This window comes from Xiphias gladius, chromosome 23 (assembly GCF_016859285.1).
Source record: "Xiphias gladius isolate SHS-SW01 ecotype Sanya breed wild chromosome 23, ASM1685928v1, whole genome shotgun sequence".
Taxonomy (NCBI): Eukaryota; Metazoa; Chordata; class Actinopteri; order Istiophoriformes; family Xiphiidae; genus Xiphias; species Xiphias gladius.
In genome coordinates, this window is record NC_053422.1 from 29,707,931 (window position 1) to 29,759,522 (window position 51,592).

The following is a 51,592-nucleotide window of genomic DNA, read 5'->3' on the forward strand; positions in this document are numbered from 1 at the left end:
AATGTGTCAAAAAAGTCCAAGTAATTTAAACAGACTACTTTTACTGTCTGGACTAATTTTCTGGGGTAGGGGGTGCTCAAAGGTATATGACCTCAGACTTTCTAAAATCCTGGCCTTCTTCATGTCCCTGGCTTTGACACACCTTTGTGATATTACAAACTGTCGTACTGCTTGTGTGGTATCTGATAAACCGTCAAACTCATGAATATATTGCTCAAACTGGATTTTCTGGATTGTATTTGATTTTCTCACCTGTACCTGAAGCAACATGCCCACACCAATGTAGTCCCCACCCTTATGATGCGTTCATGACATTCATTAGAGAGAGAGAGACCGGGAGACAGAGAGAGAGAGAGAGAGAGAGAGAGAGCAGACACAAATAAAAGATCGAGAAAAATTAACTAAACAGCACATCAGGGTGAAAGCAGGCTGCCTGCTAAACGCCGCTGGTGGACTTTGGTACCGGCACTGACATGATGCAGCCTAGTCTAACGTCAGTTTTAAATACCACCTGTGGGTACATTCAAGGGCTTCAGCGGTCGAACATGACAACACAGATCATCTACAAATAATTACACAGACTTCCGCGGTTCTGATGGTTGCTTCACTTTAATTTTACATTTAAAACTTGAGGCAAAAAGACGCACAGCAGGACAAAAGTACAAGACAGAATACACACCGTGGATGCTGAATAGGCTTCTTAATTAGCATTGTATTAACCAACAATAGCTGCATAATAAATCACTTTTTAACTTTGTAGTTGTTGACTTGGTACACTATGGGCATAATACAAGAATACATTTCCTTTTACAGTTACAATTAGGCAAGGTATGACATGGCGTTCATGCGTCTTGAAGTTATCATCTCCGATGGCACGTGAAGGGGACCTGGGATATCTAACCTTAGCTAATCGCAGCCAACAGAAACCAGCTGAGAGACGGTAGAGAAGACAAGATGGCGGATTGAGTGGGTTGCGCTTTGTACAGACAGTTGCGACTCTTGAAGTTTGTCGAAAACGATTGAAAAGGACAGAAAAGATTGAAAAGGCAACAAAACAATCGAAAGTGTAATTGAAAAAGGTAGCTTTTGCACCTCAGAACGGAGGAGGTCTGGAGATTTCTTTCCGCGGCGGTCCTTGCAAACAGCGTTAGCTTGATGCTAACGTTAGCCAACGTTAGATTCGACTAGCTGCTATTTCGAGGTAGCTGGGTGGTTGTTGAAGGCCGTAAGTTTTTTTGCGGAATTAGTGTTGGATGTATATACTTCTATTTTGACACGGCATTCCTTGTTTCTCAGAGGAGGTTTTATTTTAAAGAAGGTCCTTTGTAGCCGGCAGCCTATGAATAAAAGGAATAACGCCAGGAGAAATCCATTTTCCAACTTGCCTGTTCCGTTCGCAGTCGATCATATTATTTGGAGTAACAGCTAGTCCATAATTACCCCCATCAACACTAAGTGAACATCAAGGACTCTTTATGTTCTGCTGACATTCGGGACTGCCACAGAATTTCCTAAAGTGAATCGGGTGGAAACTGTCATTTTCTGGATATTATGGCGAGCAGCAGTGGCTCCAAAGCCGAATTCATAGTCGGTGGAAAATACAAGCTTGTCAGAAAAATTGGATCCGGATCTTTCGGCGACATATATCTGGCCATCAACATCACAAATGGAGAGGTAATTTACTATGTCAACATTTACATTTGTCTCTGTTCTTGTAGGAAAGTTGGTAGACAGTTCTAAGAGAACACAACGGTGGCTGGCTCAAAAGTATCTGAGGCAGATTGCAACATAGCTATAGACTTGCTAACTTAAAAATACATCAAGCTGTGAAATCGATTTGGCTAAAGCTGCTACACGATGAGTGTGTACAGGAATATTTATCTTTACTGTAACTGGCGCAATGACCACAGAACTGTAAACACTAAAGTATAAATGTTCTCTTTTGTGTATGCCATTTTCAGGAGGTAGCTGTAAAACTGGAGTCACAGAAAGCCAGACATCCACAGTTGTTATACGAAAGCAAGCTGTACAAAATCCTACAAGGTGGTGTCGGGATCCCACACATTAGGTAAGGGGCAACGTTTTCACGTCGTGGAGTCCTTACCGACAATGAAGTGACACATTGTTATGTGTCATTGTTCATCTGTGTTACTGTGGTATGATTTTCTTTGGAGAAAAGACAGCGAATGTTGCAGTGGCAGCAACACCGTTGGCATTAGGCCTGCTAATCTGCCCAACATAACTTAGTCGATTCTAGTAACGATATATTTTCCACGAACGCTTAAAAGTTCCATCGTGTTTTTACTTTACATCTCAAGTTGCTTTGTGTCATCCCAGTTACGACCCAACTGGTGCACCTCTATCGTGACTAGCAGCTGGTAAGGGTGAATTAAAGCAACTATGTGGTTGGAAATGGCCGCTCCTCTTTTGTTGTGTTAGCTCCCAACATGTCTTCCTCTACCCTGCTAGAAAATGGCGGCGGAGCACAGAAGTGAAAACAACAATCCGAGCCCTGCAGTTTTCACCGCGTGATTTCATCCCTTAAGTGGCCCTACTTTACCCTGTAACGGGTCACACAATAAGTTTGTTGTGTTGAAGTATGTGTTGAGAGTGGGGTGTAGCCCATCAGAGCATGTGGTAATGTTGGAGAGGCCCACTATCTACCACAAGTACAGAATATACACCATACACTAGTAGTCACAGCGTGCTGTTTTAACTTTATGTTGTTAATAATGGACACACTAAATTGACCTGTACCTGCAGTGCAGTTAAGAGCGCTACTGAAACCTGTGGCATTTATTTTTTGTTAATTTTTTGAATATTGGAGAACGTTGTATACGTGCCTTCATCGGGGAAGACAATAGTACTGGCTACTAGCTGTAGAAAAGTCGAAGTACTGTAATCATATTCATATGGTTCGGTGCACACTGTAACGGGGAAATAGTACATAGGAGTTCCATTAGTGATGAAAGTCATTTTATAATCCAATTCAAATTCATTTAGCAAAAAGACAGAACCACAAAAAGAAATTGTTAATATTTCTTGTATGGCTTTAACAGAAGGATTATTTGGTATACTGATGTCTTTGTGTCAGAGAGATGCATCAAGAGCATAAGTGACTGTGTGTGCTTACCTTTTACTAATTTTGACACTTACGGAACAAAACAGTGGAAAAGTATTATAGTGTTCCTTTTCTGTGTTTGACCCCCCCCCCCTTTTTTTTAATCCACTAGTCCCACAGAAAAATCATTGTCATTCCCTTTTCACTCTTTATTACACCTTTTTGTTTTTTTGTTTTTTTTTTTTTAAATGTTTTTCACTTTCTTGATTGCCATACAAAGATAAAACCTGTGAAATTCATTACTCTTTAATATTTTTGTGTTAAGATCATAGAAAATGTATTGTTGGATAATTCCAACAATACTCAGCATTAGTCAGCATTATCGAGGTTCATTTTATCTGTGATTGATTACCTTACAGATTAATATTGGCCATTGTGTAGAATCTTTGCACCTTAAATCTTTAATACCATTTTTGCGAAAGCAAGGACATAAATGAGCTAATTTACAGGTCTGTAAGTGTTTTTGAAAATCAAGAAGAGTGCCTTTAACATTTCTGACAAAATACTTAATGATATACATATTATTCATACACATTCATACACATTCATACACAATTAGTTTTTGGAAAGACAAATCCCTTTTAGCAGTAGTATGGTTATTGTTTTTAGACAAGGTACCCCCCTATCCATCTGAAAGAATGGCTGACAGACAGAAAATATCAGCATTTAGCTGGTGTTGGTTTTTCATCCCTGTTCCATATCTTGCTAACAGCGCTAATATGCATGGCCATATACAGTATACAGTACAGCTAGTACATGGCTGAATAGAGACAATGACTGTGGAGCCACTAAGGCATGGTGACTTGGTTGAAACATGAACTCTGAACACACACATGTTAACCTATGTCACTGATATAAGCACACGAGTCTTGGATGCCAGCTGTGCATTTTTGTGTGCACCTCTTGGCCAGTGACAAATCCTAGTGCTGACGATTTCAAAGACTTGTTGTAGGCACCAGGGAGGGAATTGTAATAATCGGGTGTAAAGCTAACATCACTAAGACTAACTGGAGGCGGTGTTAGTAGCAATAACTTGTGATCAGGGGCACTGGGTAACTCAAAGAACAAAATCAAAGATTTGTATTTTCTGAAATTTGGTAAGCACATTGTGGATCTGACCTGTATTCAAACACTGCCATATGTCATGTGTACTGCTGCTGTTGTTAGCATGCTGGATAAAGAATGGCAACCTTTTATTCCCAACCGTAAACCAGATTTCCTATCATAGGACAATGAATATCAGCTAAGGCTGAGAAAGCTGGTCATGCTTTGGTTATTTTGCTCCACTTTTTCCTCTGAAACTTTTAAAGCAAAGCTTTTCACCTTCACTGCTATTACAAACAGGGACTGTTCATTGAATCTTTGTACTGGTAGTGCTGGCTTCATGCTCCAGCAAAGTCTTGTTAGAGCCTGTCCAACCTGCTGGTCCTGCTGCCCCTCCTCCACTCTCACTTCAACCTGACTTATTTTTTATACAGTCACCACCTATCATAGTTTCTGCCTTTTCCTCATTCTTGCTCTGTTTTTCCACACTGACTCAACCATTTTGGTATAGTTTAAGGAACTGGGCCCTATGGTGAATTAGAATTTTATGAAGTTGAAAGAACTCTTGTCATTTACATGGTGTAACGTACCTTTATAACAGTAGCCCCTTTTACACAGTGTGTTTAAGGCGGGAATGTTATTCCGCCTCGCTGTTCTGTATAAAAGGTGTGGACACGGAATGGGGTAGCAATGTCTTTGAGCCAACAGTAGAGGTAGTCACAGAGCCAAATTGATGTGTGTGTAAAAGAGAGAGCTGGCATGGTGGGACAGATGTGACGCTGTTGTGTTAGGCCAATTTATACCTCTGCGCTTAATCGATGCAGTAGGCTACACCGTAGCCTGATATGCACCTCCCTAGAAATGTAACTACACGTTCCGGCAACACAGACCACAACAACTGTAATTGATCCGCTTGGTAGCATGTTCTTTCCATGTCTCTCTATCGGCCGGACAAGCACAGAAAACCCAACCTCCTCCTGCCTTAATCAGTTCAATGTTCACACGCACCTTCTCCAACATATTCTCTCTTATCCGCATTGCAGTAATTTCAATAAAAGTAATTGTTGTTCATTATTTACTCGCCCCAGCTCCCAACATGATCTGCTCAGTTTCTGTCACTATTGTTTGAAGAACACATCCAGTGGCATTGAAACCCCACCACCAACTAGCATTTTGGTGGTTTTATTGCAGTGCAACGCAGACACTAGCACACATGTATAAATGCTCACAATGGTGAACGGCTTGTTTAGGCTTTGGTATAGGCTCTGCATTGATCCTACGCAGAAGTATAAACCAGGCTTTACACGTCACACCTCTTATGTGGGATGCTGGGATGCTAATTAAAAACACACATTGGGGCAGCATTATGCCAGTTTATTCGGTTTAGTGTTAACAAGCAAAGCCAGCATAATGAGGGTCTTCTTAATGACGATATAGCGGGATCTCTGTATAAAAGGGGCTTGTGTTAGCTAAGTGTATGGGTATGGCTGAGTTTCCCATTCCCCAAACATCAGCAGACTTAGATATTTTAGGTTTAAGATGTTTAGCTTGTTTGAGTAAGGATAGTGTGTGTTTCAGCACTTTTCCTAATCTGAGAAAATGGACTGTCCCTGCTCTGAAAAAATCTCTCTTTTCCTAAGTATTTAGCAAGTATGAGAACCACAGTATGGTGTACATTGACCCAAGTGTTACCAACACATCTTGGATCCATGTCACAGTGTCTCTGTGAAATGGTTGTAATTTTTGTGTAGACTTGATAGCGTTGAATACCTGCGGTAATACAGCTATTAGAGTTAATGGAATATTGTACTTGTTAAATAAACCCACACGTGCTGCTGTTGAAATACAAACACCTGTTTTAAATCATCTTAGCATTAGAGCATTGAGGCTGCACAGTGGACATCTTTTGAGGAGAATGGTTTACTTTGTCACTTTGATCTTGTAGGGAAGTTGAAATTTTTAAATTTTTTTGTCTGTGCAACTCTAATTGGGTCTGCTGTGTTTTGGTTTGAGGCTTGTTGATATAGTAAGTACTCTAAAGTTTTTTCACACAGAGCCAACACTGCATTCACACATACAGATACACAGTAGTACACAGGCTCGGGCCTTTCATGAAGCTGTAGTTCTGTGGGAGTGTTGTTTTGAGCATACAATTTACACATGCTGCTCTGAGTGGACGGTTGTTTTCTGATGTAGCTTTCTGAATTATATACAAGGAAGTAGTTAATTTCTTTTTGCACAGTTAGTCTCAAAAGTACAAAATAGTTTTTTGTGGTACACATTGTTGAAACTGTTTCAATACAACAGTGGTGCCAAAGTTGACAAGACAGATCAGCATTGTGGTCCTATATCTGTGCTGGAAGTGATCCTTTCTCCTCTAGTGAAGCAGAGTAGTAGACAACTCTGCGCTCCTACTTCTGTTCTAATGGAGCAGAAGTGTACAGTGTGCTTGACCACAACCTCCAGTCCTGGTTGAAATTAATTAATTATTATTACAGAATTTAAAATTTCTTCAGAAATGTGTGCAGATTGCCTAATTTTGTATAATCAGGAAAAATTAATAAAATGTCCAAAGCCACTGATCAACAACAACAAAAAATTGCTTTAATTTATTTAGTGTATAAAAAATACAGACATAAATTGTATGCTTAACACAATTATTAGCATTTCGGATGAATTAAAATGAGCTCTTCTAACAAAATAAAAAGAGTAAGACTCACCTGTGCTTGTTCGCATGACCTGAATTAACCAATGAATGATGGTTTTACAACATAAAAAGGGGCTGACTGTTTCCAGTTTCTTTTTCACAATGTTGAAGACACGATAGCTGTCTGAGAGCATCAGCAATGCTATCATCAAAAAACACAACAATTCCAGAGGCTACAAAGCAATCGCCAAAGATCTTGAAATCCCTATTTCAGCATTTTGTAATGTTATCAAGAAGTTTCACAGTCATAAAACTCTTAAGACGCTTGCAGGATGTGGTGCTAAGAAGAAACTCAAGACTCAAGAAGTCTGAAGATTGGTACAGATTGTGTGGGGGGGAAAACACCATGCAAGAAATCTACAGAGCTCCGGGCTGATCTTTGAGAAGTCTGGAGTGGTGGTTTCAGCCCGTACAATACGCCACACACTAAACCAAGTAGGGCTCCATGGGAGAAGGCCTAGGAGGACACCTCTATTGAGAGAGAGGCACAAAAAGGCAAGACTGATGTTTGCAAAATCTTTAGTAGATAAGACAGTCTTTCTGGGATTATGTTTTATGGACAGATGAAACTATAGAAGAGCTCTTTTGGAATGCAGTGCATCAGCTTATAGTTGATGAACTGAAGCCCATAAGGAAAAGAACACCCTATCTACAGTAAAACATGGTGGAGGTTCTATTATGCTGTAAATTGGTTAATTTGCATTTATTTCTAAAGATATTCTAAGCTCTATACTTAAAATTCAGGTGTGCAAATAATTTCAGCCAGGACTGTACACTCCACCTGTCCAAAGGAAGCCTATTATAAGTAAATCAGTGCATGAGTGGTCTCAGCGTGCCTTTGAGAAGAGGTGTTTTGACTGGACTATCTCCTATTTGGACAGTAATAATGACAGTATATTAGATAAAGCAACAAGCCACATACATTTCTGTCTAGATATTGTAATTCCTTGTGAACCCATAAAATGCTTTTCTAATAACAAACCATGGGTTACAAATCATGTCAAAACTGCCATTAACAGGAAGATATCAGCATTTGCCAGTAGGGACAGGGATATGATTAGAGATGTAGCGATGTGGTATTTTAAGGCCGAAAACGATAGCAGATAGTTATGTTTATTGTGGCTGATGCTATTATAACCAATAACATTGATCTTACAAATGCAATTTTAAGATTGACAAGTTTATTTTTCTAATACAACAATATTTAGAGAGCCCTCACCATTGCTACAATAAAGAATGTTAATCTATTGTAAACTTGTTTATACGACCTTAGTTTGTTTACATTATTATTATTTTTTTTTTTAAATTTAGACTACTCCACTGTTCAGAAAGGCTGCAAACCTTGTACAATAAAATGGCTAAAAGATCATTGGCATTAGCCATCCTCTCTTCTTATCTCCTCCCTTTGCTACTAATGTGATCAGTCTCTGCTGGACAGGTACTGCCGGTAAACAGAGGGACTGGTTGACCAACCGGTCTAAATGGATTCGACTCATTTTGAGATTTGTGGTTAAATTATGCTCAGCCATTACCTACAATCAACATTTGTTTTAAGCTCATTCATAACAACTCACTGTTTTAGCATGATGAGTTCATGTGTCAGTGTAAATTATACCAGCTGTGGATGATGAGGGGGACAGTAAGGTGACTGCAGGGGGAACAGTTAAAGATGTTAGTGTTCTGCTTGTTCAACAGGTGTTTGATAAATTGCTCGTACCGTCTCTTTTAGTGGAAGATTTTATTGCACATATGAATAACGAGCATTGTCATTTACAGTAAAAGGTTAAAAACCTAAATTATGTTTCATTCTCTCCACTGTGTCCTCTGCTCTGAAGTCACTATGATCAGCCCCGCCCTCATGCAAACAGGCACAGACGCACAAAGAGCAGAGGAGAGGACAAAATCTCAATTTATCTACTAAAGTATAATTTTAAGTGGTTTCTGCAGCCAAGATGCCGCATTATCATAATACAAAACTAGTTTTCCTTGTTTGTAAGTCATGAGAGAGAGACCGATGGCGGAAATAAACTGAGAGAAGCAGGGACATTACTTTATTATCTTTATTCCTTGGCTATTAACTCAGCATTAGAGTTGCTCTTTTATTTTTATGGTCTTATTGCTTTTATTATCTTTATTGTCTTTTTTGTCTTTAAAACTGGACTTTGTGTTTTTATTGTGTTGCAGTGTTTTCCATACCGTATAAAGCTTTAGGCACTGCGCCTAAGTGTTTTTGTGGATTGCCTTAAGCTGTATGAACGTAAAAAGGCTTTTAGGCGACATATCAAAATGAATGGAAAATAATGGTGAGAGCTCTATGTACAAAAAAATGGAGAGGTGGCTTGATCTCAAGCAGAAAGGTAAGCTGGCAACAGAAATGACCTGCCAGTCAACAATCAGTGTTTGGACGAATGTTTGTGTGATTGGTGTGGTCGGATAAGCATGTTGCAAGCCATCAATAAGGTAAGCCTCAACAAAGAATAAATGAAGTATAAACTTTTTTTTTTAGAGTAATTCTCGTGGATGTTAACAATTGCAATAGCAGATAGTGAGAAGATATAACTAATGTAGCCTATTTTACAACTAAAGAAATTAACCTAGTTAACTTACATAGATATTAAGGTACTGTATTAAGTTACGTTAGCCAGCGAAGCTAGTTAGTTTATGTTACACAACGATACCTCGACTGAACTACAGTTAGTATCTAACATGGCTTGGTAGCTAAACAAATTAGCCTGTGTTGACACGTCATTTTCTGATGAAAACCGCTGGTCAGGGTGTTGTTTCATTTTTTAAAAAGCTGTTTCAAAATGTCATTGAGTGTCCTTTGTTACGACAGCTTATACTAACCAAGACTAGAGTTGAAGTTAGGTAACAGGTTAGTAATGCTAATCACTGAAATAAACACAAACACCAACCAAAAACTCTTAGGACCCGTCTAATTTTGAATATTAGTGATACAGTTTAACTATTATGTCATTTAGTATTTCACTATGTTCTGATTTGAACCGAAAATGAGTTTCTCAACCCGCTACCTTCTCCAATTTTGACATTGCTATTCAATGTGACAGGTCTGGCTGCTCCTCTTGTGATTGGTCAGCTGTACAAGTTGAGGTAATCAATATACTTTCATTAAATCTCAAATATATTATTTGGTGAAAGGAATAGACTTCTCACTGTAAGTACAATAGGTTTTGCCAGCTATATTTCACAAATATGGAAAGGATAATGGTCGAAAACAACATGAAAAAAGTTTTTAAAAAAATTCCATCAAATAATTTCCATCCCCTCAACTGCCACCACCCCACAGAACCAGACAGCATGTAAGCCCTCTGAAAACTTCGGGAAAACCCTCTGTTGTTTTATATTTTTTGCTATGTTGATGGTACAGCACTTTAATCAACTGCTGTTGTTGTCTGTTGCTTATATGTGCTTTATAAATAAATTTGACTTGATCACTGCATTGTCTGATAAAATGAACAAAAATAAGGTTTATTAGAGCAACTGTGCTGTGAAATCGGCTATACGGACATAAAATGAGTGACAAAAGAGAAAGTTAGAGGCTCAAAGGTTTATCATAACCAGTTACAGCAAATCTAAACCAGCTGCAAACATGTATTCATTGTGCTGTAAAACACCAAAAATATCTGAACTATATTAGAAATGTGGCTGCTGAAGAACATACACTCATTTCCAGTGGACATTCAAGCACTTGCAGAGCTGCAGATGAGCTGGAGTACAGCCAGATCCTGTGGGCATACTGACTAAGGTGGTCTGAAACAGTCTGAGGTTCATCACCGGTGGGATAACCAGGAGGGGACCTTTCGAGGGAACGATTACTCCTGATGAGGCTAACGAATTGTTCTCCAGATGCGATGAGCGTCACATTTCCACCGATTATTCTCAGACTCTTGGTCTCTGGTCTCTGTCACAGAGGAACCCCAACAACACGTCCCCTGTTACTGTCACTGTTGACCAGGTTGACTTTCAGTTAAGGCGACTTAAAATGGAAAAAGTTGGCTTGTCTGGATGGTGTCCATACTCACACTTTGGAAACTTGCTCATAAGATTATTTTTTTTCCCTGTCACTTTTAATATCTAGGTTAAAGTCAATAATGTCAGTAATGCGAAGAACATCGTGTGTTGTGCCAGGTCCCAAGAAAAAGCCTGTCTGGGAGCCTAATGACTTAAGACCCATTGCCCTGACTTCATATGTTATGAAGTATTTTGAAAGGTTTACCTTTGATTTCATTAATATGCATGTCTGCTCATTTCCTCCCTTGCAGTTTGCGTGAAGAAAGAGTTGGTGTTGCACTGTTTCACATGTTACATCCTATATTCTAATTTAGAAACAATCAGTAGTTCTTTCCATACCAAGCACATTTATTAAAGCACAGCCTCACCTCTTGCCCTGAATACAGATTACTTTTAACCTCTATACCTCCAAAGTAGCCTGGCTGTTAGATGGTCTCGTCTCCAGACCTCAGTATGTCAGACTGAACAAAAGTCTCCGATGTCATTTTTACTAAAAATGGAGAACCTCAGGGAACATGATGTGATACTTGGCCGTCTCATGTATGTATTTCTCATTCCTCCAATTATGTCTACTTTTGTTAATTTAAAAGGCTTTATTTTTCATGTATTGTATTATGGGTCCTGTTTTTGTTGCATCACTTGCGATGGGCTCTTTATTTATTTGATTTATTGATTGATTTGATTATATTCTCATATATATATATTTATATAAAAATAATATTTTCTCCATTTAGTGAGAAAGCGACCTCCTGAGCTCCACTAATGTCCTCTTGGAATTTGTGTTAGTTTGATTGCTAGTGTTACTATTACTCTCACTATATGTCTTTCATATGTTGTCTGCTGTGTGCTATCTGACTTGTGTATCTTTAGTCATCGTGCATGGGCGACCAAACTAGTTTCCCCTCTTGGGATCAATAAAGTTACCTATCTATTCATGTAATGATCAAAAAATACCTTTTGTCAACACATTTTCTTATAAATGTGTGTGAACCCTTTCATAAGAAAGCCCAACAGTGTGAGATCTGTGTTCAACCTGTGTAGTCAGTTCAGACAACCCAACCACAAAATCATCCTCATAATATTACTATTGTGTCACCAGGTGGTATGGCCAAGAGAAGGACTACAATGTCCTAGTCATGGACCTGCTTGGACCCAGTCTGGAGGATCTGTTCAACTTCTGCTCTCGCCGCTTCACCATGAAGACAGTCCTAATGCTGGCAGACCAGGTAGTTAACACATACGCACATTCACCTATCTGCAGTCTTCTGAAGCAGTGAACATGCCTGAGAAGCATGGTTAAATGCAAGTCGTAGGGTGGTGCTTCCCCTTAACAAGAAGGTCCTGGTTCCAACCTCTTACATTTTGTCTGTCTTTGAGGATTAAGTGTGACTTGTGCTTTGGTTTCCTGTTGGAAGGAACTGGAGTTGGGTTTCCAACTGTCCAAAGAAATGCAGGTCTGGTGAATAGACTTTTTTACAGCATGGCATAGCAGGAAAGCACAAGTGTAACTAATTACATTAATCCAATCAAATCAAGTTTATTTATATAGGCCTTTTAAAACCGAAGTAATTAAAGCTGCAAGCAGCAGTGATCAGCCCCTCGCACCATCATACACGTCTGGGATGCTGGCTTGGGATGTTACATATGCCTACCAAATTGCGTATATCTATGTAAAACTTACCATGAAGGCTACTATTGAGCCATTTTGCCACACCCAGTTTCTGCCACTTCTGACACGTGCCAGGTTTTATGAGTTTTCGAGCATCCCTAGCCCTCATCAGCAACTTTTGTTCCATGGCGAAACATTGTAATTCGCTACATCACCAGGGAAACCCTGTTCAATGAAAACTCAAAATTTTCACAATAAAGCATCATCAAGGTCTTAAAGATTTTCTGACCACGTTTGAGGTGGATGTGGTCAACCTGGTAGAAGTACATCAAAGTATAAAACATGTAATTTCCTGTTGCCAGTATGTGGCACTATGACTATAACTAAATATTGGCATGTAGATGTCTTCAGGAAGGGACTCTTATCAAAACGTTAAGTTTGGGGCAGATTGGACAATGTATATTTGAGTTACAACATCTCCAGTTTGCACGGCGAAACATCAAAATTCACCATGCCGCCACGGACACGTTGTTCCATGAAAACTCAAACTTTGCAATTTAACGTCGCAAAGGTCTTTAGATAAGCCTGACCACATGATGTCGATCTGATTAATTCTCTAGGAGAGAAGTGTGAAATACAACGCCTTTAAATGGCAAAAGCTGTGCCAAAATTGCACACTAAATTCAAAATGGCCAACTTCCTGTTGGATTTAGGGTATGGCTACAAGAGGCCTTTTTTGTAGATCTAAATATGATACATCTCACTGTGCATCTCAGTGAAACATACTGTGAGGGCTACTTCATTGAAATTTTCTAGGGGGCGCCTTCGAGCCGTTTTGACATACTCATGCCAATATCAGATATCAAGTTACGCCACTTCTGATGCATGTGCAAAGTTTGAGTTTTCCCCCTAGCACTTCATAATTCTAAAAGTAATTAGGGGGCGCTATGGAGCTGACATGTCCAATTGCGATATCAAATAGAAATATGTACAAGTTCGAACATGGGTGCAAAGTTTCATGAGTTTTTTTTCATCCTAAAGGCCTCAAAAATGTGTTTGTAAAATGAAAATTGATGCACAAAATCCAAAATGGCTGACTTCCTGTCAAGTAAAAAAAATTCAAAATATGTATTATGTCAAGAATGATGAGAGTATTGATTCCACCAAATTTCATGAACAACCAAGCAACTTTATCCCAACACAACCCTGCGTTTGCGTTTGAGGGCACTATGGCGTTCGCTGGTCACACCTGAGCCCAGACACTACAGAACTTTGCAATTTTTTGCCAGTTGTGACATTTCTGCCAATTTTCGTGAGTTTTCAAGCATCCTGAGTCCCTCTAAAATGCATTTCTGCAGCAGAATTAAATTAATAATAATCTCTAAAACAATAGGTTCCTTGCACCTTCAGTCCCATGGGCCGTTCTGGCCCTGGTACTCTTGTAGCTCCGTCCTAATAATAACACAGCAGTTTCAATAGGGTCCTCGCACTGGTCCGTGCTCGGGCTATAATAATGTTGCGTTGGCTGTGATGTTTTGCATGTTACTGAAATCTGTACTTAAATACCTAAATCAACGCCCTCACATAAGTGTGTTCATCCTTCTTTAACACATCAATATGTCCTCGGTGAAAAAGGTCTGTTGGTGACTCTAACTTGTCTATATTTTTAAATGGCAATGTGAAAGCATCAGTGGGTATGTTCCTCCTACATCCCTGGACAGGATAAGCTTTTTGTTTACAAGTTGAATTGATGGAATAATTTTCCTTGTTTGAATTGGGAAGATGGTGAATTACCTTGTGAAATATTTAACTGTGGCCTTCTTTTCATCTTCAGATGATCAGCAGAATTGAGTATGTACACACAAAGAACTTCATCCACAGAGACATCAAACCAGACAACTTTCTCATGGGCATTGGCCGTCATTGTAATAAGGTAAGACCTGTCTGGATTCTATACACACTGTAAGTATGGATTTTTGAAAGTCTGTGTAGGGCTGTTGCCAGACAGCTGCACATCATGGTAACCATGTTAACTAAGAGTCCTAAACCGAAGGTGACCTACAAATTTTCTATATGTAATGGTGATTTCTACAAGGTGATGTCATAACTATACTTACTGTCTCTAAAAGAACCTTTTCATGGCTGTGACTTGACCCACTGCAACTGCTGTATCAGAAAAACTTTGTAATTGGCACTTGGTCCATGGAATGTTTTTTTTGTAGGCCCTGCAAACAGTTTCAAATGTCGTACGTTGCTCACTTCTTTGACTGAACGCAACATTGCCTGGTCTCAACACAATGACAACCCATAATGGTTATATACCCATATGAGAAATAGTCTCAAACGGAGAGAGAATATAACTAGTACATAATCCATAATCTGGTTTTCGTATCCTGTAAGATATGATAGCTTTCAGGACAGTGAAGAGTTCTGAAAAATTAAAAGTGCTACATTTATGGTCCAAACTCTTCAACGCTGCACTGTAGAGTTTAGAAAGTAAAGTTTCCACAGTTAGATAATAGTACAAAGTAATGTATGTAAAACTAAAATCAGCATTATCAATGTCTGTGTCATAATTATAAGGTTTCCACAGTTTTTCCTAAAAGTTTCAGTACCATATCAGTTTTGCAGTCTCTAACTTCTATCACATCAAAGTGTTAATGCAAGCCTGCATGCAAATCTTGAAGAACAGAAGTGCATGACAATTAGCCAGCAGGAATGCAAGTAAAAAAAACTTGTGACCTATGAATTTGGTTCTGTCTGCATTTGGAGTCATTTGGACATACTGACCATCATATTTTCACCTCATAGAAAACAAAACTGAAACTCAGTAGAGTTCTCTTATTTGTCAAAATAACTTGCACCCTAATATTGAAGACTAGATGGGTCATAATTATATTAATAAAATAGACAAATAAATGGGGGGATCAACAGTTATGATTTGTTGCTCTCTCACAAATGCAGACAAAGCTATCGAGTCATTGATAGGTAGATGGTAGATAGATGTAGTTAAATTGTACTTAAAGTCATTATGCACCGGGCTGATCAGATCAATCAGAAAGCCAGTTTAAAATAGAAAAAACAAGACCTGGTGTTGGTAACTCTACCTGAAATAAGGGTAGTAACAACAAACTTGGTGACTTAAGTTAATTACACCATAAAACTTATTCACAATGCCAATACACAATACAGTATTTATGTGACATACATAAATGAAAAGAAAATGTTTGTAACTGTGTTAGGAACCATTTTAACAGTACAACTTTAAAACCTTGATTTATGCACCTGTCTTTTCTTGGATTAGAGTTAAAATCCAAAATTGGCTCAGATTAATAAACCAAAAGAAAGACAGCAGTTCCATAGCGTCAGTTATCGTTCATTTTGCACTTGTTAATGATTTTTTTTCAGGTTTGTAAAGAATATCTCAACTAGTATTTGAGTGACTACTTGGAAAAAAAATTTGTACGATTTGGGTTAACTCACCTTTAAGCTTGTCCACACTAATACATTGCATATGTAAATGTAAGTGCTTTTTTTTTTTTTTTCCAAATTGCTTTCCACATAATATCTAATCTAACTCACCAGTGATTTTGTGATCATGTATTTGGTTTTAGATATGGTGGGTCACACAGTACAGGTTTGGCGCTGAGATCCCTAGTTATGTAAACTAATTTTCCTTAAATTCCGTAATTTCCCATTCATTACAAAGGGAATAGTTTTAACGTAACCTAAAGGTGGTGTAGTCCAGTTTTTTTGTACTGGATTCGTGCTGAAGAACTGATTCTGCATGATGGACAATGATGCTGGTTTTCCCGCTTCCCACGTAAAAAAAATACTGAAGCGATTTTGTCTCCTTGTGATGTCATTTGTTTGCATCTGGTCAGAGGTTGCCTGACATCAAAATTGAATATTTTTGCCCATTATTTTGAGCCCTTGCAGACAGGCAACGTTTGGTTAAGTTAAAGCATGGGGTGTATATTTTACCAACTTCCAAAAGAATGTGTTCTATGCTACAGAGCAGGTGTGCAACCACAGCCCAACCTCAATTGAGTTTTCCTTTTTTGACTTTAGATGTGACAGCCTTGCTGTAGCCAGCCTACCACCCGTGAAACTGCAGTCTTGCTCTGTTTGTTGCAAACAAACATCCATTCATTCACTGATTGAGTGCACATTAAGTCTAATGTAGAATATTTCAAATATAATGGAATTATTTTAACTGAAATGTTTAAAGAGGATTATTCAATTCCAAAATCAATGGGGGAAACAGTTTGGAGAAATGACGAATTAGACAGATCGGTCACTTTACAGTTATATAGCAAAATGTATTAAATGACTTCTTTATAAATGTTTTTTAATATTTTTTTTTTAAAACGTGTGGGGCCACTGTATACCGTGACACAGAAGTTTAGTCCACTTTAAAGCAGATCGGAGATTACAGTTTGCAACTGGAAGTTTAAACAGAAGTCACAGTGCTTGGTCTCAGAATACTGAGCAGCTGTCTTCTCCCACTCAGATGCAGAGTGTATTTGCTTGTTGGCCATTAGCTGTGGGGGTTATTCAAGTGAAGTTTGCGAACTGAAGACTTGAAGCAATGCAAAGTATTTGATCAATCAGCTGTCTATGACAGTAGTTTTTTATTTTTGTCATACATATCTGACATACCATAATGTTAGTTTATATTAAATCTATCAAATAGATAAGCCCATCATTGGATGAGGACCTGTTGTGGCTTCGGTGTGTGCATACTCAAAGTAAATAATAATAATAATTAACTTAAATTTTCTCTAATATTTATTCACATCTATGCAGGATGATAGAATTTGGTTATCATTGTAATATTACACATTAATTATAATTTCATGAAACAAGGAATCAACAGTTACAATGAAACCACTTCCAATGCAGGAGTAAACAGAGAATTTGCATCTGACAATAACGTGACGACTTCGAAAATTGCTGGCCCCGGTGTGTTGGATGGCATGAGTTCTGTCTATATATATTGTAGGAATTGAAGCCAAGTGTGCTGTGTCTTTTTTTTGCCTATGTGAATATGCAATACTAAATGTAGAGGGAGCAGAACTGTGTGTTAAGTATGGTGTGGCTGTGTATGAACTAAATGTAGATGAATGTTCTTGGTTTAAGAAAGCAGAATGACTTTATAACTCTGAAGCATATTGTTCAGTGTGTTGAGGTATTTTGACGAGTAGCGAGGAGCACAGAGAACTGGTGCTTTATTAGCACTAGTGATGTAACTGTACAGTCATCGTATGGTTTAGTTTGATTAACAATACAGGTCTCACAGACTGATGTACTCACAATACTTTCAGCAAACTTTGAAAAAACAATTGACTAAAGTAGAATGTTTCTATATTTCTACTCGTGCATAGAATGTGCTAACTGTTTTTTCACTTATCGGTGTTTTCATAGTAATTTTCCTTGCAGTCTTGTTTCAAAATGCAATCAGTGGACTAATAGTTCACATGAGTAGATTGTTTACAGATTAAATTAGCATTTAGCATTAGAGTGGCACTCAGTATATTGCATACCTCCATCACGGCCAAATAATCCTACACATTTGTCTAGGTAGAGTAGAAAAATAAAAGATAAAAAGGATATAACATAACATACATGATTTGTCATAAAACATAGTAAGTACAACTCCCTGTGTAATGCGGATTCAGCATTTTCTTCAACCAGATACAGATTATATTCTCAATCTGCACCAGATTGTACAAACTCAGATTTCAACACCATAAATGTTTTTTTGTTTTTGTTTGTTTGTATGTTTGTTTTTTTTTTTTCCTGAATTAATCAAGATCCATACAGTATTTCCTGAGAAATTGACAAAAATGCTGAAAAATGTTGAAAATCTCACAATGTGAAGGAAAGCGGATCTGCCCCCTTAACTGGTTCTGCATCAAAATTTTATGGGTACTTCCCTGGCCCATCCCCATCCCTCCACCAGGTTTGGTGCAAATTGGTTCAGTACTTTTTGCATAATCCTGCTGATTTTTATAAAAAAATAAAAATAAAAAATAAAAACAGACAAGGGGGAAAACATAACCTCCGTGGCAGACATAAAAAAGAATCCCTAGATAAGAAAGTTGTCATGAAGATAAAGAATCTTGCCTGACAAAGTTTCTCCCCGCACAACATTTTACACAGTACAATTCATAAACCCCAGGTTTGTTTTCAGTTCACTTTTAAGCGCCAACATTTACATCAACAATTTTTGTAAGATGCTCCTCAGTTTCTTATTGTGCAGTGTCTCAGCTGTATAATAGTTAAATCTTTTATAGAGGCAGCTGAAGTGAAACTGGAACTTTATATATAGTGATAAAACCTCATTCAAAATTCAACTGGTACTTGTAACTATGCTAATAAGTACAAATCCAGCCTTGGAACGACATCTTACTCAACACTATATTATGTTGTTTACTTCATGTGTACAGTAGTTTTTATCTAATACCATTGTTTTTTCTATTTTTTTTTAAATTGCCCTTTTAACGAACACAATATCCCATAAATCCTACATGTTTGCGGGCTAAACGTCATGGCTCAACAGAAGACATGAGTCCACGATCGATCTGAGGGGTCATGGTTAGCTCAGACATGTCTGTGATAACAGCAGGACAGTCAAGCGTCTGGTTACTTGGTCTGTAAAAACAGCTTTATTGGAGCCGATTTGTCTGAGTGTGGAAATAGCCTTGAGTTTTTCAGAAAGACCGATGAAAGAAATGCCTATTGAGAGATTGTATTGAGTTACAGTAGCTCGTAGAACTAAGGCTAGCCCAGATGTGACATCATGACTTTGTCTCTCTCTTCAGAAGGGACTTAATCACGTTTTTAAAGTTGAAGCTCGCGATTGGTAGTGAGCACACTGCTGTGTTTACCTCCAAATGTTAGCATGGCAGACAAACGACAAACAAAAAGCAAGTATTTATACATTCTTCCTTTAAAAACTATATTGTTGGGCAACCGATGTTATCTCACATACTTTCTCTGCTGTTGGTTTTTACCATAACTTGTACACATACATGGATTTTATTTGCCTCTAGCTCAGGTTAGGCTAGGGCTGCGTACGACTTGGGGTCAGCTGGACTCTTATGCTTTGTTTTGTAAAACGGGTTTCAATACATCAGTCCATGTTTTAGATTTGTGGGTGCTCTGTTTTACACAGCAAAGTTAACATGACTTAGTAAAAATTGTTCTGGGATCACGCCCCAGAGAAGTGGCAGGACCTACAGTTTTTAGTTTAGCCAGAAATTGGCAATTGCAGAAAATACAAGCTTGTCTTTATAGAGGTACTTTGTCCTAAAGGTTGGACTAATGTTGTTTGGTTAGCCTATGATGTAGCCTGAGTAACTACACAAGTATATGTGTAGTAGTAATTTACATGAGTATGTGTTTACATTTTTAATTTAATGGTTTCTAAAATACTAATGAGCTCTGCAATAAACTACATTATTTCACAGCTAACCGTATGTGTTGAGCTTTTGTCCATTAGTGACAGAAAAAAGAGAAGCGTAAGTTACACTTTGGGTAAAGCTACAGGACATCTTAACATGATACAGGTGGTAGCTAGTCTAAGACAGTCATTTACACAGTTTACAGCTGGCTTATCTACTTTTCTCAAATACTAACCCAACTCTAGTATAGATTTAACCCATCATTTAAACAAAGAGACAGGAACTCCCCGTTAGTGGTGGCCTGTAAACATCTTGGTTTTAATAATATCAACTTAAAGAATTCACCCCTCTGAGACCTCTCAAAGCCTTCTTAGTTAGCAGATATTTTATATGCGTTCTTTGTTTTGCTGGTGGAGAATGGACAACCATTGGCTCCTTACCATCTGCTGCCCCTGTCCCCCAGGTCTTTTTTGAGCCATGGTGTTGCCTGTCTGCACTGGCCTTTATTGTCTCTGTCAGACATGATATTGAAGTTTCAACATCTCCACATTTCCAGAGACACTTTTGGCTTCTTCTTGTACAGGGTTGATCTTTCCACGGTTGTCCTGACAGAAGAAAATCACAGTCACGTGGTTTCTTCTAGATTGATGGCCAGAATGATCATATCTGTACCACAAAGATTTAAAGTGGATTTCTTTGCCTGTGTAGGTCCAGTCTTGGATGTACAGAAGCAGGTGCCTTTCCTAGCCGTACAGAACACTGTTAGTTGTATCAAAGGGAGCATACCATGTGGGTGCAACCAGAAGTGCCTGTTGTACTCATGTAAACTGTGACTGAAGTGGGATAGAGGCTGTGTGATTTTGACCCCTGCCCCTCTACTGTCTGCCCTAGTGTTTAGACTCGTCAGTGGGGAAGAGGAAAAGAAGCTTGGCTGTTAGCTCTTCTCAGGACCCATCTTTCTCAGGATTAAACCAGGTGTGACCTTTACCACAACACCAGCTGCCTCACAACAGCAGTTGTCGCTTTGCAATCATATCTAACTACACTGGTTTAAAGTGAATCAGACCACTAGCACCCATCTTGCACTCATAATACCTAAAGTATGTACTCCTCCACCCAGTGTGCACTTAATTATAGTGGGAGAGGAAAGCAAACTTTCCATTAGCATTGCCAAGGCAGTAGCTATTGTCCCTATTTGTTGTAAAAAGGGATCTCGGTCCCTCTAATTGAATGGCTTCTTTTCCTGAATTAAAGCGTGTTCCTGTCTCTTTAATGTGATGTGATGTTTGGCCTGAGAGTAGTGAAAGCATTATCCAAGTGCAATGCAATGATTCATTTTATAGTAGTTCACATTAAGTCAAAACCAAACCTGATCTCAGCACTAAGGCAGTATTGAACTTAATAAAATCTAGTCGACGTATGTCTAACTGACAGACTTGGAAATGAGGCACCCAGAACTGATGTGTAATTAGAAATTATACAGATAAATACAAATCAGTATGCATCACATCGAAAAGGGTGGACAAAAAAGCTTTATAATGAGAATGTTATGAAACAACGTGTAGTCAACTAATAATATAATACCAGTGATATACTTTAAAGCATAGTACAACATAACTTTACAAAATATGTAAATTATTATATATATCTATTTGCATGACTCCTTTCGCTAAGTCCCAGCTGAGCTGAAAGCTGCATAAAACAACAAACAAAAAATCAGCTTTCCTATTTTGTGTAATGCCAGCCCACCTAAACACCCTTTTAAGCGCTCATATATTTACTGCCAGAATTTTAAGGACCTTATTATTTTTCAAAAATTAAATGTCTTTGTCGAGCTTTGCTGAACTTGATGTGCAGTCTAATTTTCCATGGGTGTCATAAGTGTATTTGACTCACTTTCGTTTAGCAGTCAGCCGTACAGGGCTTTCATCAAGCAGCTGGTGAGTAGTAAGCACCACAACTCCCACGTCCTATGCTCTTAAAGTTTGGTGATAGTCGAGCGACAAACCACAATATTCTCCTCCTGAAGGTTCCTAAGACTATTCTCAGGCCAATGTAAATGTCACATGCTTTACCAGGAATTAGCCTCTCACATTGGCTGCTAATGATTCTGCTTCTACTGCCCAAACATAGGTTAATAAGGTCCTTTTTGATTCAAGTGTATTTGTCTCAGTCTTCAGTATTTACTGGATTTTCTGTTTTTAAATTTGTTTTATTTCATTTTAAATTTTATTGGTGCATGATGACTTGTTGAAATTGTGGACATGAATGTACCCCTTGGCAGCACTGTTAATACATCTTAGCAAGCCTAATTACACAAACTAGAAAGCTTAACTCCATTCAGAGCTTGAAACTAACTGCAAGTGTACATATAAAATGAAGATAGGTAAACAGGTCCCTGAAACAGCCTACATAGTAAGTAATGAGTAAGTAGACGATTGTAAAAGATAATGATTTGGCAGGTATGGTGATGTATTTCAGGTGTACTGGGGAGGAGGTTCACCTAAAATCTAAGAAATTCAAACTTTTCACACCTGTAGTTTGTCTGAATTTACCAGAATTTTGAGACACAATATGTGTAAGCTGCTATTCCAGATTTTCTGGTATGGTCACATTTGGTCGTAGCATGTTTTAGTGTGTATGGACATTGAATGTGGCAGTATAATATCTCCTTTAGTGTGTGAAACCCTTTTTCAGTAATAATGCGTAGAGTTTGGGGAGAGGGGACTTTATAACTTCTGTTTCACTTCTGGTTGTGTTCCCTTTGACACTGCCTGCTAGGGCTGTAAATCAGTTGTTATCTGGAAGTTGGATTTCACAGCATTCTGCTTCAGTGTAGGGTGTTGCACGAGTATTTATTCTGTTGTTCTTTAACTTAATGCCAGTGGAAGCTCTGGTGTCAAGGTTTATATGAAGACCTTAATGTTGACATATACAGCAAACAACATGACACACTACTAAATTATTGGGACACTTGTATGACAGATATTAATAAAATAACACACATTTGTGAGATTGCACCTTCATATTGGTTGAATTCAGGTTTAAGAACTGCTGTGTTTTTTAATAGCAGCACTCTGAACAGCATAGAAAAACTTGGAAGGTGGTATGTGACATTAACCTTAAAATTAGATTGAACTGGCTGGACAGACTCTTAACTGCAGAGGCGTGTTCTCTGGACTTGATTTACACTAGTAACACATTGCTTTTCACAATGACTGCTTTGGCAAACATTGACTGGCTATGGGTCATGAGCCAACAGAGTTTGTCTTGTATGCAGCTGGATAAGCTGACGCAGGACAACATGAAGGCAGAGCCCTTAGCCTGTCATTCTGTGCCCTGTTGAACTCCTGTTTAGCTGAAACAGACACTCCAGCTTTTGTTTTTTTTGTTGTTTTTTTTTAAATAATTTCATTTTGATTCAGATTCAGTTAGGTACATAAGTATTTGGACAGTGACAGTTTTTTCCGTACCCCACCACAGTGGATGTGAAACAAAGGCATCAAGATGTAATTGAAGTGTCGACTTTAATTCATTAAAGGGGTTTATCAAAAATATTGCAATAACCATTTAGGAACTACAGCCATTTTATACAAAGTCCCTCATTTTCAGAGGCTCAAATAATTGGACAATCAGTTTCATGGCCAGGTGTGGTCTGTTCCCATGTTATTTCATAACAAATTAAGCCGATGAAAGGTCTGGAGTTTATTCCATGTGTTGCACCTGGTATGATACCAATATGCGGTTCAAAGAGGTGGTTATGCAAATGAATGGGGCCATCGTTAGGCTGGGAAAAAAGAAAACAAACCTATCAGACATACGGCAGAAAATTTAGGAGTGGTCAAATCAACAATTTGGTGCATTCTTAAAAAGGAGGAATGCACTGGCAAGCTCAGCAACACCAAAGGCCTGGAAGACCACAGAAGACAACCAACTCATGAATGTAAACACAGAGTTTACCACAGGTACGAACCACTGGTAATACTCAAGAACAGAAAGGCCAGCTTAGGCTTTGCCAGAAAACATCTAAAAAAGCGTTATGATTCAAAGCATACAGCATCATCCGTCAAACATGGTGGAAGCATTTGTTACGGTCTGGGCATATATGGCTGCCAATGGAACTAAGTCACTGGTCTTTATTGATGATTTGGCTACTGATAGCAGTAGCAGGATGAATTCTGAAGTTTATAGGGCTATACTATATGCTCACATTCAGCCAAATGCTGCAAAACTGATAGGACGGTGCTTCGCAGTACAGATGGATAATGACCCAAAACATACTGCGAAAGAAGAGCTTCTCAAGGCAAAGAAATGGAATATTCTTCAATGGCTAAGTCAGTCACCTGACCTCACCCCAATTGAGCATGCATTTCACTTACTGATGACAAAAATGAGGACAGAAGGAACTGCTAACAAGCAGCAATTGAAGGTGACTACAGTAAAGGCCTGGAAAAGCATCTCAAGGGAGGAAACTCAGCATTTGGTGATGTCCACGGGTTCCAGACTTCAGGCAGTCATTGACTGCAAAGGATCTTCATCCAAGTATTAAAAATGATCATTATATTTATAATTGTCAGTTTGCCCAATTACATTTGAGCCTTTGAAAATGAGGGACTATGTATACTAATGGCTGTAATTTCTAAACGGATAATGTGATATTTTTGTTTAACCCTTCAATTAACGCTGAAAGTCTACAGTTCAATCACATCTGGATAGCTGGTGTACAGAAGCAAAATTCCAAAAATTGTCCAAATACTTATGTATCTAACTGTGAATCCTGGTTGTTCGATTGTTTAGATTAGCAGTTAGTACACAGGCATGATGAGGTTGGGAGGATGGGATGGGTTTAGTGTCCGCTTTTTGGTCTGCTTCTTCATGAAGTGTTCAGCTTGTGCATGATCACTGAGCTTACCATGATTGTTTACCGTTCTTATACTTACAAGTCATTAAGAATTACAGATGACATATATCAATTTGATTGGAAAAACACAGTTATCCACATAAGACAAAACTAGAGTATAACTAAGTGGCATAATTGTCAGAGGTTCTAACAAAAGGCCGGACTGAACAGAATAGTTTTAGGACAGTACATTCGTAACTGGACAAGCCACCCAGGGCATCGTAGGGGATTTGACCGGACAGCTTGATGCTTGACTTGAGTGTGAAATCGAGCGACCTCATGGTCAGTCCCACAATAGATCGGCATTGTGCTAACGGTATGCCACTGCTGAATCACCTATATGTAGAAATCATGTATTAATATCCATCTTTTGTAGCCTCTGCACTAGACTGTTTTTTCAGCAGTTTATAAAAATGGGATTTGAGTCAGTGTGTTCTCACAGCCTAACAACAATATGTTGTAATGGAATGTTGATAATTTGAGTTTGTATTCCTCTGTTTTTATAACATCATTAAAATGTGCTTTACCAATGAAGAAAAAACAGTGCACAATCATTGTACATTAATAACGTTTAGCTGTCTGATGCAGCTTTCACTGTCACATCTGGAAGTGGGATAGTTTTATCATGCTGTAAGAGTACCGTTCATCTTTAGTGACATAGTTGATGACACTTTTTCTCCTGCGCATGTTGTCACGAGGATCTCCTCAATCAGTGCAAAATTGTTTTTTATATTTGTGTTTTGCGAAAGGATTGTGCTAATTTTCTCTTTAAAATTAAGAAAATATGTTGAAATAATTTTATAAATCTTAACTTCTGATTTAACTTTTGGATTATTATCCCTGTTATTTGGGGTGTCACTGACAGATAATTCTCATGTGTTGTCTCCCTCTCTGTCAGTTGTTCCTTATTGACTTTGGTTTGGCCAAGAAGTACCGTGACAACCGAACACGACAGCACATCCCCTACAGAGAAGACAAGAACCTGACTGGCACAGCACGCTATGCCTCCATCAATGCACACCTGGGCATTGAACAGAGGTCTGTGCACACATTTAATATTTGATCCTCAAAGGCGACTTTCAAGGAAAACATTTTTTAATCTTTTTTTTTTAATTATTTTTTTTTTTATAGAGATGTTTCTAGAAATCAATCCAATAATTGAAATGTGTTTGGTGTTGGCATTTGAAAACAAGGGAACTGGTTTCTCAATTAAGCAGAGCAATCTATGACTTGAGTTGCAGTTTATCCCTTCATTTTTCAATTTTTGTGAAATATCTACTATGCATTATTTTTTAAGTCAGAGTGTGTTAAATGCTCAGTTTCTGTACTCAACAAATAAAATTGTTGTCTCCAGTCGCCGTGATGACATGGAGTCACTAGGCTACGTGCTGATGTACTTCAACAGAACCAGTCTGCCGTGGCAGGGATTAAAGGTATGAAAATATAACTGACTGTGTCAGTTAATGGTCTTTATCCTTCTCTGTTTTCAAACCACTTTTTGTTGTCTGGATGTTGCATTTTAAAGTTTGTTGGTAACACTTTAAGTCCCCCTATTTAGCTTTTATAAGCAGCATATAAAGATTTAATGGTTTATGACCAGTGATAATATAAGTGTTTTGTGCACAGTATTTGTCCTACATTCTCCTATGAACACACACTAAACAGTGCAAGGACTCTATTGAAATCACTGTTTATTATTATTATTATTATTATTATTATTATTATTATTATTATTGCATGAGCACGGACCGGCGCAAGGACCCCATTATTATTTTTTTGTTTTATTATTTATTATCATCCTCCAAAATTAATTGCAGATTTGAGGGGCTAAAGGTGCTCAAAAACTCAAAAACTTTGAGCATGCCTCAGACGTGGTGGAAAATTTACATATTTTTTGTCTTGCACATGGCTGTCTGAAAATGGTTTGATAGAGCCCCCTAAAAAATTTCAATGAAGTGTGTTTGACCTACATGTACAGAATTCAGTAGCTACATGTAACATCCCAAAATTTACAAAAAAGCCTCTTGGAGCCATACCCGATACCCAACAGGAAGTCAGCCAGTGTGAATTTACTGTCCAATTTTGGCGAAGTGTTTGCCATTTACAGGCCTTGTACTTTAACCAATTCCTCCTAGAGAATTGATCAGATTGACTTCCAGTTTAGTGAGTGCAATCCTGAGACCTTCAGAATGTTGGAAATCTTGAAGCTTTTGAGTTTTCGTTGAATGCTATGTCTGTGGCAGCATTCTGAATCTAGATGTGTCACCATGAAAGGGGAAGTTGTTCTAACTCAAACATACATTGTACAATCTACTCCAAACTTCACATATGCCACTATTCCATTGTAGTCATAGCGCCACCTACTGCCAACAGGAAATGGCTTCTTTTATACTTTGATACACTACTCCTAGCGGGTTTCCATTGAACGGCCCTGGCAGTATGGTGAATTTCAATGTTTTGACATGAAAACAGAAACTGTTGTAACTCAAATCACATCTTAAGATCATTCCCAAATTTCAAGTTTGAGAAGAGTCCTGGCCTGAATATATCTATGAGCCAATATTGTGTGACAATCATCATTTATTTACATAAAATTTTCACGATCCTATGTACACTTGATATACAACAACATAAAGCATGATTTGCATATGTTCTCTAGCACCACATTCAGGACACAGGAATGACACATAAAATGTGCAATACGTTATGTCCGCCGCCACCCACTTTACGCAGGAAATAACATCTTACTCGTTCGTGCAGTGTCCAATGGTCGGGAAGGTGCACAGCTGCCTCAACCGGCATTCTGCTAGCACCCCCGACGTGCACAATTATGTGAGTGCACGATCAACGCTGCTTGCAGCTTTATTTTATGTTACAGCTGTGTTTTTAACAAATTGTAATTCATTATCTGTTTATACAGCAGCCTCCACTTACAGGTTTCCACAGGAGGAGTTAGTTGTTCAAAAACACTAAGATCTGCTAACAGCTACATTAGTCTGTTGGAAACCAGTTATTACAAGCTTATATACTGCTAATAAATGCCAAATAGGGGTATGTGCCACTGAGCACTAGCTCATAACAGCAGCTGGTGAGCTGTGGTGCCAACATGGTTGTTATGCTGTAGAAAAAATAACTTTCATACAGCATTTAAGCTAGTGTTGTCAGTGTCACAGAGGGTTTACAAGGATGCTTCAGTGGTAGTGTGTTGCTAGGAGCATTGTTAATGTTTTTGTGTGTTCGTAAGGCTGCCACAAAGAAGCAGAAGTATGAGAAGATCTCGGAGAAGAAGATGTCCACCCCTGTTGAGGTCCTCTGTAAGGTAAGAACACACTGAACAGGACTAGCAGTGCAGCTTATGTTACTCCACATCCACACGACTCAGTTGTGTGAATGCATGTTTTCAGGGTTTCCCAGCAGAGTTTGCCATGTATCTGAACTACTGCCGTGGCTTGCGCTTTGAGGAGGCCCCAGACTACATGTACCTGCGCCAACTGTTCCGCATCCTCTTCAGGTAAACAAAGATACACATAAGGAAGAAGGCCATTTTTGCAGTGGCCAGGTTTGATACTAGTGTTGATTCGGGTCGTCTTCTGTACTGGTTATGACAAAATTAACCTACGGACAAGTTTGCAAAGTGGAACACTTATTGGTCCAGTCCCCAGTTGTGTTTTGTTTTTTTTGTTTTTTTGTTTTTTTGGGTCGCTTATACTGCTAAACAGCTCTACATCAGCAACTGCTTATACAGTTAGGTACATAAGTGTTTGGACCTTGGCAGAATTTTCGTAATCTTGCCTCTTTACACCACCAGAATAGATTTGAAACAAAGCCATCAAGATGTGATTAAAGAGTAGATTTTCAACTTTCATTCAAGGGGTTTAACAAAAATATTGCAGGAACCTCTGGGGCTGCTTTCGCAGTATGTTTTAGGTCATTTGCCATCTGTACAGTGAAGCACAATCATGTCAGTTTTGCAGCATTTTGCTGAATGTGAGCAGATAGTATAGCCTTATGCACTTCAGAATTCATCCTGCTACAGCTATAAGCAGTCCCATCAGCATGGACATCTCTTTTGACCGCATATTGAGAGTTCCAATGAACAGTTACCAAATGCAAATTTAACACTCGGAATCAACACCAGCCCTTTAACTGCTTAATTTGTCATAAAATAACAAGGGAATAGGCCACACCTGGCTATGAAAGACTGTCCAATTCCTCTCGAGCCTCGGATAATGATGGAGTATGTATAAAAATGGCTGTAATTCAGTAATTCAATGTTAATGCAATATTATCATTAAACCCTTTGAATTAAAGCTGAAAGTTTACATTTCAATCACATCTCGATGGCTTAATTTCAAATCCACAGTGGTGTGGTGTACAGAGACAAAATTACGAAATTGTGCCACTGTGAAAATACTTGCATACCTAATCATACATGCTTCCAGTAGATTCTGACATTTATTGCTGATTTCATTACTTTTGTTGACAGCCTTTTCTCAGATCTAGAGTAGAGAGTTGGGTAAAAGTACTCCTGAATGCATAAATTTCTCTTTTCTTCACTCCTTCACTGTTCTTTTTTCTTTATGTTCACTGGTATTTATGGCCTATAGATAAATGATCAGAGCGAGCTGCATGAAGTGCAATTTATTTGTATACCATATAGGATTACATTTCTTTTCTTTCTACTGCAAATTTTTACCTTCCTTCTTCGTCCTTCAGTCTGACTTTCCCCTCCCTCCATCTCTTGTGTCTATTGTCAATTTTTTTTAGCTATTTTTTTGTTTTTAATTTAGTCTTAATCCGGTGTCAATTAAGGGCCAAAACTTGAAACGGCCGGAACTTTGAGTGCGCAGTTATTGAAATGCTGCAGGCTTAGTGGTGATGAAACGTGTGTGATTGGTCTCACTCCTTTAAACAGAATTAAACTAGCTGAAGTGAATTTTCTCGGTTTTGTGAAGCCTGAAACCTACTCGTTGCTGCTTGTGGCTTTAATTTTGGCTGATTGAGCTGCTTCTGTTTGTAGATCGCAAAAGTGCTTGAAACCAGAATCGCTGCTTGTGGCTATATTTATCATATTTATTCAATTTCACCCTGTTTTCTTAGACAAGTTTAGTCGACTAAAAGTGTGGACATTCTATTCTTATCTCAGTTAAAGAAACCTAACTATTGTAGTCTAGTTTTGATCAATGCAAATTGTTGACATTTTAGTGCATATTTACACCAGTCAGCCACAGCATTAAAACCACGTGCCTAATGTGTGGACTTACCCATTGTTCCGCCAAAACAGCTCTGACCCATCGAGGCATGGACTCCACAAGACCTCTGAAGGTATCCTCTGGTATTAGGCACCAAGACATTACCATCAGATCCTTTAAGTCAGACATGCATCGTACTTGCTTTTCCAGCACATCCCACAGATTCTCAATCAAATTGAGATCCGTGCAATTTGGAGGCCGAGGCAACACCTTGAACTCTTTTTCATGTTTCTCAAACCATTCCTGAACAACAATTTTGACAGTGTGGCAGGGCTGAAAGAGGCCACTACTATTAGGGAATGCTGTCGCCATGAAGAGGTTTACCTCGTCTTCAGCAGTGTTTAGGTGGGTGGTACATTTCAAAGGAATATCCACATGAATGCCAGGACCCAAGGTTTCCCAGCAGAACATAGCCCCGAACATCACACTACCTCTGCCAGCTCGCCTTCTTCCCATAGTGCATCCTGCTGCCATCTTTTCCCCAGGTAATAGATGCACACGCACCCAGCCATCCACATGATGTAAAAGAAAACGTGATTCATCAAACCAGGCCCCCTTCTTCCATTGCTCCTTGATGCAGTTCTTATGCTCTCATGCCCATTGTAGGTGCTTTCAGCGGTAGACAAGGGTTAGCATGGACTGGTCAGCGATACCAGACCCATACGCAGCAAGCTGCGATGCACTGTGTGCTCTGACAGCTTTCACAGCCAGCATTAAGGTTTTCATAAATTTGTGCTATAGTAGCTCTTCTTTGGGACTGGACCACACAGGCCAGCTTTCGCTCCACGCACATAAATAGGTCGTGGGCGCCCATGACCCTGTTGCCAGTTCACCGGTTGTCCTTCCCTGGACCACTTTTGGTAGGTACTAGCCAATGCATACATGGAACACCCTACAAGAACTTCTGTTTTGGAGATGCTCTGACCCAGTCATCTGGCCATCACAATTTGGCCCTTGTCAAAGGGCTTGCCCATTTTTCCTGCTTCCAAGACATCAACTTCAAGAACTGACTGTCCACTTGCTGTCTAATTTATCCCATCCCTTGACAGGTGCAATTTTAACGTGATAATCAATGTTATTCACTTCACCTGTCGGTGCTTTTAACGTTGTTGCCGATTGGTGTATTTTGAACCAATTGATAATTGGCCTGGGGCCCAATACTCTTTAAAACTGTTCTAAAACAATGAGCTGTATAGACAGTAAAACAGACAGAAGCAATGCATTCGTTTTTTTAATCAGCCTAATTTTAACGGATTTTTAGCCAATTATTAGCTCAATTATCACCTCATTTCTTTGTCCCAAGCTCTGGTGTTGTTATTGTTGACTACCAGTAAGTTACTTTGAGTGTCCACTGTGCTCCATGCTGTGTTCATTGTATTCTGACGGCTGGCGTAGTACTGATATGACACACGCAGTACAGGAAACGGAGGTGCTGCATTGATCAAACAGCCTGTAATATTTTGTCCCCTCTTTTTCATCAATGAAAATACACATTTTGGTATTTATTTTTTAAACATTTTAGTCTTGTCTTTTTTCGTCAACAATAAAGTACCTTGATGCCCCCTCATCATCATCATCATCTTGTCTTAGTCATGGTAAAAAAAGGTTGTTGAAAAACATATTTAGTCATAGTTTTTGTTAATGAAATTAACACTACTTGCTTCTTTCCCTCTGCCGTTATTTTCATTGCTTCATATCTTCTTTTCTAGTCTGCTGTCATCTTCCTACTGTCCTTTCATAAACTTTTTCAAACAGCTGATTGTTTGGAATATGCTGATAACATGTTTCTGTGTTTTTTAGGACTCTGAACCACCAGTATGACTACACATTTGACTGGACCATGCTGAAACAGAAAGCAGCCCAGCAGGGGGCCTCCTCCGGGGGCCAGGGCCAGCAGGCACAAACCCCCACAGGCAAGCAAACTGACAAACCCAAGCCTAACATGAAAGGTTAGTAGCAAACAGCCAAGCGACGTTTTTTACAGACACCAATTGCTCATATATTCATTCAGTATTGTATTTAGGACTATTAGATATTGTTTTATTCCCTAACCCACACCCCAGTGCCCCCCCCCCTTTTTTTTTTAATTAAAAAAAAAAAAAAAAATATATATATATATATATATATATATATATATATATATATTTAAAAAAAAAACACCAAATTGGAAATGAATTATTCATGTTGGTATGATGAAGCCAAACAGCATTATAAGTTTGAGGAGGCACCCTAAAAGAACAGAAATTCCAAAATCAAAGAATTTGATACAATTGGTCTGTCTTGCAGAAGCAAAGACGTCCTTGGGGAATTTGACTACTAACTTTGCTGCCATGCTATTCTGTTCCTTTGTTGGGGCTGGAAAACGGGCTCTCTCCACTGTGACACTGTGTTTTAATTCTGACCAACTTGTTCTCATCACACACCTCTTATTCTTCTGCAGTCTGTCTTTATTAACATTTCTTCACCAAAATGAATGTTTGTTTTTCCCTCTGTAAATAACAATTGTTTTTGGGTAATACATGTCAAACAGTTTTTAGAAAATTTTCCCAACGGACCATCTTGGATTTGCTTCATACTTCATGTAAAATGTAATGTCATTGTACCCAACAACTAGTGTGTAAAGTTTTTGGCTTGTACGTTCACTATCTTCACTATTTGTTTAAAGCTTTTAATTTCCCGACATTGCCTTAGTTTAGAAAGTACTGTTACATGAGTATTATATATAAAAACTTTTTGATTGTATCTTCTTCAGTTCCTGAGATATGGAGGCTGTAAAAAAGGGTTGTGGCACTCATGCACAAGTGTTGCTAAATAAGTTTCATAAATAATTACTTTTGAAGTTTTCATGCTACATGCTTGAAATTTTCACGGAGTGTTCTACAGTATTAGATGTCTTAAACTTCATGAACGATTGTCCTACAGTTGTATATTTGCCAAGTTATGGCTATCGAAAATTGTATTAAAAAATTATTCTGTGCTTTTGAGCCCATTATATCGTCACACTGAACTACATCAGATCTTTTACTCAATTATACTACTTTCTTAGCAACTAGGTACATGTCTGAAAGAAAGTCTACCCTAAAAATAATCATACCACTGGAAATAGCATGTCTTGATTAGTAAATGCACAAAATATAAAGTTGGTACCTTGAACCAAACTATATTTATTATGATATCAAACACACTCTTTTTTACTACAAATGGACATTCTGGAAAAAACAGTTCTACAATTTAACTAAAACAGTGTCAGGAAATTAAAAACTTGAAGAAATAGTGAAGATATAAGCCCAAAAACTTTACACACTAGTTGTTGGGTACAATGACATTATTTACATGAAGAAAGAAGCAAATCCAAGATTGTCAGTTGGGAGGCCTCTTTTGATTTGATATGGAATGACGTTTTTCATGCTGTTTGACTGACATTAATGGTCTACACCTGGTGTCAAGCTGATGGAGACCAGGTGTGGCTCATTAGGAACAGCAACCTGAGGAATGTTAGCCCCATGCCACTGTCACTATCCTGAGTGGCAACCATTAAAGCATTCACACAGAACACACAAAGATGGAAAATACTGCTAAAATGGTAAAGAACTGTTGTGTAATTGGCTTAACAGTGTGGTTCAGAAAGAATTCAAGCACAAGTTCTGACAGCTAAATAGAAGAGAGGCAACTTGAGGTATAGGAAGTTCTTAAGAGGCCATGACCTAAAACATTATATGAGACATCTTTTATGTTATTATGAACTTTAAATTCGGCTTACTATGAAACTGTGGCAAAAAATTAGACTGGCGGCCAACCACAGTCTAGGTAATTAAGTCCACATCAAGTCCACATGCCTGTGCTGAATGTGGTTACACATTGCTCTGGTTGAGTGGTTATATGCCAGTTTATTCTGACACAACCTGTATACAACCTTATTTAAATTTTCTAAATCAAAATACTGCCACACCACGCTGGTTTTATGAGATGTCGTCTGTCCCACTTTCCACCTTGCTTGTTTACAACTTCCGCACTAGCGTGAGGAGAGCGGGGCTGCCGTTTGGAGGGGGAGCAACCGCTGAATTAGCTACTGTCAGTTACAGTAGCATAAACAGAGGTTGGAAAAAAAATAACTACTGCTAACTTGACTTCTTGTTTTGTTGAAAAGGGTTACAAGGCATAGGAAAAATTGATTGTCATGATATGACAAATGAATGCAAAATTAAAAAATCAGAAATGAACTACATTCCACTTGTTGTGCATTACATGAGACCAAACTCTTAATATGTGTAAACCAACACTGCAAAACTACTTTTTTGTAGTTTGCAATTACTGCTTGATTATGTGAGACAGGGGTATGTAAAACAATAAGACACAGACACACACACAGTCTGGCTGACATAATACTGTTAAGCAAGCAACCATAGACATACTGACACGTTATCTTTTGTTCAGTTGGCTTTTTAGTAGTATTTTCATTTTATTAAATGGAAAAATTGTACATTTTTGCTGTGTATGTGATCAGATGGCTAAATTGTCAGTGAGTCTGTCGCGGCTGGTTCCATACACATTGCTGTGAAAGCACAGATTAACATAGATTTACACAAATTAATGCGACATGAAATGCTAAAACAAAATATTAAGTTTCTACACTTGCTTGTCTCTCACGTACTTAGATTATCTGTTGAATTCTCTTTTTAAAAACCAGCTTGGTTATTAGTTACATAGATGTTTAAGAACGTCAATAACACCACCTGGCATTCCCACCTATAGTAGAACTGATGACAGCTGTGGGTCCAGTCTTGGTCTTGAAGATGGTCACAAAGCCAGGTCAGATAACAGATGTTGTCCCATTAGATTGCAGAAACTCAGTCAGGTCATTCTGTAACAAGTGGTCAACTAGCCTTGTCAGCCTACTAAATATCATTTCAATTAATATGCCTTACTTGGAGCATTATACATGTGCAAAAAGTTATCCAACTAACAATTTCACAGATTCTAAATCTCAGATTTTTCTCAGATATTCTCCCTTTTCTGTTCTAAAAGCCTCATGAACACAATGCATAAGAATTTCATCAGGAATTGATTTCATAAGTACACATAGGTACCCTTTGTGTGTGGATTGCTTGGACTATTTTGCCAGCTTGGAATATTTTGTATGGTGGACCCAGAGATGCGGGCTCTTGCTGCCGCTGCCTCTATTGTTTTCAGTGTGCCACCGAGGTTGGCAATAGCAGCAAGGAAAGGGAGGACGGCTACTGCTCTCCTCAACGCAAACTTCCAGCTGGCTGCAACGGCGTGCCTTGTGAATGTCAACTACAGAAACCAAACAGAGAGAAACGATGGAGGAGCTAAGCGCACTTGTATCTGAATTATATGACATCTCTTCCCTGGTGTACAAGGATATCAATAAGAAAAATTGTGCTTGGAGCAACATCAGCTTCAAAAAAGGATTATCTGGTAGGTTGTGGGCCATTAAATATATTGTATGAATATTCTGGTTAAACTACCTAAACTGTTAACATGATAAAGACAGGAAATGGTCCCATTAAGTTTCAAATTTCTCATAACTGTAGGCAACATTAACAACCAAAGCTTACACAGTATCTGAATGTATATATCCACAGTGTACAATTGTATGATGACCTATGCCTGTGTGGCAGTTAAAGTAATATAAATCCAACTGAAATGAGTCAGAATGTCAATTTCAAATTTCAAATAAAAAACTATTATACAGGCACAGATGTAACCAAAACAAGACTTAGTCCAAGACTAGTATATGGTTGGACCGCCCTTAATCTGTTTACTTCTCTCCTACTGTCTGCGCTCACATATACAGTATTTTAATACAGCTGAATTTCCAATAAAGCTGTTCTCATTTACATGCTTTCCTGTTTCTGTTGTTGTACAACGGAACAAGTATGAAATACTGACTGAAACACCGCCATTAAGACTACATGTTAACCAGCAGTCACTTCTAAGTCATTTCCAAGCTGCTGCTCTGCAAAGCTGAAATCCAGATTATAGAACCATGACCCCTTCTGACAAAAATCACCATACACACAAATTAAAGACAATGGCTGTGCTTTGATTTCGGCTATATGTACGTGCAAAATGATCACCTAGAGAGAAAGTTATGTCATTCACGTCTATGCAGCTGCCTTGTGGTCAGTTGACTGAGAGGGATGTGTTTGTGGAGGTAAAGCACGACCTTGTGTTCGCGGGGCAATACTGGCAACTCACTTTTCCAGTTTATCCAAAAAGTCGCTAGATTTATCGGGAGGTGCTTTTTTGAGGTAAAGGTATGTGAAAAGTTGATAAATTAGTGACAAAGGTGCTTAGTTGGCAACACAGCTTGTAAATGATGACCTAATAGAAACCGTTTGCGCTAATTCACTTTGAAAGAGAAACGGCCAGTGGGGGAACTCCAACACTTCGCTGGTTGACCAGTGGTGTAACTTCATCACTCACTCAGTGACATTCACGTTTATATAATATTTATATATATAATATATATGTGTGTGTGTGTGTGTGTGTGTGTGTGTGTGTGTGTGTGTATGTATATATATATATATATATATATATGTGTATATATATGTATGTATATATATATGTATGTGTATATATATGTATGTATATATATATGTATGTGTATATATGTGTATGTGTGTGCGTGTGTATGTGTGTATATGTGTGTGTGTATGTATGTGTGTATATGTGTGTGTGTATGTATGTGTGTATGTATATGTGTGTGTATGTATGTGTGTATGTGTGCGTGTGTATGTATGTGTGTATATGTGTGCGTGTGTATGTATGTGTGTATATGTGTGCGTGTGTATGTATGTGTGTATATGTGTGCGTGTGTGTGTATGTGTATATATGTGTGCGTGTGTGTGTGTGTGTGTATATATGTGTGTGTATGTATATATGTGTGTGTGTGTGTGTGTATGTATATATGTGTGTGTGTATGTGTGTATGTATATATGTGTATATATATGTATATATATGTATGTGTATGTATATATGTATATATATGTATGTGTATGTATATATGTATATATATGTATGTGTATATATATATGTATATGTATATAGTTACGGTCCAGCCAGTAAACTATAAATAATAATCACTATTCTCAAACAGTCAAATGAGTTGAAATAGACTCATAGAAAACTTGTATTTAGTTTAAATATATGTATATACTTAATAGAGCGCATACCTCCGCCAAGGCCAAATATTGACAAAATTGTCCAAAAGCACTATCTCGCAGCATTAAAGGGAGTGATTAAAAAAAAATGACTTGAACCACACCTTTAACCGGATCCGCACCAGAATTTAATGGGTTCTTTCCTGGCCCATGCCCCCTTGCCTCTGCCAAAATGGTGCACATTGTTTAAGTACTTTGTGCGTAATCCTACTGACAAACAAACATGGGTGAAAACATAACTTCCTTTGAGGAGGTAAAAATACACATTAAAAGTACAACTAAATGGTGAAAGAACACAGAAATTTAATAAATGAATGTATTATTTTAGTAATTGAATTTATTATAAACAACCTAAAATAAAAAACAAAATGCATTGTAGAAATGTAAATGTTGAAAACATGAGAACTAACCAGCAGAGTTTGAGGATGATATGCCAGGGTTTTTCCCCCTCTGCAGAAGAGAAATAAAGACAAAAGAGGTCAAACTCTTGCTGTCTCTTTGGTTGAGTGTGCTGCGAAGTTATCGGCTGCAGTCCCTCCAGTGCACTCGCCAATAGATGCACCACTGGGATGATAAAATGCCGAATGCATTTTCCTCTACACAGTGAGCTGGAGACAGGCTGTAGTTGAATATCTGCCTCTCCCAAAGGTTTCTTCCAAGGTATGGCCAAATTAGGTTTTGGTGAAGGGGAAATTCTTCATCTCCCACGAACACACACAAGAGAGATCCTAAGCTGTTTGGTGAAGGGAGTGTTGAGGGCTCAGGCAAGTCAGGTTTCCCCTTTTGCTATGCCTTTCCAAAAGCAGAGCTCACAATTGTGCAACTATCACTGATGCACCCATAGGCATGTAATCAGCATCTACCACTTCCAGTAACACTATAGAAAAAGTAGCTTCATAATCAAGGTTCAAGCTTTGAAGGGACAGAACCCTATTGTTTTTTGTGTTGGATTATTATTATTATTGTTATTGTTCTGTTGAATCGGCTCAAATTGCTGTGAGATGGAATGAGCTAGAAACATGAAACTTGGCAAGTGATTTGCAAGTGCTTTCGCATGAAACATGAGCCCACCTGGCCAGATGGTGGCGCTCTAATTAAGGCCAAAAAAAGGCAATTTTGGAAAGGCCCTGCTCCTCACGGTGTAAGTCCGATTGACTTGAAATTTGACATACGAGTCCAGCAGAGTGTGCTCTACAAAAAAGCCTCGTGGACCACAAAAGTCTGCCGTGATGGAAAATATGTACCTCAAAACCTGGTGGACAGAATTTCAACATATTTGCTGAACGTGATCTGGGGGACAAGTATTAAGCGAAATCTGAATTGACATATTGAGTGGTGCATGTGGGCCTGGCCTGTTCATCATTATGTGCCATCTTATGCCATTGCTCAATTTATGGTGAGCCCGAACAAGCTAGAGACATGAAACTTGGTAACATAACTGGTAATTATGTGCTAATGCTCCCCATGAAATATGATTACAGTCGGCCAGATGGTGACACTATAATTAAGTCAAAAAAGTGAAAGATTTGACAGGCCAGCCCCCCCATACCATGAGTCCTATTTACTTCAAATTTGACTCACATCCACACCTCAATATACTCTACATATATCTGCTAATAATTCAACATGCCTCTCCTGAACAATACACACCAAGTTTCATTCAAATCCGATGAAGGGGGGATAAATGATGGAACTTCGTGTGCACAATTAATGAAATGCTGCAAGCTTTTGATGATAAGTGTATGATTGGTTTCACTCCTTCTTTAAGCAGAATTAAACTAGTCACTGAAGTCTGAAGTCACTTTGCTCGGCTTTGTGAACCCTGGAACCAACTTCTTGCTGCTTGGCCTTAATTTTGGCCGATTAAGCTACTTCCTTCTGTTGAGCACAAAAGAGCTTGAACCCGGAATTGCCGTTTGCAGCTATATTTATAATATTGGGTTCCTGATGAAGCTGCTGCCTGTATTATGACATGTTTTCCATTTTGCCAGTGCAGTAAGGGAAAATCCATTGTCTTTCTGATATCTTTGATGGGGGTGGCATATATACTTCAACTGGAGTATCCCAAATGGCACATCCTCATCCTACAATTGATGCCACAGTTGAAATTCCACCTTGATAGCTGTAGCCAGTTGTTGTGAATGAATCAGCTGTGGCTGACAAAATTTCAAGAAAGAACAGGAAAAAAAGGAATTAATGCTTTCTGTTGTAAACAGAATATTGATCTGGTTCATTAACCCGCTCATTCCACAAGACTTCATCAGGGAATAAAAATTCTTATGAAAAAGTAGTAAATAGTGTTAAATCAATCAATAAATACTTAAATGTTTCAATGTTATGTTTTTATCTTCTGTTAATGTACATACAGAGGTAAAAAATAATCAAGTTTGCATGACAAGTTAAAAAAAAAACGGAGCTTCAGGAGGTGGAAAAACTGTTGGGAAGTATTACAACATAATGACCTTCCTCCTCCCCCACATCTAAGACAGACCGACTTCAAGCAACATCAACTCTCCTGCTTGAATTGTCAGCTCATATAATTGAATGTGTTAGAAAATATCTGGTTCTTTGATAAGAAGTCCAAGGTACAACCCTGTGTACAAAAAAAGTTTCTGGGGGGAACTTAACTATGACTCCTAAGGTGCAAGTTCAGCAAGAATCATCCAGTCACAGCGTGAAATTCAGTCGATTTTTCAGTCGAAATTCGAGTCCATCATGCACCTCACCACATGCAGCTGGACCAGGAGCTTAATGCTGGGAGTTTAATGCCGATCCGAGTTATAGTAGTGTAGATGAATTAAAGTTTTCCCACTGCGAGTCACTAACATAATCAGTGGAAAAAATGAAAAGGACTCGCCCAAAATAGCTCCTCCCGCTTCGCTACTCATTAAAACAAAGGCGTAAAAGAATTGGCCAAGCAGCGACCCACAATACATCCATGGTCAACCAGTGCATCTGTTGGATTTCTCTTCCATAAAGTATTGGTTAATCTTGATTAAACAATGCACTAACTTGGGTTCTGTGCAGTCACCTTATACTGTTTTGTGAAATATTGTGCTTATTATGCCTGTTTGTTTTATAAATGATACAGGATTGAGCTTTGGAGATTGGGCAAGTCACAAATTTGAGTTCACTCCACTGTGCTAATTGGCCAAGTTCTTTCACTGGTGTTCAGCTTTTCAGTTTAGGCTTCAACAGGTCCAGTGGACTGTCAAAGGAAAACAATCAGCATGTGTTCCTGGTTCAGACATGAGCTATCTTAGATACTTTGACTTGTGAGCCAGTTTTCCGATAACATTGTGTACCATGCGCATTGTGAGAGCTGTGGCATAGAACAACACAAAGTCTACCTAAACTGCAATTAGCGATGAAACTCTTCACTTACATAGTTCAATCAAGAAACAGAAAAGTCACATGGGTTGAATTACTAATGACATTTTATCTATTTTAATTTAATTTCCTAAGGTAAATTAAGACTTGGATTACATTAGACAGAATGAAATACTTAAAATGCAGGCTTTATGATTTTTTTTTTTTTCATAAAACATTCTGACTTGTGGTATAATTAGTTTCTTCTGCTCCACACTTGGATGATAGTTTGGTCCGAAATGTACATACATAACACCTGTGAGCTCACAGAAATGTTAACATTCCACCAGACACCCCTTGTTACTGTAAGAGTGGTTTGGTGAAGAGACATTGTTCAGTAAAGGTGCAGCTGTTGTTTGACGGTCTTTAATCTCAGCCCCTTAGCATGGTTCAGTCATTAGATTGTAGCTAGAGTAGACACTGTAGCGGATGTGTGGCAGCAGTCCTTTCAATTTAAATAATTTAAAACATCCAAATTTTAAAAAAGGAAAATTGCACTTTCTGATTGTCATGAACTGTAGCTCATGCTGTAAAAGCCTGACAGTTGCATCCAATAATGCCTGTGCTGCCAGTCTTAGTAACACTTTCCTGGTTAGATCAAAGTTAAATAGTATTGATACCGAACGCTGATATGTGTATTAATTATAGTCTTATAATTGTTCATACCTGAATACATCTTAATCATCCTAACTCAAACACAAAGGGTGTGTCTTTAAGTGGTGCTGGTTTTCAACCATAGTTGGCTTTCATAGTGGTGTGACTGTGTGCTAATAATGACAATTGGCATTTTACTAATATTATTGTAAACAGCAGCTTTTTCTAACCTCAGCATTGTTCCTTATAGTCAATAGAAATGTGTCAGAAATGGAAACCAACAGTAAGCTGAAGTAATGTTTTTTCGCATAGTCAAACAGGATTTTACAGTAATATGGCTATGGTAATGCCTTTCCTGCTCGGGTTAGTCCAAACCATTCCTAGGTTGTATATTAAATTAAAAGAAGGGGAAAGCCTGTGGAGGAAAAATGTGGATGGTGATGAACTTTTCTCCACATCATGTTTGGCCAGTTGATTGCATAACAGTTGTTTTAATAATTATAGTAATGCTATATTTCCATTTGACTCGTGAATGCAAACAATGAATGCTGGTGTTTTGTAACTTAAGGAATGACAAAGGCAATGTCTGTATATGGTGATGTCTGTGTGCGCATCCCATCAGGTGAGATGCAGTCAGCAGATACTGCTATGTTGAATGGATCTGTCAATGAGTCATATTGAGCGTAGTGGTGGTGAAGTTTCATGTCAGGGCCACTCTGAACAGCACAGTGCCTCCAGTGAGCATTTTGGCCACTGTGAACAGTTTATGCAAATGCTCACACTGTTCTCCTATTTAAGCCCACGTTCTGTTTCAGTAGTAGTATTAGCAGTATCATAGCAAATGAGTCTCACAGTTTATGAACCACTTGGATAAATAAGCACATACAAGAAAAAGTACGGTGATGTCATTAAAAAATCTTAAGTAAACTCTTATAGAAAATATTTAAATATTAATTATAATTATGCAGCTGGACTGTTGAATATAACTTAAGTTTGTTTGAGAGAATGAGAGTTCAAGGTGGGATACTGAACAAATTAAAGAACTGAATTTGGGTATGTCTTGTGTCATGTTGTTATTCCCTATAAAGAAGACTTTCTGATTTTTTATTTGCCGTTCTACCTTCCATTTTTTGCTGGTTTTCAGTGTTGACCTCCTATTTGTAGACATTAACCTCCTCCTGTAGCAGTTTGGCCAGTGCCTGCTAGTCTCTATCTGCATTTGTGAACACTGTGCTAATGATGTTGCCTGTGTTTCTGTGTGTCTGTAGGTTTCTGAGCGCTCTCTGCCCAGAGCAGAGCTGCAGGAGTGTTGGTGACCAGGACAAACAAGTCTCTCTTTCTGGACAAGCGACAAACAGAAAGTCTGTGTCTCTCCTTCCATAATAACTATCTATGTAATGGAAATGTATAGATTTACACACGCCTTTGTCAGCTGTGTTATCTATATATTCATATGTATATATAATAAAACTCTCCACTCCGAAAGAAAAAGCAGGTTTTTTGGATGTGGAGGCTGTAGCCCCCTGCCCTGCCCTAGACAAACACACACCCCTCCCCAATCCATCCATCCTTCTGTCTGTCCTTCTTTCAGTGTTGACGTTTTGTCAGGTTTCTTTGGAAAGTTAAGAAGATAGTCAGCTGACTTTCTGTTTTTCTCTCCCAGTGGAAACATCTCAGCATCTCTTCCCCTCTGCACTCCTTAATTATTTCACTCCCTCCTTTTACCAAGCAAATGTTAAAACATGTAAACCTGAGAACTGTTTTCCGGTTTTTTTTTGTTTTTTTGTTTTTTTTTTCTGAAATAATTGATTGATGCAACCCTGGATGTTATTTACAAAACAATCAAAAATGTTTTTTTTTTTTTTTTTTTTCTTGTTTTCTTTTTGTTTCCTATGGTGATTAGGAGTTTGCCTGTTGAAAATATAAGCAGCTGATGGCAACAGTCAATGGTAGAATGATACTCTGGCTCTCTCCCTTTCTTTAGAGCTCTGAATTATTAAATCTGTTGTAAAACATATGGTCTTCTCCAAAAATACCAATAAAAACATAACATAACTCAGACTTCCAAGCACAAGTCATTATCAACCACCTGCATAATGAGAACTGTCTCAAGAAAACTCAACAGTCCCAGCTAATTGATTTGTTCACATTATTTAATGGCATTGTTAATAAAAAATCTCAACATGAGCATATTTAGAATATGCTAACACTGTTTAAACTCAAAAATACTTACCAGTTTTCCAGGGTGTTTCCTTGTCTCTCACAGCTTGTGTGGGTTTTGTTCATGTTAACCTGCCAGCATTGCACAAAATGTTACACATGCAGTACTGAACATTACAGAGTACATAAACACACAAAGTAATCATCTTAATTTTAGTTTATGAATATCTTAAACATTTCTAGTTAGCCATTAGCTGTGACAATAAACATCAAACAGTGGAAAGTCTACATTTTTGCTGCACAGTACACAGAATCACTTCAGACAGCCCTCAGCTCTTCCTACCCTGTTTATGCTGTTATTTGAACGGTCACACGCTGCATCATGTCAATAGAACTTATTATAAAGGCACTTTCTCAACATTTAGTGAAATGAGCACAAACTACAAAAGGGTAATTACATGTTGGGCAACAATGTGAAAGAATATAGGGGTTGCCACTTTAAAGCAATTTCCTTAATTGATCATCAGACAATTGATGATTAATATTGATTTATTATAAAAAATTATATTTGAAGAAAATGCCATCCGTTTATATACATAGTCCCTCCATGTTCAGAGGCCCCAAAGTAATTGGACAAACCAGTATAATTATGAATAAAAGGATTATTTTTAATACTTGTATAAAAATCCTTTGCAGTCAATGACTGCCTGAAGTCTGGGTCCAAGGACATCACCAAATGCTGACTTTCCTCCCTTGAAATGCTTTGCCAGGCCCTTACTACAGCCACTTTCAGATGGATTGAAGTCAGGTGACTGACTGGTCCACTGAAGAATATTTCATTTCTTTGCCTCGAGAAGCTCTTGTGTTGCTTTCACAGCATGTTATCCGTCATTATCCATCTGTACTGTGAAGCACCATCCTATCAGTTTTGCAGCATGTGGCAGAATCTGAGCATATAGTATGTCCCTATAAACTTCAGAATTCATCCTGCTACTTCTATCAGCAGTCATATCACCAATAAACACCAGTAACCCAGTTCCATAGTCAGCTATATATGCCTATGCCATAACAAATGCTTCCACCATGTTTGACAGATGATGTGGTATGCTTTGAGTCATAACGCTTTTTTAAATGTTTTTTGTTTTTTCTCATCTGGCCTTTCTGTTCTCTAGTGTCACCAGTGGTTTGCACCTTGTGGTAAACCCTCTGTACTTGCATTCATTGAGGTGTCTCTTGATTGTAGACCTGGCATTGATACACCTACCTCCTCAAGTGTTTTTGACCTGGCTAAATGTTATGAAGGGGTGTCTCTTCACCAAGAAAAGAATTCTACGATCATCCCCTTGAGCTTTTCAAGAATGTTCCAAATTGTTGATTTGGCCACTTCTAAAGTTTCTGCTATCTGATTTGTTTTGTTTTTTGTTTTTTCAGCCTAATGATTGCATCCTTCATTTGCAGGGACACCTTAATTTGTCATGAATTAACCAGGAAACAGGCCACGCCTGGCCAAGAAACTGATCTTCCAATTACTTTTGAGCCTCTGAAAATGAGGGACTGTATAAAAATGGCTGTAATTCCTAAATGGTTAGTGTGATTTTTTGTTAAACCCCTTGAATTAAAGCTGAAAATCTACTCTGCAATCATATCTTGATGTATTCGTTTCAAATCCATTGTAGTGGTGTACAGAAGCGGTGGTTATTATTACAGTGGTTATTACCACCATCAGGCACTAAATGTTGTGTAACTTAACCCAAGTGCAGTAGCAAGTCTCTCCAAAGTCCACAGGCAGCAGGTATAAGGGGTAATATCCAAAGAATAACAGGCACAGAGTCTACTGTCTGACTCTAGTACATGCACGAATCTGGCGAGCCCCGAAGCTCGGCGTACGGGCTGCAGTTCAGCATGTATGGTAAGCCCCAAGGGGAATCAAGTCAAGTCCCACCTCCACTGCTCAAAACAGTGTCACACAGTACTCAATTGAGTTTTTAACAGTGTTTAAGGTTGTAATGCTTACATTTATATGTCTGGCAGTTAGGATGATAACATAAAAGCTGAGTAGGTGTGAGGAAGGCAAGAGCTTTTGTCGATGTTCGACATAGCGTGCAGCTATATGGCTATTTCCTGGAGGCATTATGTACCAGTGTAAACTCAAAAAGATATCAAACCTTTCCAAGAAAAAGCTCTCTTAGGACAACATCTATGCCAACACTGGCAGGGAGTGAGTGAGTTTATTTAAACATTTGAAATCGGTGATATGCATAGTATTATGTCAAATGAATTTGAATCATAAAATCAAAATTAATGATGCTGCCCCTTCACATTGCTGTTCCTGCTATTGTCCAGCTTTGGGGCTTTTCTGGAGGACGCAGAGTTGATAGAGAAGACTTAACATGCAGGGCAAGTTACCTGAAGTCTTAAATTTAAAGATATGAGCGGGTCTATGTGGTCACTACTTAGTGGTAGAAATTTGGGGGAGGAGTTTTGGGAGGTACAGTAAAAAGTGGAAGTAGCCACAGTGAAGTGGGTAGATGAATAGGTACAATAGGTGTTTACTACATTTCTGCTGGAGTGAAACCTGTCAAGGTAAGCAGCATCACACAGTTGTGTTGCTGTTCCTGACTTTTGAGTCCTGCATAACAGGCTCCTATCACTGCTGCTCACAGTACATACAGTGCCACTGTATGGTGAGAAGAATACTGCTTGATCTCAGGCCTGCTTTTTTCAATGTCACCTCAATGTATGTTAAGGTCCATATTGATCAGATTCTCAAGTGATTCATTGGACAATGAATCACAAACAACCCTACAACATCACTTTCATCCAGTATTACGTATTATGTGACAACGAGACAAAATGCTATACATTTCTATTCAAATGCAAATATATTGGTTTTGATATCAGGGTTTTGGAGTGGCCAGATCATTAAATTATAAGTCTGCTGATATTCTATATTTTTGTTCTTGTCAGTTCATCTTGTTAATCCTCTCACGAATCTTTTCATGGGATTTGTTGAGAAAAACAGCTGCCTTATTCTTTTACCTGACCTGAGGTCTCTTGGAGTTATTCCTGAATGTTTGTTGCCCCATGACGGCAGCATTATCCTGCTAGAGGTACACGATACCTGCTATGCTTTGATAGATCATATCCTGGCATCAGTGTCCATCTAGAGCTGGTAGTGGACCCACTGTAAATTCTGCCACCTTATTCAGCTGGTACTGACGTGCGGCGGTAAGTGCATTGTGTCATTTCCGGTTGCTGGTGTTTCTGTAGAGTTTTGCTGCTTTGCCTCTGCAGTTAATTTTGCTATTTTTCTTTATACAGCGGCTAATTATGCGGTCTATATTTAACCTGCACTAGTTCTGCTCAAGCACTCTTAGCGCTCTCCTTATTTTGCTGACCTCGCTTGTTCACAGTTGTTTACATGTTATTCAGATCTGCTGGTTACTTTAGCTTAGCAGTTAGCGATTGTCTCTCTCCCTCACTCTCCTGATCTGTAACAAGAAGCGTAACCCTAAGCAGAAGCCCATGGTTCACCCACAACCACTTCACGTTTCAAACATTTTCTCCCCACTCAGCGACACACCCGCTGAGAAACCAGCTGTGGTTATTGTCAGCTTTATCTAAAACGTGAAGTTAGCGACACCAGCGACAATAGCCAAATGTATTGCTTGGATCAGAGCGGGCGACAAATCTTAGTTAAAACTGCTGGTTAAGGATAAACGTAAATATAGTAAGACGGCTATTAACGTCGGGGGAAACAACACCCGATTACGCCAATCGGAGATAACAAAATTAATGTCGAGTCGGTGTGTACATTCGCAAACACAATGTCGGCCTCCGTAGATTTCTCTGGGCCCCTGCCAAATCTGGCAAGCAATGACATGTAAAGCGGCATGTCGTCATTCAACCGCTGGCTGCCGAGGTGGTGTCAAGCAAACGATGTGGGTATTTGTAGAAGATCCGGTCTAAATAGGAGAGACGACATACATCCCACTTTGGATGAAACAGCCCTCATATCTAGAAATCTTACATAGTTTATTAGTAGACCAAAACCATGACAACCCAGAGTTGAGAACAGGAGGCAGAGTTGCAGTCTTACACGCTTATCTCCGCTTCCAATACAGCAGTCACCCACCCAAAACCCCATAGAGACTGTGTATGCCCCCCGCCCACCTAAACAATTAACTAAAAAATAAAAGGAAAAGGAGTTTTACATAAAGACCAAATATATATAAAGACCACCACTGCAAATTAAATAGGAGAAAAAAATGTGGACTCCTAACCATTAGATTGTTCCCATCTAAAGATCGATTAGCAAATGATTCAATATCAGATCATTATATTGATTTATTTTGTCTTACTGAAACCTGGCTGTGTCGTGATGAATTTGTTGAGCTTAAATGAATCCACTCCCCGCAGTCATATTAATATTCACATTCCTCGAGGCACCAGCCATTTTCCACTCGAGCCAGTTAATCAACACTAAACCTAAACTTAATAATGTCTAATTCAAAAGCCTAGTTCTTAGTCTTACACACCCAACCTGGACAACATTACAGCCTATTCTTTTTGATAAAATGTACAGCCCTCCTGGACTGTACTCTGAATTTTTATCTGAATTGTGAGATGTTTTATCAAGTTTAGTCCTTAGCACATATAAAGTAATTATAGTAAGTGATTTCAATATTCATGTGGACATTGATAATGATAGCCTTAGCACTGGGTTTATCTAATTATTAGACCCAACTGGCTTCGCTCAGAGTGTAAATAAACCCAGTCAATATTTTAACCACACCCTCATTCTGTTGTGACTTATTGGATCAACATTGAACATTTCATAGTCTTTCCACAGATTCCTCTTTTATCTGACCATTATTTAATAACTTTTGAAATCTCATTACTGGACTACACACCATTAGGAAAAAATGTCTTTACTAGATTTATATCCGATAGTGCTGTAGCTAAATTTAAGGAAGTGATTCCATCAGTACTTAATTCACCGCCATTTTTCTTCTTTTCAGCACTGTAGCCAGGCTGACAGAGAGTCATAGCTCAATAAAACTTTGTATTCCTGTAGCTCTCAGTAGTGATGACTTCATGAGCTTTTTTTAATGATAAAATTCTAACTATTCAAGACAAAATTCACCACCCCCTGCCCTTAACCAGCACTGATTTATCTTAAACAAGGGAACCTCGGAAACAGCTGTAAAATCTGATATATATTTAGACTGTTTTTCTCCCGTCAACCTTCACTAACTTACTTCAACGATTTCTTCATCTAAACCATCAACCTGTCTCTTAGACACCATCCCAACTACGCTGCTTAAGGAAGTTTTACCCTGAGTTAGCACTTCTTTACTAGATATTATAAATCTGTCTTTATTAACAGCCTATGTACCACGGTCCTTTAAAGAGGCTGTAATTAAACCTCTTCTTAAATAGCCTACTCTTTATCCAGGTGTTTTAGCCAACTATAGAAAAATACAGTTAGTTTCATAGGTATTTGGACAGTGGTTCAATTTTGGAATTTTGCCTTTGTACACCACCATGATGGATTTGAAATGAAGCCATCAAGATGTGATTGAAGTGTAGACTTTTAGCTTTAATTCAAGAGGTTTAAAAATATTGCAGTATTGCAATTTTTATACATACCCCCTCATTTTCAGACATTCAAAAGTAATTGAACAAACCAACATAATTATCAATATGAGGATTATTTTTTAATATAATAATTTTTTAATTTTTAATTGGTTGAAAATCCTTTGCAGTCAATGACTGCCTGAAGTCTGGACCCCATGAACATCACCAAATTGTTAAATGTACAATTACTTTTGAGCCTCTAAAAATTAGGGACTATGTATAAAAAATGGCTGTCATTCCTAAACGGTTAATGCAATATTTTTGTTAAACCCCTTGAATTAAAGCTGAAAGTCTACACTTAAATCACATCCTTGACATTTTTGTTTCAGATCCTGTACAGAGGCAAAATTGCGAAAATTGAGTCATTGTCCAAATACTTATGGGACTGTATATCACTCTCCATTTCTCTCTAAGATCCTCGAGAAAGCTGCTGCCCACCAGTTGTTTGACTTTCTACATAACAATGGTTTCTTTGAGAGTCCGGATTTAGAGTGCATCATAGCACAGAGACAGCACTGGTCAAAGTTACAAATGACCTTCTAATTGCATCGGACAAAGGACTTGTCTCTGTCTTGTTAGATCTCAGTGCTACATTTGACATTATTGACCATCATATCCTGTTACAGAGACCGGAACATTTAACTGGCATTAAAGGAACAACTCTAAACTGGTTTAAGTCCTATTTTATCACATTGATTTCAGTTTGTTTACATTGACGATAAATCCTCCATATACTAAAAAGTTAGTCATGGAGTTCCACAAGGTTCTGTGCTTGGACAGATTCTATTCACCATATATATGCTTCCTTTAGGCAATATTATTAGAAAACAATCCATAAACTTATATTGTTATGCAGAAGATACCCAATTGTACTTGTCAATGAAGCCCAATGAAACCAATCATTCCACTAAACTTCAAGCGTGCCTTAAGGACATAAAGACCTAGATGACTAGCAACTTTTTACTATTAAACTTAGACAAAACTGAAGTTATTCTGCTTGGCCCCCGACACCTCAGAAACACATTATCTAATGATATAGTTACTTTACTGCAGCACAACCATAAAGAATCTCAGAGTTGTCTTTGATCAGGATATGTCCTTTAACTCCAACATTTAAGACAAACTACAAGGACTGCCTTTTTTCACCACCCTCTCTACGTAACATTGCAAATATCAGGCAAATCTTGTCTGAAAAAGATGCAAAAAAAACAAGTCCATGCATCTGTTACTTCTAGGCTGGATTATTGTAATTCCTTATTATCAGGCTGCCCCAACAAGTCTCTAAAATACTTTTCAGCTGATCCAGAATGCTAGAGCGCGAGTACTAACAGGAACTAGGAAAAGAGCTCATATTTCTCCTGTGTTAGCTTCGCTGCATTGGCTTCTTGTAAAGTCCAGAATAGAATTTAAAATCCTCCCCCAATAACTCCAAAGCCCTTAATGGTCAGGCACATCATATCTTAAAGAGCTCATAGTACCCTGTCACCCCACTAGAACACTTTGCTCCCAGAATGCAGGCTTACTTGTGGTTCCTAGAGTCTCCAAAAGTACTTCAGCTATCAGGCTCCACTTCTGTGGAACCATCTTCCAGTTTGGTTCTGGGAGGCAGAAACCCTCTCCACGTTTAAGAGTACGCCTAAAACCTTCCTTTTTGATAAAGCTTATAGTTAGGGTTGGCTCAGGCTTGTCTTAAACCGTCCCCTAATTATGCTGCTATAGGCCTAGACTGCCGGGGGACTTCCCATGATGCAGCAAGCTCCTCTCTCCTCCTATCCCTATCCATCCATACACATTCATATCCCAGGTATGCAGGTATTTCTGCCTCTAGAGCTGCAGAGTCTGGATCTTTAAGTGCGAACCACCTACTGCCCCCATGATCCTGCCCAGCACGCACTGCTTCAATTATTATTACTATTATCATTGTTATATGAAGTCTTTTTATTATCATTATTAGTCTTATTAGTAGCCATATAATTATAATTATTAGTTTTATTAATGGTATTATTATCATTCATCTTTATGTGGAACCTGCATTGTGTAATGGTCTCTTTCCTGCCCCCCCCCCCAATTTATATATATCTCTCTCTTTCTCCCCCTCTCTCTTGCTCTATCAACCCAATCAGTAGAGGCAGACTCAGTTTTTATTGCAACTGTCGCCAAGTGCTTGCTCATGGGGAAATGTTGGGTCACTGTAAATATAACTACAAAGAGTACAGTCTAGACCTGCTCTATATGAAAAGTTTTGAATTTCACAACCAACAAGTCAGAATGAGTATAAGAGATACTGAACCAAAGTTACAGAGACAAAACCATGGTAGAATGTAAGTTCTTTGCCTCACATTTTTTTTAATCCATAAAAGGGAATATAAGGCCTGCAGTAGGGCCTTTTGTGTGGAAAACACTTTGGAGCCACAGCCACAAAGTATTAACCAAGTCTTTGTCAAAAGCTGTTGGAGTGATGTGGGGATCCTAAAATGCTTTCCACAGATACAATTAAGATACTTAGGATACTACCAAAACACACCTAAAGTAGGGCTACCAAGGCCAAAGTGTCCCACTGGTGGGACG

At 38.5% G+C, this 51,592-nt stretch overlaps 1 protein-coding gene across 4 annotated transcripts; it reads left to right on the forward strand.

Annotated features, from left to right (window-relative positions):
* The first annotated feature begins 905 nt into the window (after nucleotides 1–905).
* On the forward strand, nucleotides 906–43,285 carry csnk1a1 (casein kinase 1, alpha 1). 4 transcript variants are annotated; one of them, XM_040119118.1, is made up of 11 exons: nucleotides 906–1,674; nucleotides 1,962–2,068; nucleotides 12,004–12,130; nucleotides 14,348–14,446; nucleotides 20,814–20,897; nucleotides 25,721–25,860; nucleotides 26,177–26,255; nucleotides 28,067–28,141; nucleotides 28,227–28,333; nucleotides 31,875–32,023; nucleotides 42,493–43,285. In XM_040119118.1, exons 1-11 carry the CDS (start codon nucleotides 1,552–1,554, stop codon nucleotides 42,498–42,500), a joined length of 1,098 nt encoding a protein of 365 aa, XP_039975052.1. In that variant the 5' UTR covers nucleotides 906–1,551; the 3' UTR covers nucleotides 42,501–43,285. The 4 variants fall into 4 exon arrangements, with proteins under 4 accessions (XP_039975052.1, XP_039975055.1, XP_039975056.1 ...); XM_040119121.1 differs by having other exon boundaries at nucleotides 31,875–31,987; XM_040119122.1 differs by lacking the exon at nucleotides 20,814–20,897.
* Nucleotides 43,286–51,592: the final 8,307 nt, after the last annotated feature.

Excerpts from the sequence above, each read along its gene's own strand:
- csnk1a1 (XM_040119118.1), top strand. The coding sequence starts at position 1,552 with ATGGCGAGCAGCAGTGGCTCCAAAGCCGAATTCATAGTCGGTGGAAAA. Across the intron at positions 1,675-1,961 it reads TCAACATCACAAATGGAGAG|GAGGTAGCTGTAAAACTGGA; the intron begins GTAATTTACTAT and ends TGCCATTTTCAG. Across the intron at positions 12,131-14,347 it reads TCCTAATGCTGGCAGACCAG|ATGATCAGCAGAATTGAGTA; the intron begins GTAGTTAACACA and ends TTTCATCTTCAG.